Source organism: Triturus cristatus, chromosome 5_1 (assembly GCF_964204655.1).
Source record: "Triturus cristatus chromosome 5_1, aTriCri1.1, whole genome shotgun sequence".
Lineage (NCBI taxonomy): Eukaryota > Metazoa > Chordata > Amphibia > Caudata > Salamandridae > Triturus > Triturus cristatus.
The window spans coordinates 346,208,608-346,280,696 of NC_140587.1; positions in this window are offsets into that span (position 1 = coordinate 346,208,608).

The window sequence follows — 72,089 nt, forward strand, 5'->3', positions numbered from 1 at the left end:
ATCTCTGACAACAATTCCTGTGTGCACACAGACTCATGGTGTGATTCTAGGTACAAAACAGTATTCCTGGGTGATACCATTACACCTTAACTTATGGTGAAGACATACTCCATAATATCTTACAAGTTGAAGGCAGTTAAATATCTTCCAAAACATAAAATGTAAAACACAACTTTAAAAGAGGAAACAAATTTCTATTATTTATATCAAAATACACCACATACATCCCCTCTCAAATTCATAACTCACCTTTAAAAGTAGTTAGTTGAGAAAGAAATGTGCCACTCACACAGCAGATTATCAGAGCCAGAATCTCTGAGCTGTACTCCTCTCACCAAAACCACTAAATGGTAAAATTTCCCTCTCTTTTTTCACTCATATACATGTTAACTTCAAATCACATTGCTTCCCACATTTTTTTAAATGGAAACATACATTTCTATTGGCTGCAAATTTCAACCCTTTTCCAAATGATTCCTACCCCCAACATGACTTCTGCCTGCTACCATAGCAACAGATCATGGAACACTGGTGTGAGCAGAGAGGTCAGAAGTTCAGCACACAATGTTTCTAATCCAAAGCGCAAGAGTGCTTGACTTTTCAAACCTAACAGCATATACAAAGTAATCTTCTGTGGGAACACATTTTTCTGAACCAATACAAAACATGCTTTTAAAAATTTAAACATACAGCCTAGTTTTTAGTGTTGAATGGTCTGAAACAGCCAATGAGCTCTTTTTATTAAAAAAAAGTATGTACGCCTCCATTTTACAACTATCTTTCTTTTCATATTGTCATTCTAAAAAAAAAAGACACCTTCTGAGTGCATCCAGATCTCCTTGAAAGATGTTCACAGTGTGGATTGTAGGTCATAGCTATGTCCACTGGAGTAAAAAGTATGCAGAAAAAAGAGGTATTGTGAAAGACCTTGCTTTGCCAAATGTAGACATTAAATGGATTGGTCAGAGAGGGTTAAAGTGGCACCAATTAATGACTTTGGTGAAATCCTTTCTACATCTCCCACAGCCTGACCTTATAATTGTGCACTGTGGTGGAAATGACCTAGTCACTTTAACTGGGGTAGGTCTGGAAATGCTTGTTAAGGACACCTTTGTGCAATTGATGTCACTTTTTCCACAAACTGCCTTTGTATATTCTAATATATGCCAAAGACAAAAGTGGAACTGGTCCAACCAATATTGTCCGCAGTTTGAGAAAGCAAAAAAGCACGTCAATAAGTCTGTTTCTGCTTTCCTCAGAGACTATGGTATGGGTTCTACATACCACAACAACTTGCGTTACAACATGCAAGGCATTTACAGAGGAGACAGTGTTAATTTCACAGATGAAGGAAACAGAGTCTTCCTCTTGAACTTTAGACTCTGCATCGGTACTTGTAGGTACAAAAAAACACTCAATGAACATTACGGCTCTTTTTAGAGCCAACCAACATCTAAACACTTAAACTTGATTTTTGATTCTATTTTTTTTATGAATTTTTTGCCGCCGTGCGCGCACCGCGCAATATTTAGAATTTTTGGGACCTTAGGGGTCTTTCATGGTCCCCCTGAGAAGGCCTACGGGGTCAGGGACTCTCTACCGTGCCCCCTTTTCATGTTCTCCACTTGTGTTTTTAGCTCTCTTCTGCCTCTAAAACTCAAAATGGCGGCTGGGGGTGCGCGCACCGTGCGCGCACCCAGCGATTTTTTTAAAAAAAATAAAATGTTTTTTTCACCCTTCGGGGTCCTTCAGGGACCCCCTGACAAAGGCTAGGGGGTCAGGAACTCTCTACCCTGCCCCCTTTTCACATTCTCCACCTTTCTTTTTCACTGCCACACACACTATGGCGTCCGACACTTCCTGGTTTCCACCGATTCGAATGTTGACTGACATCTAACCACCAATCAGAATTACGCTCGCGCACGGCACAGTGCGAGCGCGGTGTGCGCATATAGATATTTATGTACATTTAACTGCAATTTTCTCAGGAACTACTGAACAGATTGACACCATATATGTAGGGGTGGGCGGAATTTGCGTAATCGCGTTACGCAAATCTCCGAAAAACGGTAAAAAATCTCCGCGAACAGGCAGAAATTCCGCGACCACGTGGAATTGCTTGTTCGCGATGCTTTTTTCCTGTTCACAGTTGCTGTTTGCGTGCTCAGGGAGAAATATCTCGCGAACACGCATTTTGAGAACGCGAACAAAAAAATTTTTTGCGGAAAGCAGAATTTTGGGCAATTTCGCGTTCTCCGCGGAATGCGAAATTACCGAAATTCCGCAAATTCCGCGAGCGGAGCAGAATTTACCGCCCAGGCCTACATATATGCAAAAGGCACATCCCTGACCTGAGGACTACCTCTTTGCCAAATTTCAAGTAATTCTGTTCAGCCGTTCGGGCTGTACCTTCGACTAAAGGTCCTATGGGAAAATGCATGGGGAAAATGCGTTTTGGGACCCCCCTTTTTTCTCAGCCCCCGCTTGACGAATCACCCCAAGCCTTTCAGGGTAGGAGCTGAGCGGAGCGCCCCATTAGTTTTGAAAATTTCATGAAGATAAGTCAACCGGCGCCAAAGTTATTCAAAATAGAATTTTCAGATTTCCTATGGGAACTCGGTCCTAACTATAACTATCTACTGGCGACCACCAGTAGATAATATGTGTATATATATATATATATATATATATATATTTATATACACACATATATATATATACACACAGACACATACATATATATATTACCTACTGGCGGTCGTCAGTAGGTAGTTATAGTCAGGACCAAATTTCCATAGGGAGAGCATTGTTTGCTTTGCTTATAACTTTGGCATAGTTTGATGAATCTTCATGAAATTTTCCAAAATTATTATTTGTTTATATCATCTCCTATGTTGAAATTTTGGGGGTGATTCGTCAAGGGGGGGCGAGAAAAAAGGGGGGTCCTAAAACATGTTTTCTCCATGTTAATTTCCATAGGAAACTTTAGACCAGGCTACAGGTCGAATGGGTGAACGGAATTACCCCAAATTTGGCAGGGAGAAGGGGCTTGGTCTAGAAAGCACGCTTTTGTTTATTTGGTGTAAATCCGTTCAGTAGTTTTGGAGAAATATCGAAATTTACAGATATCGATATTTGGGAATTCTGCCATCTGATTGGCTGAAGCGTTATGAGCACAAGCTTGCTGCTTATTGGCTGCGAGCGGTGCAAGCAGTTGCAACTAGGAAGCGTTTACAGCCATTTTGTGATTCTGTTGAAGCGAGTAAGGGGAAAAAAGGGGAAAAAAAGGAGGAAAGAGGAGGGTAGGAGCACTGTAACCTCTGTGGGGTGTTTAGGGTGTGCTATACAGGGGTGCGAAGCAAACAACTCCTCCCTACCGGACTGAAAGGGCTGGGCTATGGAAATTAAGTGAGGTATTGCCTAGAGTCTGATGCTGCTAAGGTTAGCTGCTGCGGGACTTGGGGATTAAAGCGTGAGGCCAAACTGTGTGTCTTATGTTGAGAAGTCAGGTGCCCTCTCTGTTGCACCACACCTGTGGAAGTAGTGTCATCATGTGTTTATACCTACTAGGATGAACTACTGACCCCTGCTGGTCTGAAAGTGCTGGAGTACGGAAAAATATGTGAGGTATTGTCTAGAGTCTCATGCTGCTAAGCTGAGCTGCTGCCGGACTCGGGATGAAAGCGTGAGTCCAAACTGTGTGTCATATGCTGTCAAGTCATGTGCTCTGGCCGCTGTGCCACATCTGTGCAAGTAGTGTCAGCATGTAGTTATACCTACTCTGAGGAACTTTTTTTTCGAACATTGTAACTTGTGTTGGGTGCTTAGGGGTGTTATACAGGGAGTGCAAAGGTAAATTCGCGTGTATCAAATCAATTCGGTATTTGTAAAGTGCAAACTACACACTCGTACGGGTCTGATGGCGCTGGGGGCATAAGCTGAGCTGCGGCTGGAATCGGGGATAAAGCCGCTGAACTACTGACCCCTACCGGTCAGAAACTGCGGGGTACGGAAATTAAGTGAGGTATTGTCTAGAGTGTCATGCTGCTAAATTGAGCTGCTGGTGGACTCGGGGATGAAACCGTGAGCCCAAACTGTGTGTCCTTTGCTGTGAAGTCATATGCTCTGGGTGCTGTGCCACACCTGTGCAATCTGAGGTTCTGTAGCGATCCGAACCCGTGAATTCGGTATCGTAGTACTGACACGATTTCGGTACCAATGAACCGCAAATGATCCATTGTATACATGACAGTGTTTTCGCTGCGCAACTAGCATGAATTCACTGGAAAATAGGGCATTCTGTCGTAAAAGTCATGGCATCCATTTTAGTTACGGCATCCATCTTGTTTCTTGCCCTCACATAGTCAATGAACGGACGATGACCCCGGCAGAGTCACCTTGTTAAGGACACGTAAGCTCGAGCCCGAGAAAGGCTGACGCTGCATGACTAGGCAGAATCAAGCTGCCTCCCTTGCCTGAGGCCAGTCCTGCTATACTGGTTCTCGTGTCCGTTGTCCTGACTGAAAGGCCGAAGACGGTAGCCATGCCCGTTTATGATCCATAAACACCTCTTATCCTACATTTCAATCCTTTGCACCTGGCTCTGTTCCTTTCCTTCTGGGCTTTTACAATGGGGAGGTTACGATTTTTATGATGGGGAGGATCGGGCGAAGAATGGAAAACTGTCGAGAGGACCTGATCGAATACTGAAAACCTACAACTAATTATTGTTTGATGTCAAATTTACTGTTTGTTTGGGATGCCGGGTTGGACATGAGAAATATTCGTGTAATGTTGCCTAAAGACAATTTGCGTGTAATTAAAGAGTAACCCACTTAATGCAATTCGAACAGTCTCGTAGATTCTGCCTCTGTGTGGTTCCTATGATTTCTGTGTCCCTGCAGTAAATAAACCTTGGTCTTTGACGCCACCATCGAGAAGCCCGTGTCTCTGTTTATTTGTGCACCGAGACAGGAGGAACTCAGGGGTCTTCGGGTGTTGTTTCCCTGACACCTCTGGACTCTTAAAAGTCCAGAACCTCAAATTGGCGCCCAACATGGGGCGACGTCATCCGGTACCGGTCCAAAGCCTGAAAAGTTCGAGAAGTTTCGTGTGAAGATTCCGAAGGGAGGTACCCCGCTTCATCGATCCCTACATGTCGTAAAAGTGGCCCGACGATCTCTTCCACGAGAGTTCCCGTTCCCAGACGGCTACAGAGGACCGCTGCCCTGACTGTCGCCCTGTCTTGGACCCGAGGTGCAGACCTTAGTACGGCGAGACGTAGACGGGTTCTCCTTGGTGACGTCTTCCACATTTCAGTTAAGTATTTAGTTACGCTCGATTTGGTTGTTCCTTGTTGCTCTGGTTTGATTCGTAGATTATCATTGGTTGCTCTTGTTTAGATAATCTTTGTTTTGGTATTGGTTTATTTTGGTAGGCCTAAGTTCTCTGCTCATTTTTGTTGGAATTTGTTTTTGTTGTCATGACTACCAGTAGTAATTGTTTCTTGTCTTGGTTACGTTGCAACGGGGATTCCCGGTTGGAGGATTCGTGTTCGGTTCCTCCGATTGGAACTCCTACATATGAGCTCTATTGTAAACATGGTGTGGGTCCTATTACGTATAATGAAGTATGGGTCCGTTATACCAAAAAAGATGGTGTCCTTAGTTGGCCACCGCATGGTAGCTTCGAAACGGAAATACTAGATAATTTAGAAATGAAGTTGTTCAAGAAAAAAGCCCGGCCGGCAATGTTTGATTCTTTTCGCGTATGGCGCAAAGAAGCCAAACAGAGAGAAATTAGGAAAACGAAGAAAGAACAGAAAGAGAAAGGGTTGACTTTAATGGAGTCTGCTAGGCAGTTGCATGTCAACGAGACTGAGAAAGCAATGGAGATGGCGAATAGAAAATATAATTTGGCAATTGATAAATGTTACCCTGTATTGCCATCATGTCCTGCTAAGCCGATGGAGGATCATGAAAAGGATCCTCTGTTGTCTTACCTGTTGAATTCACCTCCACCGTAGGCACAGGGTATTACAGTACCACAATTGCTACCTGTTGTACAGCCAGCTGCTGGTCAGCCTGGAATAGTTGCTCCACTTCCTTTGATTACAGCTCCTATCCTTCCCATGGTTAATGTTCCTTCGGCACCCCCTCTTCCTGGGTTGCCCGTTCCGCCTTTGCCTGTCGTTTCGCAAACTGCTTTACCTGCTACTCCCACCCTTACTATTTCATCTGCTCCAGCCGCCCTGCTCCCGAACCCTGTGAACATTCTGACTCCGCTTTCCGTTCATCGGAAAATAACCGACTCTGTAACTAATATCTTAACTCCTCTCTACAGGTCTTTAATTGGGACCCCCGTTTCTGACTCCATACAGAGACGTAGCCAGCTTCCTGGTTCCCAAGAACGAGACAATTTAGATTCGACAGCTCTTAGGTGGATGTCGAAAGCTGCGAAGTATGATGCACGAAGAGTGTTAGATACATTTATGCAATGGAATGAACCGACTCAACGTTATGTTTTTGACGTGATGTGTTCTCTTGTGCGTGAAGAATGGGAAGATGATGATTTAGACTCCGTCCCCTCTGACCTGATAAATATTCAACAGAAATTTGCCGCAGGAATGGTGATAGGTCCAGAAGTAAGGGGAGCGATAGAACTGATTTTAGCTTATAGGGATGAGTCCCCTCTTCGAGCGACAAGAGACCCTGATGGTTCACCGATTACTACTAGGAAACGACGAGGACAATATCCAATGAGGGAAGTTCCACCGATATGGCGTGATGCAGTTCAAGCTGATGGGAACTTGGGTATTTTAGCTGCCCCGGCACATTTCCAGAGAGTGTGGATACACATCCCTTGGAAACGGGCTGAAGTATTAGCAGTAAAACAAGCATTACCAGACCCACGTAAAAATCCTGCTGGTTATTACAAAGAGTTAACGCAGACAGTTCAAGCGTGTATCATGAATTTGGCAGACATTGAAATGTTGTTTGGTAATGTGGTACCACAGCCTATATGGGCCAAAATTCGGCAAGAGAACCACCCAGTCGCCTTAGGAGGTGATTGGGCAGCTATTATAGCGGCAGATGCGCAACAAGTTGGCGGTGCTAAACCAGAACCTCTGATTGCTGCTTTACCTGGCAGAATAATTACTCTGATGAAAACGCTGATGCCAGCGTTACGAGTCAATTGGGATAAACTATCGGCATGCAAGCAAAAGAAGGACGAAAGCGTCTCTGACTTCTTCACTAGATTTGAAGAGACCTTCGTAGACCACAGTGGGCAAGATATGAGTACTGAGGGAGGCCAGAGATTGTTTGTCGACAAGTTTGTGTTTAATTTACTACCTGAGCTTAGTAACAAGTTAAAGGACTCTGAAAGTGCATGGGCAGTATCGACGACAGCACAGATACTTGCAACTGCTCAGTATGACGAGAATAGAGAGAAAGAAGAGAAGGAAAAATCAGAAAAGAAAACGAAAGATTTAAAGACCAAAGTTCTTCTGCAACAGGCGTATCCGCCTCGTTCGAATCAGTCAGATTCACAGCAGCGACCCCAGTTTCAGCAACAGCCACAATTCCAGCAAGGGACGGCCCAAAGATTTAATTATAGTTTTCCCCGACAACAATTAGCATGGAATCAGTGTGCTTATTGTAAAAAGGAGGGTCATTATAAGAATGAGTGTCCAGTACTGCACCCACAAACTAGTGGTGTCCCAGCTCAGAGAGGTAATGTTGGGTTTATGCAAGCTCCTAGAGGTAGAGGGCGTGGTACGATGACACCACAGACTGATCGCCAATCGAATTATTTCGATCAGCGAAATATACAACCTACGCAACCAGGTAGATCTCCACAGTATCATGTTGAAGATTACTATGATCATAATGAAGAGATTCAAAGAAGCGAGCAATAGGACAGCCGCAGGCAGAGAGAGGGAGTAGTATCAGTTCCAGTTGATCAGAGTGGACCTTATGTCGCAGTAGTTACCTCAGGCGTGGTCGAACCGTTTCTGTTGGATACTGGTGCGGCAAAAAGTTCAATTATGCATGCGAAACTCCCTGGCGCACCTTTGTCTGGCTTAACGATCACTTCGGTAGGATTTTCAGGCGCCCCTGTTCACAATCCTGTTTCTAGTCCTTTGTCAATTTCTGTTGGGCCATGCGAACTAGAAGCACCCCTTATCCTAACAACCGGTTGTAATGAGTATCTGCTTGGTTTAGATCTGTTGAAACGCCTGCATGCGACACTGTACTGTTCTCCTTCGGGAGTACAGCTCACATTAGGCAAACGAGTCATCTCTCCAATGTATATGTCGATGGACAAGCTCCCACCGGAGCTGCGTTCTCTCCCTGATACTCTTTGGGCGACTGGTCCTAACGATGTAGGCCTCTTGGAAATTCCTCCTTATGTGGTAAGTCTGAAAGCTAATGTTAAATTTCCACGAATCCCACAGTATCGGATTTCGAATGAAGGTGAACGAGCACTCTTGCTGATTGTGAAAGACTTAATACAGAAAGATGTGATTGAGGAAACTAGAGGAAACGTCTGCAATAGTCCTGTTCTGCCGATTTTGAAACGTACTGACCCTTCCAAACCTCCAATTTACAGATTTGTGATTGACCTCAGAGAGGTTAACAAAATAGTGATTCCACAGTTTCCTGTGGTACCAGATATCACTGCATTACTGACGTTGATTCCTGCCTCAGCTTCATGGTTTACAGTGATCGACTTGAAAAATGCCTTTTTCAGCATTCCCATAGCCGAAGAAAGTAGAGACATTTTCGGTTTCTCCTTAGGAGGTCGCAGTTTCAGATTCAAACGCGCTCCACAAGGTTATTGTGAAAGCCCTTCAATTTACAGCCAAGCATTAAAGAGTCAATTAGATGCCCTTGTACTTCCTCATGGTGTTGCTCTGATCCAATACGTAGACGATCTTTTACTGGCAGCTGATGACAATGAAACTTGCAAAGCAGCTACAATTTCTTTGTTGCGTCATTTGTCAGACTTACATCACAAGGTGTCACCTTCTAAACTGCAATATTGTTGCCAAGAAGTGACCTACTTAGGTCATCTTTTGTCAAAGGAGGGAAGAAGGTAGACCCCAGAGGGAATCAAAGCAATTTCGCAGATGACCGTACCAAGCACACAGAGAGAAGTACGTGCGTTTTTGGGTATTACGTCATACTGCAGGCAATGGATCCCAAATTTTTCTCTCATGGCGAAACCATTGGTAGCCCTGACTGGAAAATGTGTTCCGAGCCCTTTGCCATGGTCTGATGAATGTCAACAGAGTTTCTCCGACTTACGTGATGCGCTGTGTTCAGCTCCTGTGTTGGGTACTCCTGACTACAGTAAGCCATTTACTCTATATGTCCATGAAAGAGAAGGTTGTGCATTGAGTGTATTAACGCAACAATTTGGTGACAAGCAGCGGCCTTGTGCATATTTCTCATCCACATTAGATCCGGTAGCCAGAGCATTGCCAAGTTGTTTGAGAGCTACAGCAGCAGCTGCAGTGTCTATTCGACAGTCTGCCGGACTAGTCATGAACAACATGTTAGTAGTCATGGTTCCACATGCTGTGGATACACTCATGAATCGAACGAAAACTCAGCACCTCACCAGTGCTAGACTATCAGGCTATGAGCTGACGCTTTTGGCAAGTCACATTCAGATCAAGCGATGTAACATATTGAATCCAGCAACACTGTTGCCGACTACTCAGGAGTCGAGTGATTCAGAGCCCCATGATTGTTGTTTCAGAACTGAGGAAGAGACAAAAGGTAGGATTGATTTAAAAGACACTCCGTTACTAGACCCAGACGGCACGTTATATGTCGATGGGTCTTGTTTTAAACTACAGAATGGTGATGAAACGGCCGCGTATGCAGTTACGACTTTGAGTACGATTGTTGAGACTGCAAGAGTGAGTCAGAATTCTGCCCAAGCTGCAGAATTAATTGCATTAACAAGAGCATGTGTTTTAGCTGAGGGAAAGAGAGTGAATGTGTTTACTGATAGCCAGTACGCCTTCGGCGTTGCACACAATTTTGGGCGTCTCTGGAGAGAAAGAGGTTTTCTCACGTCCCATGGGACTAAGATCCAACATGGACAGTTAGTCAGCGATCTATTGGAATCCCTGACCCTACCGAATGAAGTTGCAATTGTGAAGTGCAGTGCACATCGGAAGATTACGGATGATGTTGGCCGTGGGAATGCGTTTGCTGATGAGGTCGCTAAAGAAACGGCCAAGAACATGACGAGTCGAATGTACGTTGCAACGTCTGCAAGATGGATTGCGGAATCAGGAATGTGTGAGAATACGATTGAAAGTGTGAAAGCAATCCAGAATGAAGCAACTGAAAATGAGAAGAATGAATGGAAGGAGAAAACGGGTAAAATGGATTCAAGTGGATGTTGGGTCGATTTGTCTGAGCAGCAACGTTGGATTAGTTGGAGCTACATATAAGTGCGGATGCACAGCTTCAGGGTTTTCAGAAAAACTCGATTTCCTTGATCTGTGAAGTGTACTCCATCACTTCTGTAGATATCAGCCATATCAAAACGTATGTTGTTGTTGTAGATTGACCCCATTCTATGGTCTCTGAGGTATGCAGACACAGCTTTGTTGACAGTCTTGACAAAATTGACCATTTCCACATCTGTCTTCGGCATATATTGGAATATACAAAGACAGTTTGAGGCAAAAGCAACATCAATTGTCGAAAGGTGTCCTTCATTAGCATTTCCAAACCTACCCCAGTCAATGTGCCTAGGTCGGTTCCACCACAATGCACAATCCTGAGGTGAGGGTGTTAGAGATGCAAACAGGTTTTCACTAGGCCTGGGCTAAAATTTCGTTCCGTTTGCGGAAATTGCGATAATTTGACATTTTCGCGTTCCGCGGAGAGCGCAAAAATGTCAAAATTTCCGCTTTCCGCAGCTTGGCGATAATTTGTTTCTTGCTCGCGCTGTAAAATAATATATACTGTGATTTAACAGGGGTACCCCTAATTAAGTTTCCTATATCAGGGTTTAAAGCAAATATATGTGAATCAACATATAGGAAACTTCTACAAATAAAGTGAGGTAATATACAAACAATATCAAGAACAATCAACAAATATAAAATTATGTTATCACATTGACCAAGTATGACCCCAAGAAAACTAAATAGTTTTTTTCTGTTTATTTATTACTTATTATTTTATACATTTACATATTGAATTATTTCATTTTTACTCAAGAAGTCTTTTTTTATACAGTTTCTGTCCTGAGTAGTATGTCATTGCATATTTGGTCAAATAATTACATTACAATACACATCAAACAAAAAAGATTAATGTTGAACATGGCTCTATTAAGTCTACGCGCGTTTCGGCGTTCAGCCTTCCTCAGGTAGCCATGATTTCTTAGCTCCTTCTTTGTGTTGAGCTTGTGTTAACGATATGGATTTCTCTGATTGGGCTCAAGGTGTGCAGCGTGATCCTTTCTATACTGTAGTTTAGCCACAATGTCACATAGCATATCTCGAATCCTTGGATATATGACGTTCGAGGTTTCAGTTGCAATGGATACACTGTTCTTAAGATTTCCTCGAGATGTTATATTCTTCCGTCTTTTTGGCCGATATATCTAAGATCGCGTAGGTTCTGACGTGACTAATTGGATTGCGCAAATACGATACCGGTAACCCAGATATATCCAGTCCTGTTGATTTTCCGTCAAACTGATGTCGAATGCTTCAGGATAAGCGATCGCTGTAAAATAATACATTCTCGCGCGCGATCGCCTTACCTGAATCCCTGCGTTCGCCGACAAGTTTTCTTGATCCGGTCGCGTTCTCCATGAGATGTTGTATTGTTTTTAGCCATTTGCGCTGTCTCGCGACAGTTCGCGCCCTCAGTGACGTCATGCGTCGCGCGATCACGTCTTTCTTCTCGCTATCATGCACCGCGAGACAACTCAAAACAAGATGGCCGCGCCCGCGAGCAACCAGATGGGTAAGTTGGCGACCCGCAACCATGCAGAAAATCTCGCGAACATGCGGAAAAAAAAACTTCCGCATTTTCGCAATATTTCCGCTAGTTTGCGATCATTTTAAACATTTTCGCGATAATTTGCGAAAGTGGATTTCACAAATTCCGCCCACCCCTAGTTTTCACCAAAGGCAACAATTGGTGCCACTTCAATCCTCTCTGTGCAAACCATTTAATGTCCACATTTTTTAAACCTAGGTCTAAGTCAATACGTCTCTGTTCTGCATAACTCTTGCACCAGAAAACATAGTTATGTCCTACGATCCACACTAGCATTTTGAAAGTATGGCTGGGAGGTATGGAAAGATGTCTGTAGCTCATGCAGTTCCTTCATAGAGTAAGAGATATGTTAAAAGATGGGGGAAATATATTTTTTTGCACAGAAAACGATAATTGATTCTAAGATAAGAAGCATTGGGTATTTAAAACTAGGTTGCATATTAGTTGTTTGAAAAAGCATGTTTGTCATTGGTTAATAAAGAGCAGTCTAAACGTGGAGTACATACGATAGGATGAAATGTGCTAAGCTCAACCAGACGTGCTACTTGCATTTGGAAGGTATATTTGGAACTTAGAAAAAAATGGTGACCTTTTAACCCGCAGGTGCTGTTAAATGTTCAAGAATATGCTGGGAAAGAAAAAACATTGGGGCAGATTTATGAGCCCCTTGCGCCACTTTTGCGTCACTTTTCCCATGTTAAATGTGACGCAAAAGTGGCGCAAGGGGCTCATAAATCTGCCCCATTATGTTTAAAAAAATCATGAACTTTTAACCTGCAGGTGTCGTAGAATGTGCCAGAAAGTGTGGTGATAAAATAGGTGGAACTTTTGACCTGTGTGTAGCGCAGAATATTAAGTAGGTTTTCATATGGAAAATTCAAAAATAACCAATGGAGATAAGTTTTGGAATGTCGATGAAGGATTGAAGTATTGTTCTTTACATGTATTTATTGGTGGAGTGACAGAGAAATTGTGCCATTACTGGTTCCATTCTTGATGAAAGCGGTGCATTACATGTAGTGCCTGACAAAGAAAGAATTGCATGCGTGTGTGACATCTGCATACCAACTACAAAGGTGAGGTAGAAAGGAACAAGGTGGGTTATGTGTTCTGTAGTAGTGATTAAGTATTTGAGGTGATATCTTTAAGTTTGAAAGTATTTTTTATTTCAAAATAATATACTGTTAATAAAGTGTGGTGTTTCATATTGGTTATAAAATATGCATAAAGCTTGACCTGTTGTTAAATAAGTACTTTATATATGTTTCAGAATTTTTCAGAAAGAAGTGTAGTTTGTCATCTTGAAGGACTGTATGGTTTTGAAAATGAGATACAGCTTTAATTTGGGTTTTCTAATGTATTCAGGCGAGATTCAGGCGAGATAGCAAAATGTCCCACGTGTGCAAATTATACTTTTTGTGGAAATAGTGGGAAGGAGGGGGGCTAGGAGATGTATGTGTTATTAAGTTAAAAGCGATAAAACCAAACCCAGAAATGTTATGTGGACAGGTTGTGGTCTCATTTTTGACACTGAGAGGTAGATTTAAATATAAGTCTAGGTAGGTTGTTGTACTGTGAGGCCGTCTAGAGTGTTTGGAGATTACATGGAGAGGAGTTGGATACACTTTCCTTTTATATGTATGCATAGTTTGAATCATTTGAATCATTTGATCATAGGTTGAGATATAATATGAACATGGTTTCTGGTTTGCATTTGGGTATAGTTAATAGTTTTATTAGTTTCTGACTAGTGAACAAGAAAAAGGTATACTAAAATATATGGTAGTGAACGTATTAATGATTGCCTGTTCTTATGAAATAGAAGTGGTTGGGGAGTGTTTCTTTAGAAGAGATGTTTTATAAATGTGTGAGAGATAAAAGATGAAATGAAAATGTTCGGTATATTTTCTGTATGAGTTTCTTGACATTAGTAAACTACATGTGATAATATGTGATACTAATTGTCAGGCTCTGTCCCTGTGCTGAATATACGTAGGTGTTTCAGTGGTCCAGGATTTACCGGTGCTCAGCTTCACTATGCCTTTTGAGGCACTCGTCAATTTTTTCATTCCATGTAATGTCCTTAATATACATTCAGTAAAAGGCTGGTATATCACAAGTTTGGGAATTAGAACTTTGTTTACTCTCCCCATCCTCTGCTATACACTCTACAGAGTGTTTAAACGACTTTAGTAACATACAGATGTCTGGCTAGTAAAGGTGGTGTAGTGCCACTGGGTCCTTTTATAAACTGTGCTATGGGATGGTTTATGTTTTATCCACCAATTTGCATGTTTGAATACTTTTAGCTGATAAGCGACCCGGCAGACACCTGTTAAAATTAACCCTGTGTATGGGTATAGTGGCGCTACTAGGAATGGTGGGGGGTCCTGTTTGATTTTGTATGGTTAAGCAAGGGCGGGGGTGGGGGAGGTTGCATATGTTGGTGATTAAAACAAAGACTTTAGTAACGTGCAGACGTCTAGCTACTAAAGGTGATGCAGTACCACTGGGACCATTTATAAAGCGCCCTATGGCATGTTATATGTTTTACCCGCAAATTTGCAAGTTTTAATATGTTTTGCTGAGGAGCATTTAGGGAGACATCTGCTGAAATTAAGCCTCTGTATGGCTATAGTGGCGCTTCCTGGTTTGCTGGGGTACTTTGTTTTATTGCGTAAAGTTAAGCAAGGGCGGGTGTGAAGGTGGTGTAGTGGTACTGGGACTATTTATAAACTGCCTTATGGTATGGTGTATGTTTTACTTGCAAAATTGCAGATTTCTATACCTTTTGCTGATGAGCGTTTCCGCAGACACCTGTTGAAATGAAGCCTATGTATGGCTATAGTGTCGCTAACGGGAGTGCTGGGGCTCGTTGTTGGATTTCGTAAGGTTAAGCATGGGTGGGGGTGGGAGAGGTGGGTATGTTGCTGATTATACCATGGACATTTTCAACGTGCACATGTGTAGCTAGTAAAGGTGATGTAGTGCCACTGCGTCCATTTATAAAGCGTTCTATGGCATGATATATGTTTTATCCGGAAATTTGCATGTTTTCTTTTAATACTTTTTGTTCCGGCAGACACTTATTGAAATTAAGTCCCTGTATTGCTATAGTGGTTCTACCAGGTTTGCTGGGGCTCTTTCTTTGATTTCGTAAGGTTAAGCAAGGATGGGGATGAGGGTGGTGTAGTGGCACTGGGCCCATTTATGAACCGCTTTATGGTATGGTATATGTTTTTCTCGCAAATTTGCATGTTTTAGTACCTTTTGGTGATGAGTGTTTCAGCAGACAGCTACACAAATCACACAACATTTCTGTGGATAACAAATCTTCGTGCTGATAGACACTCTTGCACTGTGGTAGAAGGCTGCCAGCGTTGATAGCAAAATTATGAAACTTGGTGCCATTGTAGATTTAAATGGAAGCTTGGACCATCTCTTTATTACTATGGTGCAGTCAGGGCTTTAAGTGGGAAAAAAACTGGGGGTGCTCTAAAAGGGGTGGAGCAAACCTCTTAAAGGGGTGTCGGCTATCCAAATAAGGGTGTGGTCTAAATCAAGATAACTAGCATTGTGTGCTTAAGAAAATTCCCTCCAATGATCCTATGTTCGGAAAACACACTCTTTAAAGGATTTCCCTTCCTCCTACAATGTGGCTCACCTAGCATGATTTCTCCACTTCTCAATAGTGAGCAAAATGAGCATGCGCACATCGATGTGCATGCCCTCACTGCAGTTCAATAAAAAAGAAAAAAAAGAAAACTGACTACCTTTGCGAGGGTCGAAAATAGAGCCCGATAGAGATCCGTTTCGAGGCCTCCTGAAAATAACTGCCGGTGCTCAGACCCGGCCCACTTACAGCCCTGCATCCATCCATCCTAAGCACTGCGCCATCCAACCATCTTCCAATTTATCCATACATTCCTACCCACATACATCTGTCCCTGCACTTATCCTAAGCATCTATCAGCCCACCTGCCTATCCTAAGTACTGGTCCATGCATCCATTCATCCTTCCATCCATTCATACATCCATCCATCCATCCATCCATCTAGCTATCCATTCATCCATCTGGCCATCCATCCACTAGCACGTTATTCAACTATCCGTCCTTATTTCCGTGCACCCTCTGCCCCGATCCTAAATACCGCGTATTATACTCATCCACCCAGCCTCTTAAGGGGCTGAAAAGGCTGGCGATAAGCATTGACAGGCAGATGTTTCTGATAAAGAACAAGAAAGCTTTGAGTTGCTCTTTGTGGACCATAGTTCACCACCCTTCTCTGGTGGTGTTTTAAACAAAGGTTGATCCAGCGAAAGAAATGTAAAGCAGCTTTTCAGTGTAAGACGTTAATTAAGAAACTTAACGTTTTGTTCATTTCTAAATAGGAACACTGCTTTAAACTGGCCATGACTGACAGATACTGAATACTTGTAGTTCTTACATTTGAGAGAGTATACCAGACAGCTAATTTGGGGTGGTGAGAACCTGCACTTCTTTATTTCCATGTGAAGCACAGTATAGGAATATAAAGGTAATTCTAAAGCTACTATCTTCGTATTAAAGAGGGGGTGTGAGAACAAAGGGGCATATTATCAAGAGCGGCGTTAAAATTATCGCCGCTTTTGCGGCAGGAAACTGCTGCTAAAACAGTGATAATGGGCTTAATAATATGCCCTTGTGAATTCCCATAGCAGCCCAGGTTCTGGTGTGAACCTGGGCTTTTATGGGAATTCACAAGGGCATATTATCAAGCTCATTATCGCTGCTTTAGCAACAGTTTCCTGCCGCTAAAACGGCGATAATTTTAACACCGTTCTTGATAATGTGCCCCTAAGTGAGCCAGGCAAAGCGTGTATTTTCGTGGAACTTATACAAGACACTGTGAAAGGTCAGAGCAGGGTCGTGCTGGAGTTGGCTGCCTGTGGTCATCTCCAAAGGCGCAACCAGAGCGAAATGTCAGGGGAGGTTAATTCTTTCAGCAATAGGCAGAGTGGGGATGTAGGGGCTCTAAAAAGGGGTGAAAAAGAACAGAGCCTCATTTACAAGCAAATGGTCTTTTGAAAACCTGTGAAGTACTCGGGTGCGGCTCTGTGTGTACGCCTGGGAAGCTGTCTCAGGGAGTCCAGGGCAATGGGCATTGCGTGCCTGGTGGTCTCTCTGCTAATCCCGCCACGATGATGTTGCTCCTGCATTGCAAAAAGAGAAGGGAAATCCTGAGAGAAAATGGCTCTCTTTAAAGGATTTCCCTTCTCCTACAATGCAACTCACCTGGCATGATGTCTCCACTTCTCAGTAGTGAGCAATGTGCATGCTCTCACTGTCTCACTGAAGTCCAATAAAAAAAAAACAACGGACTACCTTTGCGAGGCCTGAAAATAGAGCCCCATAGAGACCCGTTTTGAGGCCCCCAAAAATAAATTGCCAGTGCTCAGACCCCCACAGACCCCCCCCCACTTAAAGCTTTGGGTGCAGTGTTATGTTTGCAAAGTTGTAGATAACATTGTTAGGCTAATAATGGTAATTTTTCTGTGTGCCGTTTGTTTGATAATATCATCCTAAGTACATAGATTACAAATTAAAAAAATACTATCTATAAAGTTGTCTGCTGTGGGTTGCAGAGGGAGTGCTGTGGGGTGGTGGGGTGCGGCTGATAGGTGAAAAGTACGAGGTAGTGCAGTTCCATATAAATAATAAAGGTGTATATGAATAATTAAATACATACTTGCTGTATGTGCTATGGCACTACCTGTCATCCTACTTCTCCCCTGCCCTGCTCCATCACGTTGCAGCACTGCCTCTGGAAGCCGTCAGTAGAACTTATGTATTTGTATGTTAATATTTTAATTTATTGAACAGATGTAAAACATAATTGAATCTATTTTTTTTTTCAGAAAAATATTTCGATTGGATTAAAATTTGAAAATGCCTAGAAGAACTGAAAAGAAAAGGAAATTGAAAAAATATATATATTTGAAGAAAAGGAAAGATTTTCTATTAGAAAAAATGAGAGTACTATACAAACAGTTTCTTCTGGTAAAAACTCTAGACAGTTTCTGAAAAAAATATTACGATCATTTAATGAAAATAACATCACACAAAGGAAAAAGAAGAATTTTTCAAGTAAGGCGAAGCAGACTTCAATTTCAAATACCAGGAGAAGAAAACATGATAAAGAAACAGTATCTGTTACCCGGAGACAAAAACAATTTCAAGAAATTGGTCAGAGACTTTTTTGAACTAGAGTGATTCAGAATTTAATGAAAACATGCTGCAAATATAAAAAGAAAGTGCTGCAATTCAAACAGAAGCAGTGTATTGAAAGTATAGTGGATACTGCTTTCACTTTAAAACAGAAGTTATTCATTGTGATTTTGAAGAGGATCAAAGTGTTGGATAAAATAAGTGTCGAAAGAGAGAAGTAGAAGAAAAAGACTTGTGAATCGAACCAACTTTTGCAAAATCTTTAGTGGACATTGGAAACATACTTCTACAATTGAGCCTTTATTTAATGAGGAAAGTTACTTCCAGGAAAATAGTTTACCATTTGCAGTTGATACTGGAGGTCGCTGCTACAAAGTTCAGGATGGTTGTCCCCTTCCTAAGGAGGAATTGGTTGGTAAAAGTGCAGAAGAGTTAATAGCTTAAGAAGTGCAAGGGAAACATCCACAAGCTCCTGTGTATAAGTGGGGTTGTAGCAGTATTTGTAGTATTCGACCGGAATCTATTGATATAATGCGAAATTTGCTACGAGAATATACACAGAAAAGTATTAGACAGAAGATTAAGTTGTTACAAGGACTAGATCCATGTAATTTAATAAAATATGCTGAGAATCATGGGCATTCTCTGGCTTGTCTTTCAAAAAAAGTGTGTAAAAGTGTTTTTCATCACTTGAGGATGTTAGCAGTACACCATTCAGAAATGCCGAAGTTTGTAAGGAAACTGTACTATGTAAAAAGTCCTGCATTATGTTTAAGTGAACTGAATACAGGTCTTTTACATGGTTCTTTATCAGATGTTCCAAAAAATTATGATGATATTGAAATGCGATATTTTGGTCCAGAAGGGCAGTCCATAGAAAGAGAAAGTTTGACAAATACAGATCTTGAAGGAGATGAGAAAGTGATTAGCACTGATCAGTTTGAAGAAAAAATTGGAAAGTTTAATATAGTGTGCTCTAAAATACCATACTATGTTTGTGTTTGTTGTCGACGTACTCATTATAAAAGTCAAACTAGGAATGTTGATTTGGATTTGAAAAGTGAAAATGAGAACTATAGTAAGTGAGAAGAATTTGCAACTTACTTGTTGGTGGAAGGTCGATTTGAGTTAGGTAGTGATCAACGTATATGTAAATATTGTTACAACAAATTAGAAGAGAACAAAATGCCTGCTAGAGCAGTACATAATAACTTAGAATTAGATGCAATTCCAGAGGAACTGGCAGAATTGAATACATATAAGTTGGTTCTAATTCAATCTGTTCATCCTTTTCAAACTATAAATCGGATGGAGACTAAAACAGGTAAACTGCCACCAACAGGCTTGCAATGAGGGCTGAAAGCAAGAGTGGTGTACTTACTTTGGATTTTAAGAAAATATTGAAACTATTGCTGGAGAGAAAGAGGAAAATGGGGCAGTAGTCATTCTAGTAAATGGCGTTCCAACAAAGAGTCGGAAAATATGGCAATAATTTGTGGATGTTAATAAAGTTGAAAAGTCTACCTTATTTCTTATAGAGAACAATATTTAGTACAAAACTGTAAATGTGGATGAACAGGTGATAAGTTTAGAAGATTAATGTGAAATTTCAAGTGGTCAAATAGAGAAAGTGGACAAGTCAAGGACTGTAGAGATTTATGAACATTACACAATATGTCAAATATGACATCCAAAACGATGAGGGTCCAATCTGTGTGCACTGAAGAATATAAAATTAATACAAATAGTACTGAACGTATAATTTCCACTCCACCTCCAGTGGCCCACCGTAAAAAAAAACACTTTAGAACAAACAATATATAAATATATGGAAGGAGTGGGCAAGTAATCCGTCAACAATAAATTATTGTAGTCCAAAGAAAATATTTTCCGTAGTCCAAGTAATTTCTTCCAAAAAGATTCTTTTATTCTTTCAAATTATTTTCAAGTTGGTGCTCCAACACATTCTTAGAAGTCCAAACACAATCTTAATTACATCTAAACACAGCCAACGCGTTTCATCCCCCCTTGGGACCTCATCAGGGCTGCAAGAATAAAAATAGGAAATTATCACTAATGTGTAAATCATACGTCTCTATAACCAAATTCCTGCTTACAGTCAAATTAATGTTATCAAGTACATCTATAACCTCTACATCCTGCCTATATGACAATCTTAAATTTGAAGAATTTTACCTCTACAACCTGCCTAAATAACAATCTTAATTTTGAAGAATTCACCCAAAACCATGATCACATAATGTTAAAAGGAATAACAAATTAATTAGTCTTGCTGAAATTTGAATCACACAAAATGATATGTTGGATAATTCAGAACACTTCATTGAAATCAATACATGTATCTTATTACAATTCTCTATCCAAATTTGATTGTAACACTCTCATATTGTCGTTTCCATACATTGACCGATCACATACCTCCTAAGTAATGACACGACGGCTTTAAATACCAATTTCGGAAGGATATCAAATGCAATGCAACAAGCACACAAGGAGAATGTTACATTGGAGAAGTAAGAAGAACAACTAAATGTTGAACAGAAGGAAATATATGTAAAAGTGAGAAAACAGATAGAACATGGTTTGTTGCATGAAAAAAAGGAATGTGCGTGTTCATCTTTTAAACCTCTTCTGATGTACATCAGTGGTCAAGCTGGGACAGGTAAACGTTTTTTAATTAAAGTCTTGACCAGTTATCTTCAAAAAACTACTGGTTCACATTTATGTTCTGTGGTAACAGCTCCAACTGGATTAGTTGAACACAATGTTAAAGGAGTTACTTTGCATAGATTACTGATGTTACTAGTTGAGCATGATAATAAATTACAATATCAGAAGTTGTCTGGAGAAGCTTCTCATGAAGTGTCAAGAATGCTGAAGAAAATGAAACTATTAATTATTGATGAGGTGAGCATGGTCTCAAACTTAATGCTTGCTTTTGTACACTTAAGATTGCAACAGGTATTAAAAACAGATTACGAGGAAAACATTTAATTGAATTTGGAGATCTGCTACAACTAACCCCTGTAAAAGGAGAACTACTGTTTAAAAACTGTTTAAAACTCTTCTACATGAAGACACATTAGAAATCTTTGGGAAGTATTGGAAATGTGAATCTGTGGTTACATTTTGTATATAAAGAACTCAGAATATGCGACAAGCAAGAGATGAAGATTATGCAAATATTCTAAAAGATGTAAGAATTGGTGTTCTAAGCAAACATGGTAAACAAGCTTTCCAAAGTTGTCTACTAAAGAACTTGTTTACAAATGAAAACACACCAGCAGTTAGGTATGAGAAAATGAACAAAATAAATCTATAGTTTGCTTAATGCCTACAGTGGAAGAGTGTTATACATTTAATAGAGAGCTTATGAAATTAGAAAATCAAGAAATAGTTCACATTGAAGCTATTGATAAAATCGAGCATAAAGGAATAACAATTGTGGTAAATAATTTAATTACCGGTACTTAATTTGATGCGGAAAATTAATAAGAATAGCTCAGAAAAATAAGAGGCAAAATCCGTGGTATTAGAGGTTAGGAACGGGCTTTATTCCAATGACAATTCGAATTGTGGTCTTCATATTCCATCACCACGGAGGTTCAGGAAGTGAAGAACCCACATTATTGACAGGTAATCATTTTTATAGAAAAGGCATTACAGTGAAACAGATGTAGGAGGCGTAACAGTTGATAACAGAGATAAAAGACATACATGCGTAACTAGAATGGGTGTAACTAGGCGTAACTAGAAAACGTCATTAGGTGTGATGTCACAAATGGGTGGTTCCAAGAAAGAATTTCGCAATGTCAGCAGAAATACTTGGCAGAGATGCGCGCGCAGCAGCATGACGTGTGATTGACGTGCAACTAGGGGGTGAAGGGGACTTGACATTCAGCTCATCATGTGGAGACAGAAGTCTGGGGGGTCAGGTCAACCTAATCCCAAATCATATCTAACATCCTATGTTTAAAGAACTATGTTATCCAAAAGGAAAGGTCTCTCGAACAAAATCTATTCTATACTAACTGTGAGTGCGTGTACAAGCGTCTAAGTGTCTACGTGAGATGCAAGGGCAGAAATCTTCCATAGTAACAGGGCTATGAATTACTTGCATAAAGACAGAGAAGCCGGGCCCTTAGCTCGGTAGCTGGAAGGATGTTTATTTAAACTACTAGACAGGAATGCATTGGATGAGGAGCGGAGCGGAGCAGATAATCTTGAAGGTGAAATACAGTTTTTTGGCAGGCAGACAGGTCGAGTCAGGCACCGTTAGCCGCGCAGGGAGTAGGACAAAGTTCATGGATACAGATGCGAGCTCAGACTGGAGCTTTCAGAGGCAGAAGGCAGAAAAAGGCTTGATGGCAGAATCAGGGCCTACTCGCCTGGACTGTAAAATATAGTAAATGGACCATATAAAGCGGGTGGCCTTTCATACTTAGAAATAGAATATCCGGCCCATTCATGGCGGATCTGATAGAGGACATGTTGACGGTGGACGCACATGTGTTTGCGTCTTCATAACTGGAACTGGAGGGAACATACATGTACTTGTAGCATACACATGGAACCGTTGGGGTCCAAGATAGGGGACATAACTGATCATAAAAATCCATATTTCCACATTCCCTCCTTGTCCCCTACTGGCCCTTAGGAAATATCAATCTTCATTAATCCATCGATCTGTTCATATAGCATCATTTGTTCTTCTTTCTTCTTCCGGGATGAATGAAATCTTGGTGGTGGAATACACGATGTGGCACACAGACCACAAATCGCTGGTCCACATTGTAGGCATAAGCAGCAACTGAATAGTATGAGAAGGCCAATACCTAGGAAGGATAGGACTCTCCATCCCCAGGCTGACAACACGCTCCAGAACCACCCGGACCAAGTCCAAGTGCCTGGATTCTGGTGTATCTGGCTTACAATCTTATGAAGGCGAGTTATAGCTTTATATACAGATGGCGAATTTTCTGGAATGAATACGCAGCAACTTGATCCGATGACCCTACAAGCTCCGCCCCTATCGGCCAGGATGACGTCAAGGACAAGACGATTTTGAAGAACAACAATCCTCATCGCAGACTGCTCCTCTGTCAGGTTGCCTAAGGCGGAAATAGTTTCATTCACTACGGCTTCAAGAGTCCTAGTTAATCTACGTATCAGCTTACTATTGGTAACTGTACCTATATAGGGAAAGAGACCTTTATTGAAATCTGTATACTTTTCCCATGCCGTCTCAGTGTAATCGACAACTGGGAGATCTCTCCGTTCTCTACTGTGTACTAAATGAGTATTTCTGTGATAATCAGGAGGGGCTAGGAAAACAGGTGGCAAAAGGAATCCGATGTAACAGGTACCATCCCAGTCTAGAGGCAAACGTATATATGCAGTCTGACCACATACGAAGTAGGAATGGCGAGAAGCTCTAAATGTAGACTTGCCTTGATCACTAAATTCTATTACAGTGGTGCATCTACTATGGCCCATATGTATGGAACCATTCTTTCTTACACATAATTCACCTTTAACTGGAAATACTGACATAGCGGGCAAAATTGGTGCGGCTTCGGATTCAACATTCAGGATCATGAGATTAAGCGTAAAATTCCCTAATCCATATACTTCATTTTCTAGATCAGTTCCTGTTCTTTTGGGAAGTCCCTCCTTGTCAGGGTAGCAGACTTTGAGTAAAACTAGGTTCAGGTTTCCCCATACCCAATTGTCTTGATAAACTACTGAATTTGAATCTAAGGAATTGATTAAACTAAACCATGCTCCACAGGAGCCATTGTGTGTAAACGGATATGGAAAGAGAGGCAGAATTCCCTTATAGTTCTGATAGGGAGGGAGTCGGCCACATATCCAACAATTGGTAGCATTACTAGTCTGATGAGAATGATGTAACATACTAATAAAAGTGTTATTGCGCAGCGCAAATCTATAGGACAACTCATGCGGGGGTAATTCACTAAAAGAATGTTCAGCAGTAACATTGTAAACATGTTTAGAAATAGGATAATATATGTGCAACAATATACTTGCAGCGATTATTATAAGACTTAAGAAAAACAAAATTAATAACGTCACTGTGCAATGACTACGCAGTGATTTACAATACGCATGCTTTTTCAACTTCATCTTTCGGTTTCTTTCTCTATTCAGGTCTAGGGGATACATGTCAGAGACAAATTCGACCGATTCACCTTGGAGAGGACTTAAACAATCAAATTGTCTGACTTGTTAGACCGTAATTTTAGTTTGTATAGTTCCTTGTCGCTTGGTTCAACCAAAGGAAGCTTTGAGTCAATCGGTGAAGACACGCGAGGTGTGACGTTTACATCTGACGGTAGTCCATGAAATTTCTTGATATGACTGGAATGTAACCAGCCCTTGCGACCTTCGATCTTCACGGCTGTCCTCGTGGTGAGCAGTACAAGTTGAGGCGATTTCCACCTGGGGTCCAGCTGAGTCTTCCGGTCAAAATTTCGCACTAACACCAGGTCCCCGGGGACCACGTCATGGGGTTTCACCTCGGTGTTGTCAGGAAAGGCTGCAGCTACCTGTGAACGACAAGATTGTAGTGCAGACATCAAGGAAGCCAGGTAATCTGTCAGCATATTACAGTCAACATCAGTTATTTTACGGGGTATAGGCGTCCCCCACATATTTGGTGGTCTGCCAAAGATCACCTCATAAGGGGATAGCCCTGTTCGAGAGTGCGCTACCATTCTCATGTAAAAGAGTGCAACTGGTAAGGCTACTACCCAATCGACACCTTTGTCTCTACATATTTTGGACAATCTAATTTTCAGAGTTTGATTATGTCGTTCCACGAGACCTGCTGCCTCGGGGTGTCTGACACAGTGAAACTTCCATTGATAGCCTAGCAAAAGTGAAACGTGTTTCATTAGTTCGGATGAGAACGGCTGGCCGTTATCTGAGTAGACAACACGTGGTAAACCGTACCGTGGGAAGAATTCTCGAACTAACTGTTTGGCAGTAGTCGGGGCAGTGTAATCTGAAACTGGGTAGGCTTCGGTCCAACGGGAAAGAGCACAGACAACTACGAGAACATATTTGAATCCTCGACATCGTTCCATCTGGATATAATCCATCTGGAGGACTTCAAAAGGGTGATCAGGAGGATGAAATCCACCCTGTTCTACGGGAATGCTTTTACCTGGATTAAACTGACAACAGATCATACAGGTACGGACTTTTTGTTTAGCTGCTGCTCGTAAATGTTTGTTGAACCAAATGTGTTGAATGCTGTCTAGCATAGCTTTTTCTCCTAGGTGCGCCGGACTATGTATTGTATTTATGATAACTTGAACCATAGAGTCAGGAAGAAACCATACAGATTTTTCCTTCGTCATCCATCCTTGGTCCGTTTGGATCCCTCCTAATTCAGTCCATTTCTTTATTTCATCTGGTGTAGCTTGTGTCTGTATGTCAATTACGTCAAGAGCGGGATCCTTAACCGTCATGCAATGTGTTGGTGTTGGAACTATTGTCTTTGTCATGTCAGATGTGTAAGTTTGAGCAGTCTGTTTAGCTGTTCTGTCAGCTAGATCATTGCCTTGGGAAATGATATCAGTAACTTTCGTATGAGCTTTGCATTTCATAATCGATATTGCAGTGGGTAGATGTATTGCATCTAATAAGGCATGAATAAGAGGTCCGTGCTGAATGTGGGCACCGTGAGAAGTTAAATAACCTCTCTCTCGCCACAGCACGCCGAAGTCATGTACAACTCCGAATGCATAACGTGAGTCAGTGTATATGTTGACTTTCTTATTTGTAGCTTGGATACAGGCTTGTGTCAGAGCAGTGAGCTCTGCTGCTTGAGCTGACAAGGTATTTATGCAATTTGTTTCAATGACTTCAGTGTCTGTTGTGACTGCATACGCGGCCACTAACTCTCCTATACTTGTTCTCATACATGAACCATCTACATACAACGTCAGGTCTGGATCTGACAATGGGACATCTGTCAAGTCTTGTCTGGGTTTCGTCGTGATAGTAATAACTTCAATACAATCATGTGCTAGCGGGTCTGTTCCGTTTACTGGCAAAAGTGTAGCAGGATTCAATGTACTACAACGTCTGATTTCTATGTGTGGCTGAAACAATGTCAATTCATAGCCGGTAAGTCTTGCTATAGTCAAGTGTTGTGTTTGCGTTCGGTTCACAAGAACCTCTACTGCATGTGGTACTTGTACTGTCAATGGATGTCCTAATACTATGGCATCGCTTTGTCTGATTGCTAAAGCTGTTGCTGCCACTGATTTCAGGCACGCAGGCAGAGCCTGAGCTACGGGATCTAATGTACTAGAAAAATAAGCACATGGTTTGTGTGATCCTGCTTGTTCCTGTGTGAGTACTGACAAGGCAGTACCTTCACGTTCTGTAACAAAGAGTGTAAAATGTTTACTATAACATGGTGTTGCTAAAACAGGTGCTTGACATAAAGCTTTCTTTAAGCTTTCAAAGGCTCGTGTATGTTCCTGAGTCCAAGGGAGGACAGTCGATGTGGCCGCCTCCTGTGTTGTCAACTGAATGAGTGGTTTTGCTAGAAATGCATATTGAGGGATCCACTGCCTACAGTATGAAGTGAGACCTATAAAAGCCCGCACCTCCTTTTGTGTCTTGGGTATTGGCATGTTAGCAATTAACTGGATGCGATCTGGTGTAAGCTGCCTTCCCTCCTTGGACAGCGAGTGCCCAAGGTAAACAACTCGCTGGACACAGAATTGCAGCTTAGAAGGGGACACCTTGTGCCCCTTTTCTGCCAAAAATTGTAAAACCGTCAGTGAAGCTTTTTCACATTCAGGTTCGCTTCGAGCGGTGATCAACAGATCATCGACATACTGAAGCAATGCAGTGTTAACTGACATGTGGATACTGTCAAGTTCTCGTTTCAGTGCTTGGCTATAGATGCTGGGGCTTTCTGTGAATCCTTGAGGTGCGCGTGTGAATTTAAAGCTTCGTCCATTTAAACTAAATCCGAACAAGTATTGGCTTTCCGGATCTATTGGGACGCTGAAAAAGGCATTCTTGAGATCAATTACAGTAAAGAATGTTGCTTCGGAATCAATGGCTGTCAGTAATGAAGAAATGTCTGGGACTACGGGGTATTGTGGTACAATGCATTTATTTAATTCGCGCAGATCAATAACCAATCGATATACTGGCGGGGCTTTTGGATCAGTTCGTTTAAGAATCGGAATTATCGGGGAATTACATACATTGGAGTCGGTTTCCACAACCACTCCTTGGGTAATAAGCTCGTCAATGATTTGCAGTAAAGCCACTACAGCATCTGGGGGTAACTTGTATTGTCGCATTCGTGGTAGTACCACTCCTGTCTTTAGTGTGACTCGATATGGTGTAATGTTCATGCAGCCAACATCTGTAGGGCCTTGTGCCCATAAATGTGTGGGTAAAGTCTGCAGTCGGTGATCCATGTCTCGGGACACATAGTGCCCTTTGAAATCACGTAAAAACAATCTTACTCCTTCCGGAGAACAACATATTATAGCTCCTAGAGCTTTCAACGTTTTTATACCTAACAGGTTTTCTGGACATGATTTAGTAAGCAATAGATCTGTAGTTCGTGTCAAGGGACCAATCGTAAGTGGAAGAGGCTGTGATACTTCGTTAATGATAGGTTTTCCTGAAAAACCAAGGGAAATATTCTGTGAGCCTGAGAGGGGTGCCCCTGGAACTTCACTACGTTTTATTGTCGTTCGGCTTGCCCCTGTATCAAGTAAAAATTTTCTATCCTGGCCTAATAGTTCACTGTGTACATAAGGTCCTTCTTGATCTACAGGGACCTCGATTAGGGGTAAACCAACTTCCCTCTCTAGGCTGTTTCATGAGTATCGTTGATAATCAGGATAGTCATACTGTGCGGTCTGGTACATCTGTCGTGTCGTTGTTTGTGTGGCAGCGATAGGCTGCGGTGGTGGAGCTGGCATGGACTGTTGTGGAGCTGGCATGGACTGTGCATGCTGCGGGGCTCCGTGTTCGTTCTGATCCTGTCTAAGTGGCCGTGGTCTTTCTTTTGTTATACCTGTGGCTATATTACGTTTTAAGACTGGACAATCGTGTATATAGTGACCTGGCTGTTTACAATAGTTGCATGTCCCTTTCATAGGACCTGCTGAATCACTGGACTGTGTCATACCCTTTTTATGACCGTCAGCTGGAACTGTCTGGGAAACTAGCATTTTCATTTTCGTGTCTTTCATGCGTCTTTGTTCATGTTCTTGTTCCTCTCTAATTCTATTGTGATGGTACTGTAGCATTTGTAACATTTGTGACGGAGTGTTACCTTGCCAGGTACTCTCGAATTTTAATACTCTATTCTTCACTTGGGGCAGGGAATTTTCAACTAATTTTGTCACAAACAGATGTGGATATGACTCGCTACTTGCTTTTATTCCACTATTTATACCGAAACATTTTTCGAATCGGGCATAGAAATCACTAGTGTCTTCATCTTGCTTTTGTTTACAGGCTGAGATTGCACCCCAGTCTTCCTTTTTCGTAGTTAATAAACGTGGCAATACCTGTACTAATAAACCTGGTAACATTTTAGTCTTTGCCCCAAGCCCTAAACCTGGACCTCGCGGTGTTTCTTCGGCTTCTAACGCTGTCCAATCTATCTTTTGGTCTCCCACCTCCCAATCCTTTTCTTTGAGTTTTTCGTAAATGCCCGCAGGCATTAATACCTTTAATATTTTCATAATGTCGGGATAGGTATACTCTCCCATGAGCAACATGTCTTTAATTTCCCGGTGGAAACCCGCTGGGTCTTTGTCATGGCTGGGTACCACTTTCTTCATTTCTAATAATTCTATTTTAGATATGGGTGTATATACGAATACACGTTTAAACTCATTGTCATCACCCTTTATTGGGTGCACTTCGCGTAAGGGATTCTGTCTATCCATGTAATGCGTCGTTCTTTCCTTGATGGGCAGTGAGACATGTTCTGGGCATACAAAAAGAATGTACTGCTTTCTGGATTCTAGTATTTCTCTAATTAACTCAGTACCTGAACCTCTCCATTTATTCGTGAGTAATTCAGTCAATATATCAGGTAAGGGACCAGGATCGGAGTGTTGGCTTTTATATAATATAAGGAGTTGTTGAATCATGTAGATACCAGCTAAACGCTGTTCATCTGGGGTGAGGTTCAAAAACGTGTGTGCTAGTGTATCATCACTATATTTTCCGGGACTGTCAACCCAGTGAACGGCTGACCTGGCTAATTCTTGTTCGTCCATAGAATCGAGTATATGATAACCCCTTCGTTCTCGGAGTAATTTGTCAGCGGCTTGGAACGAATGTTCGGGGGACCTTATATTTATTATAGGTGTTTGGAAAATTCTGTTATTATCTGGACGTATTGGACGTATCGGATCAGTAAAGCATCTAGTATTATTACAAGATCTTCCTCTACCTACATAGGCCATGGTTTCTAACTGTCCTGTGGGCAGTTCTAATTCTTCCTCCTCCTCGTTTTGTTCAGGCTGGTCTATCGCTAATCTTTCTTCGTGTATTCGTTCAATTTCTTTGCGGATCTTTCGGCACATAGCTACTATACTTAACTGTCTATCATGTCTCCCATCTGATATATTCCGGCTCCATGTGGTAAGAATTCGCATTGCCTCCGGATTTACCCCAGGCCGGTCTTGGTTTCTGATCACACAATTTATGAGGAAACGTAACAGTTCCCCCTGTATCTCCACTTTCTGGTACTCCATGGCTCTGTTAATACTTTCAGAATCTCGCCCTGACTGGACAAAATGATATATATTTTCTAAATGTGTAGTCATTCCTGGTAACTTCCCTAAATATATTGCAGCTCGTCGGATACGTAATGATGCCAGGAGCATTTCGTCCTCTTTGCCGGGCACAGGGTCATATCTACAATCTACAAGAAGTTCCTTAAGCATGTTGGGAGTTATTAGTTTGGGCGTACGTTGATGTGCTAATTCTTGAAAGGAAAGTTTATTTATTCTGGGCGGCGTGGAAAAAATGTTTGTTGTACCTCCGGTAGCACCGTCTGGGGTGCTGGGCGTGAAAGGATTTGTTGAACGTGATATAGCAACCATAGGTGTGGGTACAACTGTGGAAACAGATGTGCTTGCCGGAACTTGTGTCGGAGGTTGTTGTTGCGGAGGTACAGACGGAGGGTCTTGGTGTTGAACCCCCTCGGCAGGCGGTCTATGTGGTGCAGTATTAGCATACTCGGGAGCTGCGTCGTCTAAATAAGAGGAAAGGAAAACATCTTCTGCGGTTCTGGGATGCCCTTTGGGATGTGTTTTTATTGGAAACAATGGAGGTGGCAAGTCTTTTGGTATCTCCGGAGTAGCCTTAGGTAACCCTTCGGCCAGAAGAGGATACATACCATTCATAAGGGCATTTCTTTGTCTATCTACTTGTTCCGACTTTACTCGTGCACCTTCTTCAATTAATAGATTTTCTCGGACTTTATTTGAATTTTCCTTACTTTTCTCTTCCTGTCTGAGTGCTTTCTCTGTACGTCTATATGATTCTTTACGCCATAATTCAATGGCATCTTTCTGCAATTGTCTAGCTTTCTTTTTCCATAATTCTTCCTCTACTTTCATGATGCAATCTGCATCCCAGGTCCCAGCTGCGGGCCATCTCTGATTCTCTGGTAATTCCTCGGTGTAGTCCACCCATAAATCAAGAAATAATATGGCGTCTAGGCCATGTTTATGATACATGAAGTACCCTGGAGTGTCCCTAGGAGGAATGGGAACAGCTTCTTCGAGTACCCCTTTTCTAGTTTTGATCTGTCTTAACTTTGAAAAGAGCGGCATGTTTGAGAACTGATCTGATACCTAATCTTGAACACACTTAATACAATAAAACACAATAATGAACAGTCATTCACACCACAATATACAGAACGTATTAACACATTTAGCATTTAACATTTAATGAACAACAATGATGGCCATTTAAGGAACTAGTCACTAAGCATAATACTCGGCACTAACTAGATTTATTCTGAATTATATACTAGACATACTAGATATACTGCTAAACAGTACAGATACACTGCTGAAACAGTGCAGACCGGATTTGTGTACCCAAACCCGTCTTGACCGGCACAACCTATGTGCACGTCAGAACGCCTCCCCGGCAATGGTACTCACCGGGTAGCTCGGAACGGAAGGCCTCGGAACTGAACTGAACTGGACTGGACCGGACTGGACTGGACTCGACTCGAAACTTCGGAACTTCGGAACCTGGTGGGCCTCTGTATACCTCGGATCTTGCTCTCTCAGCTAGGCTCTGGTCGGGATACTTCGCACTTCTCACCGCCTCGTCTGGGTGTTGATCGCAGCCTCAGTTACCCCCGCTCGGCAGGAGGGAGATACAGGAAATCCTGTGGGTATGCGTTGTTGTCCGTCCAGCTGTGGCAGGAGACCGGGCCTGCAACGCACCGCCGGCGCGTGAGATGAGAAAGTGTCCCTGTTCGGGCGCCAATCATGTGGTAAATAATTTAATTACCGGTACTTAATTTGATGCGGAAAATTAATAAGAATAGCTCAGAAAAATTAGAGGCAAAATCCGTGGTATTAGAGGTTAGGAACGGGCTTTATTCCAATGACAATTCGAATTGTGGTCTTCATATTCCATCACCACGGAGGTTCAGGAAGTGAAGAACCCACATTATTGACAGGTAATCATTTTTATAGAAAAGGCATTACAGTGAAACAGATGTAGGAGGCGTAACAGTTGATAACAGAGATAAAAGACATACATGCGTAACTAGAATGGGTGTAACTAGGCGTAACTAGAAAACGTCATTAGGTGTGATGTCACAAATGGGTGGTTCCAAGAAAGAATTTCGCAATGTCAGCAGAAATACTTGGCAGAGATGCGCGCGCAGCAGCATGACGTGTGATTGACGTGCAACTAGGGGGTGAAGGGGACTTGACATTCAGCTCATCATGTGGAGACAGAAGTCTGGGGGGTCAGGTCAACCTAATCCCAAATCATATCTAACATCCTATGTTTAAAGAACTATGTTATCCAAAAGGAAAGGTCTCTCGAACAAAATCTATTCTATACTAACTGTGAGTGCGTGTACAAGCGTCTAAGTGTCTACGTGAGATGCAAGGGCAGAAATCTTCCATAGTAACAGGGCTATGAATTACTTGCATAAAGACAGAGAAGCCGGGCCCTTAGCTCGGTAGCTGGAAGGATGTTTATTTAAACTACTAGACAGGAATGCATTGGATGAGGAGCGGAGCGGAGCAGATAATCTTGAAGGTGAAATACAGTTTTTTGGCAGGCAGACAGGTCGAGTCAGGCACCGTTAGCCGCGCAGGGAGTAGGACAAAGTTCATGGATACAGATGCGAGCTCAGACTGGAGCTTTCAGAGGCAGAAGGCAGAAAAAGGCTTGATGGCAGAATCAGGGCCTACTCGCCTGGACTGTAAAATATAGTAAATGGACCATATAAAGCCGGTGGCCTTTCATACTTAGAAATAGAATATCCGGCCCATTCATGGCGGATCTGATAGAGGACATGTTGACGGTGGACGCACATGTGTTTGCGTCTTCATAACTGGAACTGGAGGGAACATACATGTACTTGTAGCATGCACATGGAACCGTTGGGGTCCTAGATAGGGGACATAACTGATCATAAAAATCCATATTTCCACACAATTCTTCTTTCTGAAAAACTACAGACTAAATTGGATTCTCTGGAAAAGTCTGTATCAAAAACTGCTGGCTTAGAATTTTTTTTAAATGTATGTTTACACTGTCGGGTAATTTTGAGGCGTAATCTGAATGTAGAAGAAGGTTTACTGAATGGAGCAATGGAGAAAGTTGTTGATTGTGTGAAATATCAAAGTAGAAATGGAATTGAATTCTTGAAAGTTAAATTTGATCAGATTACAGAGGTAAGACAGATTGCGTGTTGCGCTGTACGTTTTTTGCTTGTAAAAGACTTGCATGTTCGTAGAAAACCATTTCCCTTCTGTATAGCATAGGCAATAACTATTCATAAAGCTCAAGGTTTAAGTGTAGATAATGCTTTGGTAAATGTAGGAAGAACTGTGTTTAAAGAGTGAATGGTATATCTTGCATTATCTTGAGTTGTCTGGTTTGAGAACAAGGTTAGTGCTGAATTGTGTAAGAGAATATAATCAATTGAGAAGGCTTTATGTTCCAAGTTTAGGTGAATATTCGATTTATGAGAAACGTGTTGTGTGTTCAAAACGCAAACATGTTGAAGAATCAACTATGGTTGAAAAGCAGAAACAAAATCAAGAGAAAAGAAAAGATGTAAAGAAGTAGAAAATACAAACAAGTGATGAAGTTGTCGGATACCAATTAGAAAATGCTTCTGGTGTCAACTGCTCTGGCAATGTTATTCTAAACGTTATATTTTCTCTTGAAGATGTTTATGGTGAAATTATGGAAAGTCAGGAAAAACGATGATGTTCAGCACTTTATACTTTATTTCAAGAATTGAGAAGTAAGATCCATTCTGCTTCTGGTATTCGCCAACTGTTGGGTACATGTACTGGATCTTTTATGTTCAGTGCTAATATACAACAAGGTGCACAAGAATTTCTGATGGTTATGCTTGGAGTACTAGAAGATGAAAGAATTCAGATTGAGAGTTTATTTGGTCTCAGTTACAAATGGGAACATAAATGTGAACGGTGTTCATTAACTTCAAGCCCTATAGTTGACAGAGAATGATTTCTATATTTGACAATACCTGACTCCAAATTAGTAAAAGAAGCTGATCACGAGATGATCTGTTCTCGTTGTAAATCAACAATAATATCTACATTATGCCTACAAAGATATGGAAAATATTTGATTATAATGCTGCAACGCTGAAGACCAAATGGAAGAAAAGTGGAAACCAAAATAAAAAATTGTGTTGCTTGTCAAGTATCTATTTCTGGAAGAACTTTTTCAACAGTTGCTATTGTTTCCATGCTGGAAGTACTACCACAAGTGGAGATTATACAGTTTATTTAAAGTGTTATAATGGTTGGAGTCACTGCAATGATACACACTTGGAAATGAAACCGAGATTGCCTTATGAATTACCCAACTCATACTTGATATTTCTGAAACAAAGATTTTAGATACATCATTCGGCCTAGTGGGAAGGTGTAAAGATACTTTAAGGAATTCATACTGGATGATTTCAAAGCTAATTTTTTTATACATTATTTGGCGTATTGGAAAATGTGAACAGAAACTACAAAGTAAAGGTAAGATTTGAAGATTGGAAATAGTATTGGAGGTGTTATTTGTGATGATTTTGTATTATATTTGTGAGAATTAGGGTTATGGTTTTTTTTTCAATCTAGTTGATTGTTGTTTTTTTCCCTGCTGTTTATGATGAAACTACACTGACATCATTGTGAATAGTAAAGTTAAGTAGAAGCTGATGACAGAAAAAAAGGTAGAAAAATAGCTTTGTGAATGTTAAATTATGTAGTATTATTTAAAAACTCACTGTAATTTATGAAATATACTACATTACATAGCAGTTTTGCAGTTTATTTTATGCTGTTGAAAAGTTAGAAAAAACAGTACTAATGACAAATAGAACAATAATAGTTCGATATGTAAAAAACCTTTGAAATTCACTGAAAAAACCATAGGTTTTACAGACGTTATAGTTAGGAATTAGTTTTAAAAAACCTTTGAAATTCACTGAAAAAACCATAGGTTTCAGGGACGTTATAGTTAGGAATTAGCATTTAAAAAAACCTTAGAAATTCACTGAAAAAAACCATAGGTTTCAGAGGCGTTATAGTTAGTTGTACATTTGACTCATATAAAACCAGAGAGATTTGCCCGTTATAGTTAATTGAGCTAACTATAACTCACTCGCCCGCAATGCACTGGTGATGATGTCACATATTACATCACTCATGACATGGTCAGTGACATCACTCATGACTTCACTGATGACATATCAAATGACATCACTGATGATATCACTGATGACATCATCCATGTGATAGTCTGACACACCTCCTCGCACTCTAATATAACCTTTGATGCACGTACTCTAAAATACAGACTACCATTTTCGAAACCATAGACACACCAATAGCAGATACTAGATACTCATCCACTGATTCCTATCTATATATTATGAGCTAGACATACACTCATAGTGTCACTCATACATGCTGTCACTCATCATTACATCAGTATACTATCCACTCATGCACCTATACATACATTCACACAGTGCTACTGATCCATAGAGTTACTCACACATCTACTCAGTCATGCCAAAAATCAATCACACCCATGTACTCACCTATGCAGATATATACACACCACCTGACTTATGAATACACACACCACCTTCCTTATTTATATAGATACTAACACATACTTACTCTCTTATACAATCACTAATACAAGTACACATTCATGTTTGTAGACACTCTTGCAATCACTCTCTCTCACGCATAGTCAATTATACACACCAACACTCACATATACATAAAACATATATAGTTACTCACATATATACAATTGAGACATCAATTCACTAATCAACATACCTGTACACGCAGTCAGCTACCCATACAACCCTTCCGAGATGCACTTTTGAATCTATACGACCAGTGAATCAGCAATTCAGACACGTATGCACAGAGTCAGACATCCCCACCCACCCACATAGACACTCAGATACCCATACAGATACTCATACAATCAATCAATAACCCATATAGACACTGATGTAGCTACTCACCAACTCATGCACCTGCTTACACACCAACTGAGAGACTAATATAGACATTCAGAGAGTTTAGTCACTATCCCATGCATTCAGTAACATACGTTCAATCAATGACTTATACAGTCAGTCATGCATCTACTAAATAATACATTCAGGCACTTCTACATCCACTCATTCTTCAAAAGACCTTGGCATAGATATATATGAAAAATATTTAAACTTTCCAGAAACACACATTCACTGGATGACGTCATCAGTGATGTCATTTGAGATGTCATCAGTGATGTCATGAGTGATGTCACTGGTCATGTCATGAGTGATGTAATATGTGACATCATCACCAGTGCATTGCGGGTGACTGAGTTATAGTTAGCTCAACTAACTATAACGGGCGAATTTCTCTGGTTTTATATGAGTCAAATGTCCAACTAACTATAACGTCTCTGAAACCTATGTTTTTTTCAGTGAACTTCTAAGGTTTTTTAAATGCTAATTCTTAACTATAACGACCCTGAAACCTATGGTTTTTTCAGTGAATATATATATATGTATAAATGTATATATATATATATATATATTAAAAAAACAGAGGCTACGGGGACATTATAGTTAGGAAACAACATTATCAAAACCTCACAAATTCAGAAAAAAGGCTAGGAGAAAGGCAAAAGGTTTAGGGATGACCCTTCAAAAAGGGCCAAGTTCAACCCAACCCCTTTCCTGCCAAAATGCAGGGTACACCAATCACCTCCTTGATGGGCTTCCCAGCCTTAGGCGATAGAACACAGACTCTGGCCCACAACTGCAGGGGCACACTCCAGTTCTATGCCATTCTGAACCCATGTGGTTCCCTCGGTCAGAGCTCTCAGGACCAACTAAGCCACCCCACTGGTACTCTCTAGTTGTCTGTGGCCAGGACCAGGCCCTAGACCATCCAGCTGTATCTGGTCCTCGCCATCTCACAGAGTGGGGGCCAGTAACCCCTGGCACATAGTAACCATTCTCCACTCTTCCTCTCAGCAGTACAGTTCTAAACTGCCACTGACCCTTCAACCTAGGGTTCGCACCCTCAGGCTGACCAGAAGTCATGGGAAAGGCTCTCCTCCCCTCACCTCTCCTTCTAGGATTCCACACTCTCCTCCTTGGAGAGGCACCCTCAGACCACAATCTCCCACCAGTTCAGGACCTCTCTCCAGCAACTGGTCTCCTAACCTAGGGTTTAAACCATCAGCCTGCACCAGGGTCAGAGGCGAGGACTCCCAACCTCTCCACCCCCTTCCAGAGTGCTGCACCCTCCCACCTGGAGTGGTACCCCCGGAAGCCAAACCGGTCAGGACACTGGTTACAGATGTCCTTCCCTCCAGATCAGGCAGATCTTGAACCTGCCCTCCCAACCTTGGGTCTGACCCCACAGCTGAGCAATTGCCTGGCACGCCAGGACTTCTGGGGACTCACACAGTATCCCCCCGGTCAGGGCACTGATTACAGATGTTCTTCCCTCCAGGTCAGGCGGAACCTGAACCTGGCCTCCCAACCCAAGGACTAAACCCTGCGGTTGAACACTTGCCTGGCACACCAGGACTTCTGGGGACTCACACAGTATCCCCCGAGGGTGACTCATGTGTTATGTGACAGTCTGCCTGGTGCAGATATCCCGACCCCTGTCCATCTGACAGTGCGCGAAGATCCCCCAGGACAGAAGGGGTGTCACCATGGTCACTCCTAGGAGACTCAGCCCTTCTGGCTCGTCCCTGACGCACTGGTTCTCCCACTGGGGAAGACATTCCCCTCTCACCCCTCAATCTGGACTTCTGCACCCTTCCAACTGGAACCACTGGAGCTCCATTTACAGATGCTCCAGGATTTCCTGACACTAGGAGATCCCCCTCAAATGGCCTAGTAGTACAGCCTAGGCCCCGACCTGGTGTTCCCTTAGGGAACCCTCCAGGCCCTGAGACTGGGTTTTGGGCACCTTGGGACACACAGTCCCACACTCATTCCTTCTCCACTGAGACAGGACGTGAGCCCCTACACCCCTCCCACTAAACCCAGGCCTAGCTGGACTACTCTGGACCTCTTCCATCACACAGAACCGGAAGATACCTGAGCCACTCCTTTTGGGATCACTCCCCAAAGCCTCTTCAGACCCTCCGTCTCACAGCCAGAGGTCTGTCTCTTCCTGCAAGCTCTCTGGGATCAGAGAGCTCAAACTCCAACAGGTGTTGGCATAACCCCGGAAAACAATGACTGAACATGTGCTCTCTGACAACCAGATTGAAAAACCCTTCAAAATCATTTGCCATGCTACTCATCACTCAACCTTTCAGTGCATCTCAACATTCATCCACAAACTCCCCCCAAGACTGGTGAGACAGTTTCCTACTGCCCCTGAACCTAAACCTATACCCTTCAGACGTGACACCCTCTTCCTGGGAACTAGGTACCATGATCTGGGTTCTGGGAGTGGGACTTCCTGCACTGGACTCCATATTGCTGCCACCACTGGACCCCACCCTCACTTGTGAATCCAGACAACTAAAACTGCACTCAGGGGATAATCTACCCTCCAAAGCTAGTTTCTCCCTGGCGATGGCCCTCTCTGCCTCCGCCATCCTCTCCCGCGCTAGAACCCTTTTGATCTCTAGCTTATTGTCCTCAAGGGCCAACTCCTTGAGGCTCAACTCCTGGGCCCACAAGGCCTTTCTCTCCTCCAAACCCTGCCAAGCTATCTCCGTGGCATACTCCGACTGGAGCATGTCCAAAGCCAGCTGATGCTCCCTTTCTTCCCTCCTCTTTATCCACTCCTCAGGTGTCAGGGAAAAGGATGGGGCACTGCCCCCAGCACTGGACCCAGCAAGGGACTACCTATATATGGGGACTTCACTATCTACTGGCGTCCCTGCCCTGTCATTCTCTTCCTACTCTTCAGACTCTTCAGGGCCACCCTCAAACCCACCACCCTCTTGATGTGCGGCTTGGGATCTCTCCCATTTAGAGTCCTGACGTCTCCATGTATCCTGTTGCCAGTGTGGCAGGGTTTTCCTAAGTAACAGCTGAGTGTCTTCCCTACTTACTGCTAAGCCTCTCTCATCACAGAACCCCCTAGTTCCAACATACTGTTAGAAATGGGATTTCTGGTTGGCTAAGGATTGGGCCAAAGCCAGGCAGAAACCACTACTCTAGTCAGGGCAAGGGAGTTACACGCTGAAGATAACCCCTGCTCACCCCCTTGGTAGCTTGGCACGAGCTGTCAGGCTTTTCCCAGAGGCAATGTGTAAAGCGTTTGCGCCACACACACACAGCAGCAACACACTAGGCACACCACAAAAGAAACTCCACCCAAGGTTATATAAAAAATAACCTTTGTATTATCCAAAAACACATTAGAATCATAATCACACATTATACACTGTGCCAATTGGCACTAGGAAATATTCACAGGGGACTATATACAGGACAGGGCCAATCGGACCACTGTCAGAACCATCACAAAGCATAAGTAGCAAATGTAAAACACAACCAGTAACTACTGGCTTAATAATGACCTAAGCATTATCACATTAGGCATAAAATACATTAGGCCCAAACCTTATTAGCATAAACACATTACGCAATAGGCATCATCCTAAAACATCATAGCATGATTTTAGTCATCACAAGCATAAACACATTATGCAATAAATCACACAGCATAAATACATTGTGCACTATCTGTAGGCATGAACACCGTAGGCATAATCAACCTAACATAAACACAGTATGCCTACATCAACACATGGCATGAAACACCTTATGCCTAACCATAGGCATACACACATTGGGCATCACATTAGGGCATTGCGCCCTACCAATACTGACCCTCTGTCCAAAATGTCAGGGATTCTAGTGGGGCCTTTCAAATGGCCCCCTAGCTGCCTCGGCTGTGAAACCAAAGTGCGCAAATGCGCTGAGGCATGGGGTGAAACTCACCCCTTCCTTAACACAAGAAATGGCCCCCTCGTTGCAGATGCCCGCTCTCTCTCACGGTGCAGCTGGAGTAAACTGGCCTTGGCACGAACAGTGCCAGGGGTGCCCCGTTCCGGGACTCTGGAAACAACGTGCCCCCTCCAGTGAAGCTGCCTGCGCTCAGCTCCCACTGAATGGGGCTCCTCTGCGGCCCAGCAAGGAATCAGCGGTGGCACTAACAGTGCCTAGGGAGCCTCTCTTGTACAAACAAACGGCACCACTCTGCCTCGTAGGCCCCCCACTCACCGGGTTCAACTCTGTGGGCTCCATCTCCTTCTCCAGTGCCGGTCATCAGGGAGACATGAGAGGCTCTCCCTTTCTTCACGGGAGCCCTGTTCTGGCAGGCGCTGACTTGCCTGACTTCTGGCCCTTAGGTCCCGCCCTCAACCCGGCCTTCAATGCGTGACTTCCCTTGAGGCCCTGAACATCCGCGAGGCTCTGTCTCTGTGGTCTTGGCTCACCAGCGTGGGGTAGGCTCCCGCCTGGCTTCAGCTCCCTTCTCTCGGATCACCACAGACTTGGCAACAGGAGGGGCTCTCCTGGACCACGGGAGCCCCACCCACAGGCACTTCCGGCTTCCCTGCTGGCGGCTCCTCTCCCAAGGGAGGCAGCGGCCCCGCCCAGTCAGGCTCTGCCTGGCTTTTGCCAGCTTCCTCAGTGGATTTTCTCAGGGCAGGCGGGGCGATTCTCGGTTCTACGCTGATTGGGCAATACTGCCCCACAAGCCGTCTTCTTGGCCCTTATGTAAATCAATGAAAGAGTGCCCACCACAGGCACAGCGTTGAGGGGCACAGCCTGCTAAGGAGGCTCCTCGTGCTCTCGGTGGCCCCAGCTGCTTGTCAGCCTGTCGCCAGCCCCAAAGACCAAGCAAGTCTCCTCTCAGGTCTAGGGGGATAAAGATATAGCGCTCATGAGTCGCTAAGCCCCAATGTTTCAGGGACATAGCTGGGCCCAGGCAGGCCAGCACACAGGGCCCTCCAGTGGTTCCTCCTGGGGCCTAGCAGCAGCAAGTCTGCCGTCACAAGGAAGCACAAGCACACCATTTTCATGGAGTCACAGCCCCAATATTTATACCAACATTCTCTTTGTCTGCCCTGGCACAGGGTTTGGGGGAACCAGTCCTAACTGGTTCTGGGGAGTGTGGAGCACTTTGTTTAGAGGGCTCCTCTTCCCCTCTGTCAGGTTGGGGCTCTGTCATCAGACACACCACAGGGGGCGGAGCCAGCATTCAAATAGGCAGGCACAGACCTATTCAGGGTCCAGGGACTACTCCGCCCACTACTCCAAATGTAGATGCCCTATTCAGCCTAGCACTGACTCACCCTGCCCCTCCTGGAGCCACACACACCTCACCAGCCCCTGTCACTCCAAAGCCAGACATGCAATCCACATCAGGCAGACAGACACATAGCACACAGAAATGCCCACTTCTAAAAGTGGCATTTCTAAAATAGTTATAATAAATCTGCGCACACCATTGCGTAGCATGTATTATTACTATTACAAACATTCCAAACTTGACCACGCTGCTCCTCTCATATCAGGAATTACCACTGAAACACTTATTAGGGAATCCCCAATGCATTCCTATGAGACGGCAGCCTCACAGTAGTGAGAAACCAAAATGGTTGTTTGTCTCTATCAGGACATGTCACACACTTAAGGTGCATGTCCTACCTTTTACCTACAAAGCACCCTGCCCAAAGGGCTAGCTAGGGCATACCTTAGTTGTGACTGACTTGCAGTAAAAGGGGGGTCACAGACATGGCACACACTTTTAGGTGCCAAGTCAGAGCGGCAGTAACACTGAGCGCACAGGCCCTGCAATGGCAGAGGCCTGGGATAGGTTTGAAAGGCTACTTTGGTGGGTGGCGCAATCAGTGCTGCAAACCCTCTAGTAGCATTTACTTTACCAGCCCTGGGTATATCAGATACCACTTTACAAGGGACTGACAGGTAAATTAAATAGGTCAAACAGGTGTAGACCAATCTTACCATGTTTAATCACAGAATGCACACGCACTTTACTCTGGACAGCAGTGCTAAAGTGCCCCGAGTCCTAAAACCACCAACACCATGTCAGAAAAAAGGCTAGGAGAAAAGCAAAAAGTTTAGGGATGCCCTGCAAAGTGGGCAAAGTCCAACAGGTATAGAGTCACACAATCCCCCAAACAACCAGTACCTTGAAAATGAACACTATGACAATGCACGCTGTTGTGCAGGTGAGGCGTCGGTGCCGAGGCTGGCTCCCTGGCTGCCACGGAAGAGGCGAGGTATTGTGTCCACGAGGAGGTGGTGTTTTGAGTCCAGGACAGGAGAAGATGGTTGCGTGGGTGGCGAGGCGTCAGTTCGGGTGATGATGCAAAGTCAGAAAATTCTTGGAGTCACCCTCGGTGGTTATCAGCACTGAGATAATAGGATGCAGGTGCTGGCGATGACTGAGTTGGTGCGAGCACTGGCATCAGGAATCACCAATAACTGTAGGCATTGGCAGGCATCGAAGGGCATCAATGCTGAGGTGCACTTTACGAGCGGTGGCCCTGTCCTCAGTGCAGGTCAAAGCGCCACAGCAGCGTCGCTATGGCATCAGAGACAGATTTTCTTGCTTCTTTCAAGTTGTTTCCAGCTCCCAACAGCAGGAGCAACCTCCAGCGGCCCAAAACTGGAATAGGCATCCCCTGGCAGGTCATGACTCTCAGCAATAGAGTTAAGGGGAGCTGGGGGTGAAGTATTTGTGTCCCCTGAGACTTCAGAACTAGAGCCCAGCACACACAGGCCCTTGGAGATTCTTCTTTAAGCAGGTTCACAGCAATGTTCCAGTCTTTGTCCTTTCCTTGCCAGAAGAAGCAACTGTAGACCAACCCCGCACAGCACACATCAAAGGGGCAGTTCTTCTTCTCACAGCTCGCCAGCTCTTCTCCTTAGAAAAGGTTCCTCTTGAGTCCAGAAGTAAACTAAAGTTTTAGGTTTTAAGGTCTCTTTGTTCTTCTTTGTGCCAGGGGCTCTGAGTCCAGTCGAAATGAGTTCTGTTCTCACTAGTGCAGTATAACCACAAGGGGTGGAGACAACATTGTGTAAGGGAGACCGGCCCTATTCAGGTGCAAGGAAAACTCCACCTACTATTCAAATAGCAGCCAAGCCCCATTCAGCTCAGGTCTGAGTCATCCAGGAAGGGCCAGGTACACCTCAGCCCCCCCAGTGGCTGTCTACAGTGAATGCCACCCCAAGCCCCTGTCACTCCAAAACCAGACAGAAAAAAGGCAGAGGCACACATAATGGCAGTAGCGGTCCGTGGAGGGTGTTCCGTGGGGCGGTGAGTTGGGGGAGGGGCAGGGTGGGGAAATGTAAACATCGGAATATGGATGAACGGAGGTTAGTACACATTTAAATAAATAAAACGAATTTTGTTGCACGCGCTGCATCGCATTTTGCGATGCAGCACACGTAAAGGAATTCATTTTATTTATTTAAATGTGTACTTACCTCTGTTCATCCATATTCCGGTGTTTACATTCTCCCACCCTGCCCCTGCCCCGCCCCGCCCCGCCTCACCGCCCCATGGAACTCCCTCCACGGACCGCTATTGCATAATGGTGAAACAACAAAATGCCCACTTCTAAATAATTCCAGCACACAATTCAAAACCATATTCACTAAAAGATGTGTTAATAAATTCAGAGAGCCTAAACTTAATTGCTCCATCTTGTACCATTTGAATGATGTTACAAAGTATCCCCTATTCTATCCTATGGGACAGATAGTCTTTCAATAGGGAAAAATGAAATTGGCAGTATTTCACTATCAAGACATGTCATGCACATCAGTACACGTTCTGCCTTTCACATACAATCCACCCTGCCCATGGGAGAAACTTGGGCCTACTTAAGGGGTGTCATACATGTAAGAAAAGGGAAGGTTAGGCCTGGCTAGTGGGTGCACTCGCAAGGTCAACATGGTAGTTTACAATTGCGCACAGACACTGCAGTGGCAGGTCTGAGACAGCTTTTCAAGGCAACTCCTAGTGGCAAAATCAGTCCTGCAGTCCGACTAGCAGCATTTGACTTACTTACAGGCCCTGGCACACACAGTGCACTTTACTAGGGACATAGTAGTATAGGAAATATGCCAATCAGGGAGACCTAATTATAATTACAATTTAAACAGGGAGCAGTGGCAAAGTGACCAAAGCATCTAAGCCAGCAAAAACAAAATCTAGCACAGCATCAAAAATACAGAAGGTAGAGGCAAAAAGTCAAGGAAACCACACCAAAGATGCCAAGTCTGCAAAACACACTGCAAAAATTGTATTTATTTTTAACTGCTTTTTAACCCTGGCCGTATCCAAAGGGGTCCTCAGCACCTGGGCTAGGGGGTAAGGAAATACCTATACTAACCTCATTTCATTAATTAACTTTTTTGGGGGGACTTGAATATCACCGCGTCCCAAGATGTCTGCCAACACTTCCTGGTTGAAGTGTTGGCAGCAGAATCATATCTCTGCATGATATCTGGTGAAGTCACGGAGGGGTTACGCCCCTAGATATACAAATTTGTTTTTTATTTAATATCTCAAAAACTAATAAATGGATTTACATCAAATAACAAATAGGCCTCTTTCTGCACCCACATCTAGCTTTGTGCCAAATTTGGTGCAATTACGTTCAGCGTTCCAGGCTATAGTTGTGTTTACTCAGACCCACTTCACAAATCAGTCCTAAACTTTCCATGCACAACTAGAATCAGCAGCACACTTTTTTTGGAAAAATTCAGGAAGATTCCTCATACAGCGGCAAAGTTTTAGGCACGTCATGAAAACGCTTTTCTCATGGAAACTAGGCCCTAACTATAATTATCTACTAGCAACCATGTTCAAAGTTGTTCCACTGAGGAAATAGAAAATTGGAGCTCCCTAGATGTAAATCCAAAATGAGACCACCAGTAAGAAAAACCTTGGAAATTCACTGGAAAAACCAAAGGTTACAGGGACATTAAAGTTAGGAAATAGAATTTTAAAAAACCTAGAAATTCACTGAAAAAAACAAAGGTTACGTGGAGGATATGGTTTCGCTCTGATTTCACTCTTACACAACCAGTGAAATTCGGAAATTATAGTTACCTGAGCTAAGTATAACTAACACCCCTCAATGCACTGCTAATGACCTCACACATTATATCACTCATGACATGGCCAGTGACATCACTGATGGCATCTCAAATGACATAATAAATAACATCATGGATGGCATCATCCACAAAACCACTCACGTACCCACACACATCCATAAAACCACTTGTAAGCCCACTCACATACCCACAGAACCAATCACATACCCATTCATACATTCCGCATCCTTGTTTATACAATTGGAAATTTCTTGTAATACCTCCGCTACTACTGAACAGATTTCCACAAATCACAAAAAGGCACTTCCCTGAACCAACATCTACCTTTCCGACAAATATGTCCGTTCAGCAGTTCAGGCTGTAGCAGTGTCTAAAGTTCCTATGGAAATTGACACTGGAAAAACACATTTTCTGATCACCCCAAAACCTCCGGGACATCATCTGAAGTGAGTAGCAAACTAGTTTTGAAAATTTCACGAGGATTCATCACATAACCCCAAAGTTATTGGGAATGAATACACGCTTTTCCTATGGAAACTGCATTCTAACTATCACTACCTACTGCAGGCACAGTTGAAATGAATACATTAACAATGTGTTTTTTTTTTTTTTTTTACCGCGGGGGTATTTGTGAGCCGCCGCTGCTACCGGCGGCCTCGCCGGCTCCGTCTCCCTAGATGGCGCCCCTCCCTTGGCCGCGGGCGCGCGGTCCCCCAGTCCCTGATCTACTCCCGTCCCCCTCTTCAGAATTTTGCTGCTGGTTTGGATCCCCCACTTATGGAGCACGTGTTGTCACCTTGGATCGAGGGTTGCCTTGCGGTTGTGGTTTGTTTACGTTGTTTTGCCTTAAGAAAATGGAACCGTACTGTGGGCATGGAGCTGTGAGGCCTGCACCATTGATCACTCCTGTCTTCCTACTGTGCACCGCTGAGAACGTTTTTTGCTGTATGTATGTAATATGCTTTTGATGCTCTAGCGGCCGGCCGTGTGGTTGTAGGCCCATACCTGTAACTTCTATAAACTGCAATAAACGGTTTAAAAAAAAAAAAAAAACAATGTGGTTTTGCTCATAATCTATCCATGTTGCCACAGTTACTTTTATATTTTCTGCAATTCCGTCATCCACAAATCCTCAAGGTGTAGATACTCCTCTCGCGTCCCTTGCACTCCTCCACTTTTCAAAATTACATTGGAATAAATCCCTCTCTTATTCTTTTATAACTACCTACTGGCGACCACCAGAAATATTTTTGATTTGCCAATAACTTTGGTGTAATTTGATGAATTGTTGTCAAAACTATTATTATGCTCACTCCAGCTGCTGTCTTGAAAGTTCTGTGGTGCTACATCAAGTGGGGGCTGAGAAAATGGGGGGTCCCAAAACACGTTTTTCCCATGTTAATTCCCATAGGAATTTTAGACACGGCTATGATGCCAAATTTGGTAGAAGTTGGTCCAGGGAAGTGCCTTTTTGTGATTTAGGTGTAAATCCATTCAGTAGTTGTGAAGGTATTAACCAAAATCCAAATGTGCATATATAAAGACACGGTTCCTTTGAGGATCTGACACTACTTGTGCTCAAATTTGGTTGGGGTTACGAGCTTGAGCTGAGTCCCACAAAACATTTTTAGAAAAAGAGAAGGGGGCAGGCTAGGAATACTCAGATGCCCTAGGCTTTTTTGGGGGTCCCATAGCGTCCTACCAGGGTAAAAAATGTTTAAGAAAAAGAATCATCAGGAGCTACGCTCTCTACTGTTTAACAACTGGGTCGGTCAGGTCTCGTTGCATGCAGTATTAAATCAAAAGTAAGGAGGGGGCACATGTGGCCCCCTCCTTGTTCTGCTGCCCCCTCCCATATCCATTGATGGCCCTTGGGACAACCACTCCCCAGTTCCAGTTTTCTATGTCCCTGGGTTCCCACCCCAGGACATAGCTGTTTCCTGTGGCGGGAGCTTTAACCAATCCCAAAATGTCACAGCAAACGCTCCACTTCCAGCAAGCAAGAGCAGTGAAAATGCTCTTGCTTGGTGTAAGCGGAGCATTTGACTGTTTCTCTGCCTGCTGCCATCTTGGGAAACGGCTTCACATGAGTTTACCCTAAATTTTTTTTTAAAAGGTAAGGGGGCACGGTAGGAAGACCCTGACCCCTTAGACCCATTGTGGGGATTCCACAGGGACTCTGCCTTTGGCAAAAAAGCATTTCTTTTTTATTTTCAGCAGGAGTCGCACTGGATCCGTGGCCTCAGCTGGAAAAATAGAAGCACAGAATTCCTCCCTGCTCTACTGTTTAGCCCCTGGGTGGGCCACGACCCATGGCATGTGGAAAAAAAGGAGGGTGTGCAAGATGCCTCCTTCCTGTGACTCTTTACAGTGCTGGGGACCACTACCACTTGAGGATAAATTAAAAGCAGTGGAGGGCCACACAGACCCTCCCCTGGGGGTCAAAATCTCCCTGGGACTTAGAATGTAATTGAAGCAGGGAGGGGGTCAGCGCGACCCATCCTCCGGACTATATACAGCCCAGGGGACCACCACCTCCTTAGGGCCAGCCCATGCAGATCAAAGTTGGGGGCACACGTCCCCCCTCCTGCAGCCAACATTTGCCCTGGGGGCCACAACCCCACAGGATCAGCTCCTGCTATGCCCAGGGGTGCTCACCCCTGGCATACAACTGTTTGCTGTGACTTAACAATCTGTACTCTATACAGAAACATGAGAGATATAAGTCAGTAATATATACAAATCTCCTCTATAAAAAGAAAAAAGGTCTTTTTAACTGATGATAGAATACTATGTACTAGAAGTGATATGTGTCCTCTAATTTCTAGAAATTCAAGAAGATTTAAGACATTTTATGACTATTGAAAATCGTTAAGAAAATCAACTTCCGAGTGCAGTTTTGCACCGGTAAGTGTAAACCATGAAATAACTATTATTGAATTATGATTGATTTGGAAGATTACATGAAAGTATGGGGAAATGAATTAATTATGTTCTGTATGTTTGAGAGTGATGGTTGATTCACTTATAAATGGAGAAAAAAGAAAAAAATGGGTCATACACAGACAGATGAATTTGGTTGATAAATTTGAATACAAAATGTAAGATAGAGATGTTCAATAGGCTGGTTACAATTATTAATATTAAAATTATTTAAATTAGGTTTAGGATGCACTAGATAATAGATTTTAAAGCATGTATATTCCTGATATATATGGTGATTTGTTCTGTTTATTGTTTATTTATAGGTCTGATTTGCAACAGATCTTTGTTTTTAATCATATCATATGAGGAGAATACATTTATTGTCCTGAAGAAGGTGGTTCCAATAGAAGTCAACCACCGAAATGCGTCAACGCCTAACTAAATCTTGTTAAATTAGGTAGCAGTCAACATCAAATTGTAGACAGGAAATGTATATTTGTGCTATATGCTGTCTATAAATTACACCCAAGTAACATAGGAATGACATATTGTTTTGTCTATATTATTCTCCTGAGTTGATGGAATATTGTTTTAGTTGTTTTTAATCAAGAAGTCTATTTTTGATTGTATTTGTGATTTTTATCTTGAAATGTATTGATTCAACAAAATAACAGAATACATTTATCAAATGTGCCATTTATAAGTGCTTTACTTGTATGGATCTTGGAGTGACTGGGTTGAATGAGAAGAAGAGTATGAATATTTGAAGTTGTTGCTTATCCAAAGGAAACACATTTTTTTAACTTTACGGTTCCGGGTGCTCCATTCCTTTGGATTTAAGAGCCCCCTCTCCTTGAGATTCAAGGTTAGCGGTAATTGGGACAGCTCCCACCAAGGCAGAGCAAATACTCCCCTCTCAGCAAGAGCGAGCTGACAAAATGTTCTCCCTTGCTGGAAGCTAAGGTTTCATCTGTTTCCTTAACTGCTGCCAAACAGGTAGGGAAATAGACAAACGTTTTGCTCTTGCATGGAGCGAGCTGACTTTCAGCAACACCCTCTGTGCAACACCAATGCCGGCTCCTGCAGGAGGCAGGGAGCCAGCGGGGATTGCAGGGGCTTTGAGGCTACCCCAGTGATCCTAGGTAAAAGAGCAAAGAAATGCAAAATAAAGGTGAGCAATGAGCAGAAAGAGGAATAATAAATGTCAGAAACTAGCAGAAAAGGCAAGATAAAGGTGAGAAATGAGCAGAAAGAGGCAGAATAAAGGTCAGTAAGAGGCAGAATAAAGGTCAGAACCCAGCAGAAAGAGCCAAAATAGAGGTCAGGAGCAGAAAAGGGCAAGATAAAGGTGAGAAATTAGCAGAAAGAGGCAAAATAAAGGTCAGAAATGAGCAGGAAGAGGCAAAATAAAGTTCAGAAATGAGCAGAAAGAGGCAGAATGGATATAAGATACGAGCAGCAAGTGGCAAAATAAAGATCAGAAACTAGCAGAAAGAGGCAAAATTAAAGACAATAAATGAGCAGAGAGAGGCAAAATAGAGATCAGAAATGAGAAAATAGAGCGAAAGTAGTCAAAAACAAGCAGAAAGAGGCAAAATAAAGTTCAGAAATGAGCAGAAAGAGGCAGAATGGATATAAGATACGAGCAGAAAGTGGCAAAATAAAGATCAGAAACTAGCAGAAAGAGGCAAAATAAAGGACAGAAATGAGCAGAGAGAGTAAAAATAGAGATCAGAAATGAGCAAAAAGAGCAAAAAAAGTTAGAAACAAGCAGAAAGAGGCAAACTAAAGGTCAGCAATGAGCAGAATGAGGCAAATTAGAGATCTAAAATGAGCAGGAAGAGGCACAATAAAGGACAGAAACAAGCAGCAAGAGACAAAATAAAGGTCCGAAACTAGCAGAAAGAGCAAACTAGATATCAGAAATGAGATAAAATAGGAAAAATAAACATAAAAAAAACAGAAAGAGGCAAAATAAAGGTCAGAAATAGGCCTGGGTGTGAAATCCCGCTCCACTCATGGAGTTTGTGGAGTTTTTCCCACTTTGCACATCACATAGCTCATGGAGTTCTGAAACACTCCGAGTAGTGACCCAGACTTTTTCCTCTTGCATGTCATGCCAATGTAAAGTTTGAGGGTGCAAGTGAGGAAAATATTTTTCCGTACCACCTACCAGCGAGATTTCTCAACTCAGGCGGTCACAGCAGGTCGCTACCGCTTGTGTTGAGAAACCTTACTCTTGCGTTGAGGAAGCTTCTGCTCGATTGGACAAAAACCTGTTGATAAAAATCAGCCCGAGCAGCACAACGTATCACACTCCGCCGCTTGCAGAACTCCGCGTAGTGTGTCAGAGTTTTTCGGGCACTTCATGAAGTTCCAACTAGCAGGACAGCATCCTGGCCTATCAGAAATGAGCAGAACGAGGCTAAATAGAGGTCAGAAACAAGCAAAAAGAGGCAAAATATAGGTCAGAAACAAGGAGAAAGAGGCAAAATAGGGATCAGAAATGAGCACAAACAGGCAAAAGAAAGGTCAGAAAGAGGTAAAATAAAGGTCAGAAATAAGCAAAGAAAGAAAAAATTGAGTTCGGAAACAAGCACAAAGAGGCAACATAAAGGTCAGAAACAAGAAGAAAGAGGCAAAATAGAGTCCAGAAAGAAGTAAAAGAGGCAAAATAGAGACCAGAAACAACCAAATAGAGGTCCCAAACGACTCTCACCAGCCAAGCGGGCTTCATCCGCCAACCAGTAGTGAGCCAGGCGGTGGTTTGCAGAATGGGTGAGATAGGGGGCTGGGCCTCCAATAAGGTCTCATCAATCCCACTGTGGGAGACTTACTGGTGTCAACAATAGGCTTTCTTGGCCCCCAAAGACCCACAGCAGCCAAGGGGACTTAATCCACCAGCCATTAGTGCACCAGGAAGCATATTAGCAGACTAATTGAGAAAGGGGGCTGGTCACCTGATGAAGTCTCAGCGATCCCGCTGTGGGGGACATACTGGTGGCAACATTTGGGGTTCTTGGCCCCCAAGGACCTTCAGCAGCCAAGGGGACTTTATTACCCAATCAGCAATGCACAAGGAGGCATGCTTGCAGAATGGTTGAAAAAGGGGGCTGGGCCTCTGATGAGGTCTCAGCAATCCCTCTGTGGGGGACTTACTGGTGCCAACAATAGGGGTTCTTGGGGCTCAAGGACCCACAGCAGCCAAGGGGACTACATCCCCCAACCAGTAGTGAGACACAAGGTGCATTTGCAGAGTGGTTGATAAATGGGGCAGGCACCTGACGAGATCTCAGCAATCCCACTGTCGGGGACTTGTTGGTGGCAACAACAGGGGTTCTTGCCCCCAAGGATCAGTGGCAGCCAAGGTAACTTTGTCCACCAACCAGTAGTGCACCAGGAGGTGCATTTGTAGAGTAGTTGAGAAAAGGGGCTGGTCCGCTGATGAAATCTCAGCGATGCCGTTGTTGGGGACATACTGGTGGCAACATTGGGGGTTCTTGGACCCCAAGGACCTTCAGCAGCCAAGGGGACTTTATTACCCAATCAGCAGTGCACCAGGAGGCATGCTTGCAAAGTGGTTGAGAAAGGGGGTGGGTCCTCCGGCAAAGCCCTAGCAAATCCACTGTGGGGGACTTACTGGTGGCATCAATTTGGGTTCTTGGCCCCCCAGGGGCCCTCAGTTGACAAAGGGACTACCTCCTCCAACCAGTAATATACCAGAAGGGGCTTTTGCAGAGTGGTTGAGAAAGGGGACTGGACGTCTGAGGAAGTCTCAGCAATCCTGCTGTCGGGTACATACTGGTAGTAACAGCAGGGGTTCTTGTCCCCTAACTACTCTCAGCATCCAAGGGGACGTTATTAGAAGTGGCAGGACAATACTCACGAAACTCAGTGGAATTTGGGGAAGATTTCAGCAACTCTGCGAAATTCCGTGGAGCCAAAGTCTGTGAGCTCTACCCAGGCCTAGCAGAAATAGTAAAATAAAGGTTAGCAATGAGCTGAAAGAAGCATAATAAAGGTCTTAAGTGAGCAGAAAAGAGGCAGAAAAGGAAAAGAGCCAGCTCAGGCACTCATGCATCCACTCACAGATCCACTCACACACCCACTCACACACTGTGTGCGACACTCATTCACTCACTCATCAATAACATTAAAAAGCCTTAGGAATATTCACTGAAAAAACCCAGGGTTACTGGGCTGTTATAGTTAGTAATTGGAATTAAAGAAACGTTAGAAATTAACTGAAAAAACAAAGGTACAGGGATGTTATAGTTAGCAAATAAGGTTACAGGAACGTTATAGTTAGGCTCAGATTTCAGTCGTAGAAAACCATAGAAATTCATCAGATATAGCTACCTGAGCAAATTATAACTTACGCCCCGCAATGCACTGCTTATGACTTTACATATTACATCTTTCATGACATGGTCAGTGACATCACTGATGACATCAACGATACATTGCTTTGAGATGGTGCCATCATTTGGGGGGGTGACCCACTTGCCTCAGACCAGACCAAGGAAATTACCTGGTATTTCTGGAGCAGAAGTGTGAAAGGGAGATGAGAGAAGCATTTACCTCTCTTGGACAGTTTTAGACTCCAAGCATGCCACAACATTGCTGCTATTTTAATCAACTTGAACATGAACACTTTATTTCAAGGAGATAAATTACAGAGATAAGAATACAATAACTGCAGTAATGTAGGCTATACAGCAGGATGAATATTGAACTGCAGTATGAATGTTTGAATAACAATATTGGTGTACCTTCGGATATTTAGTATTGCCATATAGTGTCACATGACTATTTGGATCTAAGCACTTGCAATCAGCATCACAATTTTACTCACATGTGAACAAAGCTTAACAGCCAAAATGTGTCAGGGTGTGTTAGACCCGGGATCCCTGGTTGGCTGAGGGAGGTACCTTAGGCCAAGTAGGGCCCCACGTTCCAACGTCAGGGAAAGGAAGGTCACCTTCTTAGATAGCTCTGCTCACCCCCTTGGTAGCTTGGCACGAGCAGGCAGGCTTATCTTCAAGGCAAATGTGTAAAGTATTTGCAGCCACGCTCACAAACAATCCAGTGATGACACCACAAATAGACTCCACACGAGTTTTATAAAAACGAGTATAAACTTTATATAAAAAGATATACGATAAGACCACACAATATAAGTCCAACATATGCATATTTGTAATATTCCTCCAGGCCGGTAGTTAGGCCAGCCAGCCCTTGTAAGTTCCAGCGGTATTAATGAGCACTTCTAAACATTTGCCTGTAATCCTAATAAATAATGTTATACAGTTGATAATGCTAGAATCAGGCGCGTTTGCAATGTAAAAATACTGTAAGGAATAACGCAGCAATCAGACACTGCAATGTAAAAAGAGTGCAATGCGTAACGCAATAAGCACGCACTTTGTAAGGTGAAATAATGCAATGTGTAATACAACCACCTGGTGTGTCATTATGCAGGAATAAGGCAATGCGTAATACACTAATCAGGTAATTCGTTATGCAGGAATAATGCAATGCGCAATACGCTAATCAGGTAGTTTGTTAAACAGAAACAATACAATGCATCGTATGATAATCAGGAAGTTCATTATGCAGATAAAATGCCATGCATCATACACTAATTAGGTAGTTCGCTATGCAGGAATAATGTACTGTATAATACGACAGTCAGGTACTCCGATATGCAGCATAGGAATAATACGTAATACACTAAGGCACCGATCACTGTGCCTTAGTGCCACAGCTCCACACTCCCACCCCTGTACTGCCACTCCCTTGGCAATACGGACCTTGATACGAGCCGAAGCAGAGGCTCGCGCTGCCGGAACGAGAGTGAGGCCGAGAGCGTCTCCCTCCAAGCCTGCTCCAGGAGTCAACACACGTTACCTGTGGGGCGCAAGCTCACTCTCCTCTCCTTGTCCAGCGGCTGGGCCTCAAATGCAAACTTTGTGGATTGGCAATGGCGGGCTCGGGCCGGCAACTCAGCTCCTCCGGGGCTGCCAGTCCGGGCCGCTACAGTTACGAAGATCTCAGGCTGCCACAGAGCACATGCACAGAGCGTCGCTGAGTCTTCCTTAAGCTTCGGGTGCATGATCACTGGGCACTCCACACACAGGTCTCAGTCTGCATGAAGATCATGCGCACAGCGTCGTTGAGACTCACTTTAACTCCGGTGTAAATGCTAACAAGGCAAATCCTCATTAAGGTCTCACGGTGCGCAACTCACACATCGTCGATGAACCTCACTTGGATTCCGATGCACACGATAACAATGCAAATCCTCACGAAGGTTTCACAGTGCACAGCGCACATGCACACAGCGTCGATGAGACTTGGATTCTGGTGCACACGATCACTGGACAATCCTCACAACAGCGTTCAGCAGGCTGCACGAAGAACACGCACACTGCGTCGCTGATCCATGCTTGGACTCCAGCTGCCCATTATCACAGGGCATGCCTTACGAGGGTCTCAGGTTGCAACAGGCATGCACACATAGCGCCGCTGAGACTCTCATGGAAACTTTTGTGTTCCTGTGTTTCTGCAACAGGAAGCCAGCTCACCTCGGGCCCTTGGGAATAAGTTACTTCAGGACACTGCACACAGCAAAGTCCTTTCAAGCAGGGGATACAACACACAATAAAGTCCCTTTAGCCTTTCCTTGGTTAAAACAGCAAACTGCAGGCCAGCCCCAAAACACACAGCAAGGGCCAGTCCTATCCTTCAGTCTCTTCAGTTGTTTTTTCCTTGGCAAAGGTCTTCTTGACCACGAAGTAGCTCCAGTCTTGTTCACACTTGATCAAGCCATTCTCCAAAGTTCAAGGGCTTCAGCTCTCATAGTTATACCCCTCACTGGCTTTGAAGTATTTGTGTTCAGGGGGCACTGACCCCAGTTCAAACCAGTTCTGGCTGCCCCCCTGCCAGTGACACCTTTTTTCCTTTGATTTGTGGGGGACTGGATTGTCAATCACTCAGCAGGAGATGGGCCAATTGTTTTATAGCAGCAACCCAGGCCTCTTCACCTCTAGGGGCATCTCCTCCCCTTACACTCCAGATGCAGGTGAGCCTGTTATTGTCTCACCTCCTCCCCTGGGTCAAGTCATTCCCCAGATCGTATCGCTTTCAAATCCAGACATTCAATCCACAGCCAGGCAGAGACACACAGAAATGTTAGAGCACAAAAACTCAGCCACTTCTAAAAGAGTGGCTTCTAAACACACAACGCAAAAAACACCTTCATAAAAAGATGTTTTTTTTAGTTTATTTTATTTTGCATAGTTATTTAAAACCATTGCAACATTTGCTTAAGAAAAATGTATTCAAATTATTGTTGTGCAATAATAAAAATCATAAAAAGATGTGTTATTACATTGTGAGTTCAGGCATACAAAACTTCACCTTTCCATCTTAAGCCGTTGGAAACATAGGCTGGAAAACATGTTACACAGCTTCCCCATTCTATCCTATGGGCAAGATGGCCTCTCAACAGTGAAAAACGAAATGGAGATTATTTCACTGTCAGGACATGATACACACCTTAGTACATGTCCTACCTTTCACATGTTCTGCACCCTGTCCAGGGGGTACCCTATACCTACCATAGGGGTTTCAGATGTGCATAGAAAGGGAAGGGTAAGGTCTGGCAAGTGGTTGCACTTGTCAGAACACATGGCAGTTTAATACTGCGTGCAGGAACTGCAATGGAAGGCCTTAGTTTTCTTTTTAAAGCTAATTGAGTGGGTGGCACACATAGTGCTGCAGGCCCACTAGTAGCATTTGCATTACCAGCCCTGGCTCACATAGTGCACTTTATTAGGGACTTTTCTAGTAAGGCAAACATACCAATCATGGACAACCAATTACCATTATACTTTTTACAGGGAGCACTTGCATTTTGACACTGTTTAGCAATGGCAAAGTGTCCAAATCATCTGAGTTGGCAAAACAACAGAAAAAAGGTCTAGGGGGAAAGCAAAAAGTTTAGGGACTTTAGCCAAAAAGGGCCAAGTCCTACAGGGTGTGAGCATGCAGTCATTTCCATTTGAAAATAAACTCTTGGTTGCACTCAGGCTTTTGAACTCTCTTTATGTTGGAATAAAATTCCTGGATTTTCAATTCTCGTTTGTGCAGAAGTCACCCTGCAGGTTTTGGGCCCCCATAATGGAGTTTGGCTTCGAGATGGTAACATAATTTGGGGACATGACCTGCTTGCCTCAGACCAGACCAATGCATTTAACTGGTAATTCTGGAGCAGAGGTGAGATAGGGAGGAGAGAGAGGCATTTCCTTTTTTTAGACAATTTTGAAACCAAATGCCACCACATTGCTGCTATTTCAATCTACGTGCACGTTTTCACTTTATTTCAAGGAGATGAATTGCACAGATAAGAATACAATAACCGCAGTAATGGACGCTATGCAGTTGGATGCAGTATGAATATTTGACTAACAATATGGGTGCACCTTAGGATATGTAGTATTGTGATATAGTGTGACATGACTATTTGGATTTAAGCACTTGCACTAAGCATTGCAATTTTACTCACTTGCGAACAAGACTTAACAGCCGAAATACATCAGGCTATGAGCATGCAGCCCTTTCCATTTGAAAATAAATGCTTGGTTGTGCTTCAAAACCAGGCTTCTGCATTCTCTTCTTATTGGATATATATATATATTTCCGCAGGGACTGGCCTGTGGCCAAACACATGCCCAACCCCACCCCACACTCTGCCTTAGGCTGTGTGTGGCTGGGGGTTAGCCGCAAGGCTTGGCTTGCGGCCAGACCCTGTGGCCTTCCCCCTAAAGGCAGCCAACCCACGAGTCCCCTCCTCTAGCCCCTGGGTCGGATCACAATCGGTGGGTGCCCTGGTGCCCATCCAGGGTACCCACCATATACTTGTTGGGGACATGTGGGGGGAGCACCAAGGCCCCCTGTTCCCCTGACAGCTCCCAACATCCAGCAGGAGCTGGAATTGCTCCCACCCACAGGATGCAGTGAAACATTCTGCTCCCTGGAGGTAGGAGCAATATTCATTCCCCCCTCTCTGTTAATTTTACCAGCCACTTCAGAGATGTCGTCAGTGATGTCATGAGTGATGTCACTGACCATGTCATGAGTGATGTAATATTTGAGGTCATAAGCAGTACATTGCTGGGATGTAAGTTATAGTTAGCTGAGGTAACCATAACAGATATATTTCTATGGTTTTGTGTGTGTTAAATTTGAGCCTAACTGTAATGTCTCTATAACCTTTGGTTTTTTCTGATGTTTTTTAATATAATTTGCACTACAATTTCACCTATAAGTTCAATTTAATAATATGCATTTTTACAAGTTTGTAAATAAATGTTATAACCCCATCATTCTTATTATACATTTTAAAAGTAACAATTAACAAATCAAGATAAAGTAACTTCTGTAGTCTCTCTATAAATGCAATACACCAAGTTTTTGCTTTTTTTAAATCTAATTTTATGGATCTGCGGAGCCACCAAGAATTCAAGAAGGGAGCCCTAATGAGTACTCTTTGGTGACTAGTTCCTTTGACAAAATCGCGGTGGATCTGTGTAGTCAATAAAATGTTAAAAAAATAGACAAATATCATATACAGGTCCCACAAATTTGAACATTTACATCATAGAAACCATATTCACCTTTTAATATTTGGAACCCTATCTGTGTTTCAAAACATACTTATTTATTTTACGAGTTTGACAAATCCGCGGATCCGCTGCGATGCCACTGCGGATCCGACGTAATTCCAGGAACACACCAAAACATCATCTTCTTTGTGGTAATAGCAGTCCTTCCTATGCAGGGAAAAGACCCCTCCACTATGCGGGAGCTACAGGACCATCTCCCTGCTTAACGGAGACATCAAGATACTTGCCAGGGTGCTGGTGGCTTGCCTCCGATTAGTGATCCTGTCCTTGATTCACCATCCACAATTGGGACACGTCCCCGGCCACTCCTCCCTAAATTATCTTTCGCACACTTTCATTATGATCTGCAGTCAGCCAAGAATCTACAGGATGATGCCATCACCCTCTCTCCAGATACCAAGAAGGCATTTGATAGGATTGAGTGGGGATACCTCTTTGTGACCCTCTAACGGTTTGGTTTAGGGGAAGATTTACAGCTAAAGTTTAATAGTTCTATGATTTGTCTATTGCTCAAGCTAACTGTGGGGGCTTTTTTCTCAAACCCATTAACAGTGTGGGGGACCCGGAAGAGTTGCCTGAAGTCAACCTTGTTGTTCCTTCTTTACCTGAACTCCTTACGACCTCTCTTTGCCAATTAATGCACTTCACCGTTATTACTATCCCCGGTGGGATGTCCACTGTTTATCTTTATGCCAATGACATATTGTTTACCCTGTCGGACCTCCCTTGTTGTGTCTCTCAGCCCTCATGGACATCCTCTCTGGCTTTGTGGTGCTTTCGGCTTATTGGGTTAACTGGGACAATAGCGAGGCACTGCCCATGTCATGGGTGACCATCAGTGCGGCAGTATCTGCTAACCCCTACTAATTGAAATCCTCATGCCTTAAGTGCCTGGGGTTTTACATAAACTGTGGATGGATTGGACCACATAGTGGTAGATAACCTCAATCTCCTGCTGGCATGTATGACGTTGTACTCCAATAAGTGGGCCCACTTCAGACTCTGTTTATGGGGCAGGGTGCAAACGGTTCGGATGGTGACACTGCCACGATGTATTGACGTCCTCCGCAAGCTGGGCCTACGGGTCCCTCTTTCTTTGCTGCATTCTGTGGACCTGAGTATGCAGTCTTTGTCAGGGGGAACTCCCATCGCATGATTAGCCAGTAGCAAACTCATGGCTCTCTGATCTCCTGGGGGCCTAGGTGCCACCTGTCAGGACTCCAAGATTACAGATAGGTTTAATTGCGCATCGAAGACTCAAAGTTTGTACACCCCGAGCTATGGAAGGTACATGGGTGGAGCTGACTCGGAAATGGTGCCGGAACAGGCCACCAGAACCGAGTAGCTGTTAGCGTTCTAGTGTTTGGCAGAGAACGCGCTGGAATCCTAGGTGAGGCTCGTGCTGCTAAGGTACTGCGCACTTCATCAAGAATTCTAGAGAGTCAGGAGCGCACTTCAGAGCGCGCTAACAAAAAGAGTTTTAGTGTTGGTTTGAAGGCTTTTCATAATCAAGACAGAAGGGCATTCGGAAGACTGTAGATATGAGTTAGTAAGACGAGTTCAATGAAGTTGAGTGATGTTTGAGGAGAACAGCAAGTCTCAGTTTTGTGAAGATTTCGTACCGAGTCGTCAGGGAGAGGAAGCAGCGTCTACAGGAGCATCTGAAGAAATAAAAAGAAAACGAAGCTAAGTTAACAAGTGTATATTTGTCACGTCAGAGAAATGAAGTAGTTTACATATTTGTCACGTCAGAGAACTGAAGTAAATTACTGATAGCTATAGAGTTATAGAACTTACTGTGAGGAAAGTGGCTTTTCAGTATTTCCGCACAGAGGTCACGAGTTGTAATGGCAAGTCCTGAAAAAACGAAGAGAGAATTGCATTACATGTTAGAACGCTTGAGCAACTACAAATAATTAGAATAAGATAAAACAATACTTACCACAGAAATAAGTCGTCGGACAGTAGCTTAAGAACAGAGAGTAAAATACCACCACGAAAAGAATAAGAAGAGAAAACACTAAATACACAGATGAATAATTACAAATAGGAAAAGACCTCAAACTCAGTAAGTAGAATACCAAATTAAAATAAATAATACCAAGTTAAAAGAGAGCAAAAGTTCTTAACAGATACATGTAAATATATTGCAGGTGTGCAAAAAGAAAAAGAAACTGTGAACTAAGGCAGATACCAAGGAAGATAAAACATAGAAGAGTGTAAAAGAAAAATAGGAAAGTAAGTAAGAAGCACAGGGAGAAATATTCACATGAGGAAGATAAACTTTAGGTTTTAGCTGTTTCCTTTTTAATTGCAGACGAAGAATATAGTTAAGGAATTAAAAGGCACACACAGAAAAGAAATAAAAGAAATAGAAGAGAAGCTGAGTTCTGGAATTGGCATGGTAAGGAAATAAGGCAATAGGGGTTAAGAGATAAGAGAGGTTAAGGACTAAAAGTTTATGATAACAATAACTCTTGTCTACAGGTTACCTCTTCAGCAATAGAAGTCTTCTGGACGGACTCCTGAAGGAAGCATCAGAACAGTCTCTTCTCTCTTTTGTTTTTTTATCCATTTTCCCCCTTCCACCAAGATAGCCACTCTAGAGACTTGTCACACTAAGCTCTGGATTGCTGTCGGGGTGGATTTGGGAACTAGCATCTCTGTTCCTGTGTAGTAGAGTACAGTAACTAGAGTCTGACAGAGTGAAGTGCCCACGTTGCATTTTACACCCGAACAGAGATGGCTGAGGAAATAGACGTACAAGGTTTAGGAACAATATTAGATACCATACAAAAAGAGTTAAGTTCAGTCCGAGAGGAAAACCAGAGCCTCAGATTAGAAGTAGTAAATTCTAGAAAAGAAACCGCAGAATTGACGCAAAAGCTTAGACAACCTTTTGGTTCACGGTCGGACGCTCAAGCTTCATTGACAGAAGGGACTAATAGGATGACAACTCAGGTGATTCACTCCCTCTCACCTGTCATTCCATTAGCGGCACCCGAGCGTTTTAGTGGGGATCCGCAGAAGGCTCAAATATTCATTACGCAGTGCTCATTACACTTCATGTGCCGCCCTTCCATTTTTCCAGATGCTCAGTCTCGAGTGGCCTTTGTGTTGTCATACCTAAGTGGGGATGCAGCATCCTGGTCTTTGCCTCTGATTTCAAAGGACGATCCCATATTGTGGAATTATGAGAACTTCAAAGAAGAGTTTCTTCGAATATTTGACAGAAGGCGGATATCCCAAGCCGTAGACAACAAGCTACTCGACCTGAAACAGGGGAACCGCGATGTGGTCTCTTATTTGGCTCAATTCAATAAACTAGTGGTGGAAACCAACTGGCCTGAGAGTAAGAGAGCAGCGGTGTTTTATCGAGGTTTAAGAGATGAGTTAAAGGATGCATTGGCCGGAATACCCAATAGACCCACAGAAATCTCAGCGTTGGTGGACTTAGTGCTGGAAATCGATTTCCGTCATGGGGAAAGAAAAGGTGAAAAGAGGAAAGATTTCAAGTCAGTGATTCCAAGATTTGATCGAGTCAGGTCGGAAGGAGGACGCAGCAATGAAGGTCAGCAGGGCATCGAACCAATGCAGATTGGTACTATACGGGGTCCTCTTTCCAAAGAAGAGAAGGAAAAGAGAAGAACCAACAATCTTTGCATGTACTGTGGATCGGGAGGCCATTTTGTACGTGCTTGTCCAAAGAAACCCAAGGGAAGTTTCAAGCCAAAGGAAAACTAAAGGCACCATCTGTTGGAGGAGTTGAACAGGTGGATGCGATTTTCGATCAGACTCCAAAAGAACATAGAGTGGCCAATACTCTACAGTCTGCAACGCCACATCTAATTTTATCAATGGAAATCAGATTCCGACACGTGACGCTGAGGGAAGTCTCAGTGATGATCGACTCAGGAGCCACCGGAAACTTTTGCGATCTAAGGTTTGCAAGCAAGGTGGGAATCGAAGCCATCAAAAAGTTAAAAGCTGAGCCCGTTAGGGCTGTGGATGGAACCAATCTGTCTTCAGGTCCAATAATCAGTCACACAGAATTAATTCATCTGATCTCGAATGACGGACATGAGGAGAAGATGCAGTTTAACTTGATCGATGCCCCCCAATTCCAATTGATCCTTGGGCTTCCCTGGCTTACTGAACATAATCCAACAATCAACTGGAGTACCAGAGCCATTAAGATGGAATCAGATTATTGTTTGGGAAATTGTTTTAGAGGTCAGCTGAAGGAGCAAGAGGTGAATCCTGCACATTTGTTGTGTCAGACGGGAGGATCAATTTGTGTAATCCATGTACAAAACATACCAGAGGAATATCGAGATTTTGAAGACGTATTCAATGGAGTGGAAGCAGAACAATTACCACCCCACAGACCTTATGATTGTAAAATTGAGATAGAACCCGGTTCAAATCTACCTTGCAGCCGTGTGTATGCCCTTACGGAAAAAGAACACCATCACCTAAAGGAATATTTGGATAAGTATCTAGCAAACGGCTTCATTCGTCCCTCGCAGTCCCCAGTCTCCTCGCCCCTATTTTTTGTGCCAAAAAAAGAAGGAGATTTGAGGTCTTGCATCGACTACAGAGCCATCAATAAGATTACAAAAAAGAACCGTTATCCATTGCCGCTAATATCTGTTTTGCTAGATCAAGTGAAAGGAGCAACAATTTACACGAAGTTGGATCTGAGGGGAGCGTATCATCTGGTGAGAATGAAGGAGGGCAATGAGTGGAAGACAGCCTTCATAATGAGGTTTGCCTATTTGAATATCAGGTTATGCCATATGGGCTATGTAACGCTCCAGCAGCCTTTCAACACTTCATTAACAACTTATTGAAGGAATTCATCGACCAGTGTGCACTGGTGTACATTGATGACATCCTTATTTACTCTGAGAACAAGGAAGAACATCAGGATCAGGTTAGAAGGGTCTTACAGAAGTTGAGAGAAAACAGACAGTTTGTAAAGCTAGAGAAGTGTGCTTTCAGTGTCTCTCAGGTTGAATTTTTGGGTTTTGTAATTTCACCAACGGGCATTCTTATGGAGCGCAAAAAGATCGAAGCGGTGATAAATTGGAAGTCCCCCGAGAGCGTCAAAGAAGTACAAAGCTTTATTGGTTTTGCCAATTTTTACCGGAGATTCATTGGAGAATTTTCGCATAAGATTTTACCACTCACCCGTCTATTGAAAAAAGGGGTCAAAAATGAATGGACAACTGAAGCTGAACAAGCCTTCCGATCCCTAAAGGAAAGTTTTACATCAGCCCCAATCCTACAACATGCAGATCCGACTGAACCATTTTATGTGGAGACCGATGCCTCAGATCAAGCGGTGGGAGGAATTTTGTCCCAATGAAGCAAGCAAACGGGGCAGCTGCATCCAGTTGCCTATAGGTCAAGATAATTAACTCCGGCAGAAATAAACTATACAATCACAGAGAAGGAGCTATTGGCCATAAAAGACGCATTCAAAGATTGGAGACATCATTTAATGGGAGCACAGCATCAAGTCACTGTATACACAGACCATAGAAATTAAAAATTTCTAAAAACAGCCAGAACCTTAACACCAAGACAATTGCGATGGTCGCTATACTTTGCTGATTACGATTTCGTCATTACTTATCGACCAGGGGCCCAGAACGGAAAAGCAGATGCCTTGTCTAGGATGGACACAGAAAATCAAAAGACACCTCTAGGAAATCAATCCATTATCCCAAGTGAAAAGATTATTGGAGCAATCACTTCAGTTGATCTTGAACATGGTATCTCTGACGCAATGGATGAAAAGACATTGAAAGAGTGGGCGAAGAAGGAAGGAAGAGAAGTTCGTAATCAGTTGCCCTACTTCCAAGGAGCTCTGTATATTCCCACTAAAGAGTTGCAGCAACAGATTATCAAGGAATGCCACGATGCAAAGTTGGCAGGACATAAGGGAGAGGCAAAGACCAGAGAACTGATCCAGCGACACTACTGGTGGCCTGAAATGTCGAAGAGTATTGAGCATTATGTTCAGACTTGCGAGATTTGTGCTCAGGGAAAATCCGAAAGGCAGGCCCCAAAAGGTTTACTTATGCCCTTACCCACTCCACCTTATCCTTGGCACACTGTTACATTAGACCTCATTACTGACTTATCCCTTAGTCAGGGCTACAATACCATCTTAGTAGTGGTAGATTCCCTTTCTAAAATGGCTCATTTTACAGCTTTAAAGGGAGTGCCAACAGCTAAGCAGTTGGCGACTCATTTTAGTGCTCAAATAGTGAAAATACATGGAATCCCTAAAATAGTAATCACAGATAGGGGTCCACAGTTCATTTCCCACTTTTGGAAATCTTTCATGGAAGGGTTGGGTACAGAAGTCCGTTTTTCCACCAGTTACCACCCAGAAACTGACGGTCAAACCGAGAGGGTGAATCAAAAACTTGAACAGTATTTGAGATTGTTTCTTTTGAAACAAGAAGGAAATTGGTCGGACTATTTGTGGGCTGCAGAGTTCGCCCATAATAATGCAAAGAATGTTTCCACTGGGTATTCCCCCTTCTTTATGAATTATGGAAGACATCCCAACTCAACCCTCAGGCAAACCGAGATCTCAGTCCCAGCGGTGGAGGAGATCATAACACAGTTAGATCAGGTACATAAGAGGGCATTTGAAAATCTTGAACTAGCTAAAGAAAAATATAAGAGTTATGCAGACAGAAAGAGACGAGTAGGCCCCTCATTGGAAATAGGAGACAGGGTTTGGCTAAGTACTAAGAATTTGAGACTAAAAGGTAATCAGAAGTTTCAACCGAGATTTATTGGTCCATATCTGGTAGAGGAGAAAATAAATCCGGTGACTTACCGAATTCAATTGCCACCAAGGTTGAAAATACACCCAGTTTTCCACATATCCCTGTTGAAGAAGGCTCCAGAAAACCTACGAAAAAACCTGCCTCCTAGGCCTCTTCAGCTAGAGACTGGTACTGAATTTGAAGTCAAGGAAATTCTAGACTCCAAAATGCAAAAAGGGAAGTTATACTATTTGGTGGACTGGAAGGGTTATGGGCCAGAGGAAAGATCTTGGGAACGAAATGAAGATGTCCATGCTCCAAGATTAGTTAAGGCCTTTCACCTACGATCTCCAACTAAACCCCAGAGGAGAGAACCTACCTTGTTGGAGGGTACTGTCCGGACTCCAAGATTACAGATAGGTTTAATTGGGCATCGAAGACTCAAAGGGGCAGATTTATGACGACTGGCGCATCCCTGCATATCAGCAGGGATGCGCCAGTTATTGTGCGCCACAGCTCCGCCACCATGTATGCGCCGCATTTACAATGCGGCGCACCATGGGGCAAAAACGGCACAGATGCGTGACGCATCTGTGCCGTAAAAGTGGCGCATTGCTGGAGTTGCGTCGCAAGCGCGACGCAGCTCCAGCAATGCTCTGGGGGGCCCTATGGTTACAATGCTGCGTGAATCCTTACGCCTGCTTCAAGCAGGCGCAGGGTTTTGACGCAGCATGGGCTCAAAAGTGACTGAGTGAAATCTTGTAGATTTCACTCAGCCACTTTTAGGAGGCGTTCCTGCGCCGGAACGCCCCCCCCTGTGCAGGTACGCCCACATGTGGCGCAAGCTTTACAACGTGACGCATCTCCCTAGATGCGTCACGTTGTAAATGGGGCGCAACATGGCGCAGGGTTTACGCCGCCGCTGCGTCACAAAAGTGACGCAACGGCGGCGTAAAAGTGGCGCAAGTCCGATATAAATCTGCCCCAAAGTTTGTACACCCCGAGCTATGGAAGGTACATGGGTGGAGCTGACTAGGAAATGGTGCCGGAACAGGCCACCAGAACCGAGTAGCTGTTAGCGTTCTAGTGTTTGGCAGAGAACGCGCTGGAATCCTAGGTGAGGTTCGTGCTGCTTAGGAACTGCGCACTTCACCAAGAATTCGAGAGAGTCAGGAGCGCACTTCAGAGCGCGCTAACAAAAAGAGTTTTAGTGTTGGTTTGAAGGCTTTTCATAATCAAGACTGAAGGGCATTCGGAAGACTGTAGATATGAGTTAGTAAGTCGAGTTCAATGAAGTTGAGTGATGTTTGAGGAGAACAGCAAGTCTCAGTTTTGTGAAGATTTCGTACCGAGTCGTCAGGGAGAGGAAGCAGCGTCTACAGGAGCATCTGAAGAAAGAAAAAGAAAACGAAGCTAAGTTAACAAGTGTATATTTGTCCCGTCAGAGAACTGAAGTAATTTACATATTTGTCACGTCAGAGAACTGAAGTAAATTACTGATAGCTATAGAGTTATAGAACTTACTGTGAGGAAAGTGGCTTTTCAGTATTTCCGCACAGAGGTCACGAGTTGTAACGGCAAGTCCTGAAAAAACGAATAGAGAATTGCATTACATGTTAGAACGCTTGAGCAACTACAAATAATTAGAATAAGATAAAACAATACTTACCACAGAAATAAGTCGTCGGACAGTAGCTTAAGAACAGAGAGTAAAATACCACCACGAAAAGAATAAGAAGAGAAAACACTAAATACACAGATGAATAATTACAAATAGGAAAAGACCTCAAACTCAGTAAGTAGAATACCAAATTAAAATAAATAATACCAAGTTAAAAGAGAGCAAAAGTTCTTAACAGATAAATGTAAATATATTGCAGGTGTGCAAAAAGAAAAAGAAACTGTGAACTAAGGCAGATACCAAGGAAGATAAAACTTAGAAGAGTGTAAAAGAAAAATAGGAAAGTAAGTAAGAAGCACAGGGAGAAAGATTCACATGAGGAAGATAATCTTTAGGTTTTAGCTGTTTCCTTTTTAATTGCAGACGAAGAATATAGTTAAGGATTTAAAAGGCACACACAGAAAAGAAATAAAAGAAATAAAAGAGAAGCTGAGTTCTGGAATTGGCATGGTAAGGAAATAAGGCAATAGGGGTTAAGAGATAAGAGAGGTTAAGGACTAAAAGTGTATGATAACAATAACTCTTGTCTACAGGTTACCTCTTCAGCAATAGAAGTCTGCTGGACGGACTCCTGAAGGAAGCCTCAGAACAGTCTCATCTCTCTTTTGTTATTTTATCCATTTTCCCCCTTCCCCCAAGATAGCCACTCTAGAGACTTGTCACACTAAGCTCTGGATTGCTGTCGGGGTGGATTTGGGAACTAGCATCTCTGTTGCTGTGTAGTAGAGTACAGTAACTAGAGTCTGACAGAGTGAAGTGCCCACGTTGCATTTTACACCCGAACAGAGATGGCTGAGGGAATAGACGTACAAGGTTTAGGAACAATATTAGATACCACACAAAAAGAGTTACGTGCAGTCCGAGAGGAAAACCAGAGCCTCAGATTAGAAGTAGTAAATTCTAGAAAAGAAACCGCAGAATTGGCGCAAAGGCTTAGACAACCTTTTGGTTCAGGGTCGTACGCTTAAGCTTCATTGACAGAAGGGACTAATAGGATGACAACTCAGGTGATTCACTCCCTCTCACCTGTCATTCCATTAGCGGCACCCAAGCGTTTTAGTGGGGATCCGCAGAAGGCTCAAATATTCATTACGCAGTGCTCATTACACTTCATGTGCCGCCCTTCTATTTTTCCAGATGCTCAGTCTTCGAGTGGCCTTTGTGTTGTCATACCTAAGTGGGGTTGCAGCATCCTGATCTTTGCCTCTGATTTCAAAGGACGATCCCATATTGCGGAACTATGAGAACTTCAAAGAAGAGTTTCTTCGAATATTTGACAGAAGGCGGATATCCCAAGCCGTAGACAACGAGCTACTCGACCTGAAACAGGGGAACCGCGGTGTGGTCTCTTATTTGGCTCACTTCAATTAACTAGTGGTGGAAACCATCTGGCCTGAGAGTAAGAGTGTTTTATCGAGGTTTAAGAGATGAGTTAAAGGATGCATTGGCCGGAATACCCAATAGACCCACAGAAATCTCAGCGTTGGTGGACTTAGTGCTGGAAATCGATTTCCGTCATGGGGAAAGAAAAGGTGAAAAGAGGAAAGATTTCAAGATTTGATCGAGTCAGGTGGGAAGGAGGACGAAGCAATGAAGGTCAGCAGGGTATCGAACCAATGCAGATTGGTACTATACGGGGTCCTCTTTCCAAAGAAGAGAAGGAAAAGAGAAGAACCAACAATCTTTGCATGTACTGTGGATCGGGAGGCCATTTTGTACGTGCTTGTCCAAAGAAACCCAAGGGAAGTTTCAACCCGAAGGAAAACTAAAGGCACCATCTGTTGGAGGAGTTGAACAGGTGGATGCGATTTTCGATCAGACTCCAAAAGAACATAGAGTGGCCAATACTCTACAGTCTGCAACGCCACATCTAATTTTATCAATGGAAATCAGATTCCGACACGTGACGCTGAGGGAAGTCTCAGTGATGATCGACTCAGGAGCCACCAGAAACTTTTGCGATCTAAGGTTTGCAAGCAAGGTGGGAATCGAAGCCATCAAAAAGTTAAAAGCTGAGCCCGTTAGGGCTGTGGATGGAACCAATCTGTCTTCAGGTCCAATAATCAGTCACACAGAATTAATTCATCTGATCTCGAATGACGGACATGAGGAGAAGATCCAGTTTAACTCGATCGATGCCCCCCAACTCCAATTGATCCTTGGGCTTCCCTGGCTTACTGAACATAATCCAACAATCAACTGGAGTACCAGAGCCATTAAGATGGATTCAGATTATTGTTTGGGAAATTGTTTAAGAGGTCAGCTGAAGGAGCAAGAGGTGAATCCTGCACATTTGTTGTGTCAGACGGGAGGATCAATTTGTGTAATCCATGTACAAGACATACCAGAGGAATATCGAGATTTTGAAGACGTATTCAATGAAGTGGAAGCAGAACAATTACCACCCCACAGACCTTATGATTGTAAAATTGAGATAGAACCCGGTTCAAATCTACCTTGCAGCCATGTGTATGCCCTTACGGAAAAAGAACACCATCACCTAAAGGAATATTTTTATAAGTATCTAGCAAACGGCTTCATTCGACCCTCGCAGTCCCCAGTCTCCTCGCCCCTATTTTTTGTGCCAAAAAAAGAAGGAGATTTGAGGTCTTGCATCGACTACAGAGCCATCAATAAGATTACAAAAAAGAACCGTTATCCATTGCCGCTAATATCTGTTTTGCTAGATCAAGTGAAAGGAGCAACAATTTACACGAAGTTGGATCTGAGGGGAGCGTATCATCTGGTGAGAATGAAGGAGGGCGATGAGTGGAAGACAGCCTTCAGAACGAGGTTTGGCCTATTTGAATATCAGGTTATGCCCTATGGGCTATGTAACGCTCCAGCAGCCTTTCAACACTTCATTAACAACGTATTGAAGGAATTCATCGACCAGTGTGCACTAGTGTACATTGATGACATCCTTATTTACTCTGAGAACAAGGAAGAACATCAGGATCAGGTTAGAAGGGTCTTACAGAAGTTGAGAGAAAACAGACAGTTTGTAAAGCTAGAGAAGTGTGCTTTCAGTGTCTCTCAGGTTGAATTTTTGGGTTTTGTAATTTCACCAACGGGCATTCTTATGGAGCGCAAAAAGATCGAAGCGGTGATAAATTGGAAGTCCCCCGAGAGCGTCAAAGAAGTACAAAGCTTTATTGGTTTTGTCAATTTTTACCGGAGATTCATTGGAGAATTTTCGCATAAGATTTTACCACTCACCCGTCTATTGAAAAAAGGGGTCAAATTTGAATGGACAACTGAAGCTGAAGAAGCCTTCCGATCCCTAAAGGAAAGTTTTACATCAGCCCCAATCCTACAACATGCAGATCCGACTGAACCATTTTATGTGGAGACCGATGCCTCAGATCAAGCGGTGGGAGGAATTTTGTCCCAACGAAGCAAGCAAACGGGGCAGCATCCAGTCGCCTATAGGTCAAGAAAATTAACTCCGGCAGAAATAAACTATACAATCACAGAGAAGGAGCTATTGGCCATAAAAGACGCATTCAAAGATTGGAGACATCATTTAATGGGGGCACAGCATCAAGTCACTGTATACACAGACCATAGAAATTAAAAATTTCTAAAAACAGCCAGAACCTTAACACCAAGACAATTGCGATGGTCGCTATACTTTGCTGATTACGATTTCGTCATTACTTATCGACCAGGGGCCCAGAACGGAAAAGCAGATGCCTTGTCTAGGATAGACACAGAAAATCAAAAGACACCTCTAGGAAATCAATCCATTATCCCAAGTGAAAAGATTATTGGAGCAATTACTTCAGTTGAACTTGAACATGGTATCTCTGACGCAATGGATGAAAAGACCTTGAAAGAGTGGGCGAAGAAGGAAGGAAGAGAAGTTCGTAATCAGTTGCCCTACTTCCAAGGAGCTCTGTATATTCCCACTAAAGAGTTGCAGCAACAGATTATCAAGGAATGTCACGATGCAAAGTTGACAGGACATAAGGGAGAGGCAAAGACCAGAGAACTGATCCAGCGACACTACTGGTGGCCTAAAATGTCGAAGAGTATTGAGCAATATGTTCAGACTTGCGAGATTTGTGCTCAGGGAAAATCCGAAAGGCAGGCCCCAAAAGGTTTACTTATGCCCTTACCCACTCCACCTTATCCTTGGCACACTGTTACATTAGACCTCATTACTGACTTATCCCTTAGTCAGGGCTACAATACCATCTTAGTAGTGGTAGATTCCCTTTCTAAAATGGCTCATTTTACAGCTTTAAAGGGAGTGCCAACAGCTAAGCAGTTGGCGACTCATTTTAGTGCTCAAATAGTGTAAATACATGGAATCCCTAAAATAGTAATCACAGATAGGGGTCCACAGTTCATTTCCCACTTTTGGAAACTTTCATGGAAGGGTTTGGTTCAGAAGTCCGTTTTTCCACCAGTTACCACCCAGAAACTGACGGTCAAACCGAGAGGGTGAATCAAAAACTTGAACAGTATTTGAGATTGTTTCTTTTGAAACAAGAAGGAAATTGGTCGGACTATTTGTGGGCTGCAGAGTTCGCCCATAATAATGCAAAGAATGTTTCCACTGGGTATTCCCCCTTCTTTATGAATTATGGAAGACATCCCAACTCAACCCTCAGGCAAACCGAGATCTCAGTCCCAGCGGTGGAGGAGATCGTAACACAGTTAGATCAGGTACATAAGAGGGCAATTGAAAATCTTGAAATAGCTAAAGAAAAATATAAGAGTTATGCAGACAGAAAGAGACGAGTAGGCCCCTCATTGGAAATAGGAGACAGGGTTTGGTTAAGTACTATGAATTTGAGACTAAAAGGTAATCAGAAGTTTCAACCGAGATTTATTGGTCCATATCTGGTAGAGGAGAAAATAAATCCGGTGACTTACCGAATTCAATTGCCACCAAGGTTGAAAATACACCCAGTTTTCCACATATCCCTGTTGAAGAAGGCTCCAGAAAACCTACGAAAAAACCTGCCTCCAAGGCCTCTTCAGCTAGAGACTGGTACTGAATTTGAAGTCAAGGAAATTCTAGACTCCAAAATGCAAAAAGGGAAGTTATACTATTTGGTGGACTGGAAGAGTTATGGGCCCGAGGAAAGATCTTGGGAACGAAATGAAGATGTCCATGCTCCAAGATTAGTTAAGGCCTTTCACCTACGATCTCCAACTAAACCCCAGAGGAGAGAACCTACCTTGTTGGAGGGTACTGTCAGGACTCCAAGATTACAGATAGGTTTAATTGCGCATCGAAGACTCAAAGTTTGTACACCCCGAGCTATGGAAGGTACATGGGTGGAGCTGATTCGGAAATGGTGCCGGAAAAGGCCACCAGAACCGAGTAGCTGTTAGCGTTCTAGTGTTTGGCAGAGAACGCGCTGGAATCCAAGGTGAGGCTCGCACTGCTTAGGAACTGCGCACTTCATCAAGAATTCTAGAGAGTCAGGAGCGCACTTCAGAGCGCGCTAACAAAAAGAGTTTTAGTGTTGGTTTGAAGGCTTTTCATAATCAAGACTGAAGGGCATTCGGAAGACTGTAGATATGAGTTAGTAAGCCGAGTTCAATGAAGTTGAGTGATGTTTGAGGAGAACAGCAAGTCTCAGTTTTGTGAAGATTTCGTACCGAGTCGTCAGGGAGAGGAAGCAGCGTCTACAGGAGCATCTGAAGAAAGAAAAAGAAAACGAAGCTAAGTTAACAAGTGTATATTTGTCACGTCAGAGAACTGAAGTAATTTACATATTTGTCACGTCAGAGAACTGAAGTAAATTACTGATAGCTATAGAGTTATAGAACTTAC